This window comes from Urocitellus parryii, chromosome 7 (genome assembly GCF_045843805.1).
Source record: "Urocitellus parryii isolate mUroPar1 chromosome 7, mUroPar1.hap1, whole genome shotgun sequence".
Classification (NCBI taxonomy): domain Eukaryota; kingdom Metazoa; phylum Chordata; class Mammalia; order Rodentia; family Sciuridae; genus Urocitellus; species Urocitellus parryii.
Genome location: NC_135537.1, coordinates 158422841 through 158483788, shown reverse-complemented (window position 1 = coordinate 158483788; position 60948 = coordinate 158422841). Strand labels below are relative to the sequence as shown.

Here is a 60948-nt window from a genome sequence, read left to right as displayed (position 1 = left end):
GTGTGCGTGTGCGTGTGCGTGTGTGTGTGTCTGTCTGTCTGTCTGTCTGTCTATAGTGTAGTGGAGAGATTTAGGCAGGATGGACCTGAAAGCCACCAGGAACTCAAGAACTCAAGAACAGGATTTTAGAAGATCCCAAGTAGGCAGGTGGGTGGTTTAGAAAACTCTGTGGCCACAAGGAGGAGACGACTGACTGGAGGGACACTGTGAGGAGGGTGTCCACCCTAGATTCAGTGCCTGCTCTAGGTGGCAATGGGGAGGGCCCCCGTGGCTGAGGCTGGGACCCAGCTGCTCTGGGCCACCTCCCTTCGTCCCTCCCTCCTCCCTCCCTCTTTCCCTCTCTCCCTCCCTCCTCTTCTCCCTGCCCCTGTCTCTGTCACTCACAGGGGCCGGCCAGGCTGGAGCAGCCATGGTAGCAGCACTAATCTGGATTCCTCTCCTTGTGGGCAAGTTGGGGACTTTCTCAGGGGGAGGCCCAGGATGAAGGGTGGGTTTTCTGATGATGAGATGGAAGAATGGGGGTCCTTAGGGGAGGGATCTGTGGAGGGCAAGGTAGGGCCTGAAAGGCTCTGGGGTGCTGGCATCAAGGCAGGCCAGGATCCAGGGGCTGGGAGCTGGCTCTGGGGGGTAGGGCCTGGGAGGTCTGAGGCCTGAAGGTGTCCCAGGGCTGAGGTGGGCCTGAGTGCAGAGGCCGTAGGGTCATGCATGGGCCCTTTAATGGGCTGGCTGGGCTACGACTTCTTCCAGGCCCAGGCTAAATTTGGCCCTAAGAGGGAGGGTGGGGCCGCGGAGGCCTGTCCTCTTTGCTACATTTCCCATGGCCTCTAGTGTAGGCCCTGGTCTTCTGTGGATATTAGGGAAGGCAGGTGGGGGTTCGGGGTTCCAGATGGCTCCTTTGAAGGCTCCTTCAGCCCACTGTCCCCACCAGTCTCCTAGACATTCAGCCTGGGGTTCATTTCCAAGTGTCATTAACAGATCCACCCCACACACCCCTCCCAGTCAAACACTAGTCCCTGCCCACTGCGACCCCAACAGGGGCCTCGATTGTCAATCCAACACGTCTTCCTTTGCTCAGAGGCAGCAGAGGCAGGGGCTTGGTGGGGAATGGAGCTTATGCTCTGACAGGACTGAGGCCATCTGTGTGTTTGGGGTTTGTGGGGTGCCTCAGGTCTCCTGGCAGGACTGGGGGGCACCGAGGCCCAGCAGACCACACTTCACCCGCTGGTGGGTCGTGCCTTTGTGCACACACTGGATCACGCCACCTTCCTTCGTCTTCCAGAGCACATCGGTGAGAGGGGCCTGGTGGGCACCTGAGGGGCTGGGGGGTGCCTGGCCCTGGGCTCTGGTCAGGCATCCAATCCCCTCTTCCTTCCTCCACCAGCTGTCCCGCCCACCGTCCGCATCACCTACCACGCCCACCTGCAGGGACACCCAGATCTGCCCCGCTGGCTCCGCTACACCCAGCGCAGCCCCTACAACCCTGGCTTCCTCTATGGTACCGCCACCCCAGAAGATCGTGGGCGCCAGGTCATCGAGGTGCCAGCAGGGACCCCCAGAACCTCCCGGGGGGGCGGGTCACCTTGGCCTCCTAGGGGCAGCCTTACCCACGGGAGTTGAGTGTTCCTTCACGGTCATTGACATAGAATTTCTATTACCTCTAACTGAGTTTCCTTATCAGTCCTCTCTGCCAGGCCCAGCTGTGCCACGGTCCCCGATTAACCCCACATCTACCCCCCAGGTCACAGCCTACAACCGGGACAGCTTTGATACCACTCGTCAGAGCCTGGTGCTGCTGATTGGGGACCCGGAAGGTAGGGTCAGCTTCCCAGCTAATGCCAGTCTTGAGGAACCTCCTGGGAGGAGTGGTGGTTGTGGAAGGGAGAGGCTTGGACAGTAGGAGAGAGTGGGGGGCCAGGGAGGATGTGACATTGGTAGCTTTCAGGGAATGAGTGTTGGCTGGGGGTCCAGTCTCAGGCGGTGCTATTGTCCACTCTGCCCACAGACGGTGAGGCTGGGTGAGTCATTGAGGCCACGGGGCAGTGAGTCACGGGGCAGCGCGTTTGGCACTTGTGAGGTTCAGGGTGCTGGGGGCAGGAAGGCGTGTGTGGGGATGTGGGAAGGAGCTTAGGGGAGGCTTGGGAAAGATCGGGGGGTGCAGAACGGGGGCTAGGGCAGCCTAAAGTGTTCACCTGGCTTCCCAGGCCCCCGGCTGCCTTACCAAGCTGAGTTCCTGGTGCGCAACCATGACGTGGAGGAGGTGCTGCCCTCGACGCCTGCCCACCGCTTCCTCACGGCCTTGGCGGGGCTCTGGGAGCCCGGGGAGCTGCAGCTGCTCAACATCACTTCTGCCTTAGACCGTGGCGGCCGTGTCCCTCTTCCCATTGAGGGCCGGAAGGAAGGGTCAGTGTGCAGTCCAGCAGGGCTTCCTAAAGGACAGGCTGTCCACTTGGGATCAGGGTGATGGGCATGAAGCAGGGACTCCCCCTAATTTCCAGATAGGGCTTTGTCCCCACTACACATCCTCGCCATGTCCGTCCATCTCCTCCTGGAGTCACACGGCCATCCACTCCCCTCCAGTCAACCCTTGCTTCCTTCTTGTCCTTCGTGGGCCTAAACCCCAGCTACCCTGAATCCTGCACTTCCTGCAGGTCCACCCAAGAACATCCCTAGGGGAATAGAGTAGGGTGCTCTATGTCCTGTCATTTTTACCCCAGATCTCAGGGAGAGGAGGCTGGGACCTCTCCTGCTGGGCCCCAGCTGCACCATGCTTCTGCCCCACCCCCCATCCCATCCCCAGGTCCCAGCCTACAATCAGGTCAGCTTCAACACCCCCAGCAGAGTGGTGTCCAGGCGCCCCCCACCACCACTCTGCTGACTTTGGCTTTCACTTGTGCCCAGGGTGTATATCAAGGTGGGCTCTGCCTCACCCTTTTCTACCTGCCTGAAGATGGTTGCCTCCCCTGACAGCCACGCCCGCTGTGCCCAGGGCCAGCCTCCACTTCTCTCCTGCTACGACAACCTGGCACCTCACTTCCGTGTTGACTGGTGCAATGTGTCCCTGGTGAGGAGTGGGTCATTTATTTCTACTTTTATTCAGGTGGTTAAAACCAAGCTTCTGCTAAATCAAGAAGAGTTAGCTCCCTCTTACTGGATTCTGCTGCATGCCAACTCTGTGCCAGGTGTCTTACACTGTCTCTCCTCTTAGACAAATGCAAACTATCCTGGAGTTATCACGCTCAAGACACAGAAGCTCGGTTGCTCATTAGCCTAGATGATAGCTTCTTAGGGATTTGAGTACCTATATGGATGAAAGAATAACCCCTTTGATTTGAGGTAAAGAGGAGATCTAGTGTAGAAAAACCAGGGGGCCTAAAGTGTTCACCAATTAACAAGGTTGCACAGGCCTTCCCAAATGTCTGTTAAGAAAGGTGCTCCATTAATCCCAATGATCCTGCACCCGGGTAAGCAGTGAACTAGCTCCAGGCCTGGGGGTGGGGCATGGTCCCCTTAAGTTTCTCCCTCCATTCCTGCTGCTTCTCACTCCAGCCTTTCTGACTTCTCCAGTCCCGTGTGTATTGTGTATCCCTGGTTTCAGTCTCAACTTTAGTTTGTGCTCTGTCTTGTTCACACCACACACACACACACACACACACACACACACACACACACACACACACCCTGAAGTTCTACCTTCTGCCACAAGAGGGCGACAGAGTCTACGATCCACATCTGGAGTCTCCAGCTCCTAGTGTCCAGATCTGCCCAGCCCAAAAGCTAAATCCAGTAATGACTCCCCACAGGGCAGTCCCCAAAACCTTTGCACACTGAGAGCTTCTGTGTGACAGCTTTGTCTGCTTCCCTCTGAGGTGCCCCTTTGCATACACATCTGCAACAGAAGCAGAGAGTTTCCAAGTAATAAACCAGGGAGGCTCACTACAGTGCTTTGGCATGTTAAGGGTCCCTAGAGATGCCAATCCAGGCTAGAAACCGCTGGTGCTCTCTGTTCCTGGGAGTGGACCAATAGACAGGGACTCATTCATGGTCCCACAATCAGGGACTTGTCATTGATGACATCTGAGCACTCAGTATGTGCTGGGCATTGTACACTAAGCATGATTCAGCTTGTTACCCCGGGAGGCAGGTACCCTGTGATCACTCTGAGTTTACAGATGAGGAAACCCAGGCACAGAGGCAAACCTCCCCAGTGAACCACTAGACTGAGTCAGGATTCAAACCCAGGCAGTCAGACCCTAGAACTGGACGCTAACCATTGTATAATCCTACTTCTCCTAGCATTGGCCTCTCGTCTCCTGGTCAAGTGCTTGTCCTGCTAGTCACATGAGCTAGGAGCAGCAGGCTGGAAGAATCCTTGTGGTTGCATAGGGGCATAGAGTAGAGCCCTGGAACCTCTGATCTGACCCCTGGAGGTCGCTGTGTCCAGCCAGCAGCTCCTGGGTTAGCCGTGGGCTCTCTGTGCAGGTGGATAAGTCAGTGCCAGAGCCGGTAGATGAGGTGACCACCCCAGGCGACGGAATTCTGGAGCATGACCCATTCTTCTGTCCACCGACGGAGGCCACAGCCCAAGACTTCCTGGCAGATTTCCTGGTCACTCTCCTGCTGCCTTTGCTGGTGGCCCTTCTGCTTACCTTGCTGCTGGCCTATGTCATGTGTTGCCGGCGAGAAGGACGGTGAGTGTGGGGAAAAATGGAGGGCAGGGTGGCTCTCACATCCAAGGGGCCCCTGTGGCCCTTGAGCTGTGTGGGACCCTCTCAAAGAGTGAGGTTCTGAGCTAGAGGAAGAGTGAGGGGCCCCTTTCTGGGCAGCTGGGACTCTAGGCCTGCCTAGCCTGGGACCAGATTATGATGAACACCCACATTGCAGCCCTGGGGACACCAGGGGTGAGCTCAGAGCAGGACTAACCCTCTGCCTTACTCTTCCACAGATTGAAGAGAGACCTGGCCACCTCTGAGTAAGTAGGAGAAAGCTGGGGGCTGGGTGGGAACCCCCCTTGACTGTCCCATTGGGCTCCCCAACCTCCATAAGCAACAGAGACAAACTAGATTACTCTTGAGATGGAGGGAGCTGCCCTTGACCTTGGAGCCCTGGCCCCAGGCTGAGTGGGTGCTGGGCCTGATCTTGCATTATTTCTGGTCATAGAAGAGTCTGCTGTAACAAAGGGCAGGGGGACCTGTTACTGTCCTGGGGAAAGTGCTTGAGCAGCTCTCAGGTGGGCGCGCATGCATGTGTGCACACACGCGTGCAAACACACTCTCCAGGCTGCGCTCTGCTACACAATCACTCCATTAGTCTTTCTAGCCTCAGATTCTCCCCATGCAAGGGCCTAGGTGCAACGGTGACAGCTATGGACGCTTTCGGTTCTGCCTGTCCTTCCCCTATCCATCTCACTTATTTTGTCCCTGGTCCCCCTACACAGCCTTGCCCCTCCTTCCCAAACCCCAGCCCTCTTCCCCTCTTGCTCCCTGAGCCCCAGAGAGTCCAGGAGGCCAGAGAGGAGTAAGTTGGGATTCCTTTTTATTCTCACTGCCCTGAGCCTGTGGCACCGGGCACTCCTGCCTGCTTGGCTGGCCTGCTCTGTTAATGGCGGCGGCATTTGGCCACCCTGCGAACCCCTTTGAAAAGCCGCTTGTGGCCCTGTTTGGAGCCCAGTAGCGACCTGCGCTGCCCAGACCGGCGCTGCCCAGATCCGCGGTGCCCCGGCCGCCGCCGCTGCCGTCCCTTGGCCTTAAGCTTGGAGGCCCGCTTCTTGCCCAGGCGGAAGGAGCCCGAGGTTCCCCTGCCGGTCACCCGCTGGAGCATGCCGTTGTCCACCAGCTTCTTGAGCACACGCTTGAAACGCCAGATGTTGTGGGCCATGTTGTAGCCGTTGTTGGTGACAGCCTTCTTCAGAGCCGCCAGGGATACGCGGTGGCGTGTCCCCTTTTCTGCCATAGCCCTCATGATCACCTTGGACATGCTGAGCTTCCGGTGGGCTTTGGGGGAGGTGCAGTGTGCGTTCTCACTCTTGTTAGGGGCTCCTGATGCGCTGGCCTGCCGGCCTCCACCCATGGCAGCGTTTGAGGCCGAGGGTACGGATGGGGACTGCAGCAAGGTGTCTTTCTGCATCTCTCCCTGGGATGGCTGAAGGGAGCTAGGTGCAGGGACCTCCAGGGTGGCGGCTGGAAGTCTCCACTGTGCCGCTCTCGATGGTGGACGAGCTGCGTCCTGGCTCCTGTTCTCTTCAGAGGCTTTCTTGAAGGGCTTTGGCCTCGCCTTGCCCTGGGGGGCTAGAAGGAGGACCAAGGATGATCACCCACAGTGGGCCTCAGCAGTCTTGTGCTGTGGGGTCAGGGGGTGGTGGGTTTATCTCTGTGGTGACCTCAGGGAGGCATTGTGAGGCCACCAGAATCCTGCAGAGGTCACAGTGGTCCCATAGTTCCCTCCTGGGCAGAGCAGACAGGAGGGGAGTCTGAAGTGTGGGCATCTGACCTTCCAGGTGCCCGGTGAGGGAGAGCTGTGTCTTGTGGGGGCCACGTGGAAGGGTGCAGCCTGGGTGCACGCTTAGGTACCTGTGCCTGAGAGGACTGCAGGGTGTCCTCAGCCGTCAGCTTTAAACTACCGGCTTGATCTCACCATCTCTGCTCACTGGGTCTTTGTTCCTCTGAGTCGGGAGAATACAAACATTTAAACATCAGAATTATATCAACATAATTTTTATGGGGAAGGTGCTTTCCGGTGTAAGCAGAAATGAAATTCCTTGATCTATGTAAGTCGATTTTATTCCTCCAACAACTTTCTATGCCAAGCAGTCAAAGGGCTTTGCTTTATTTTCTGTGTTCATTGTTATTTTACAGACTCCCCCCCGACCCGGTAGTTGAGATCAATGATTTTCCATATACATTTCACAGAGAGGATTTCATTCCTCAGTTTTGGTGTCGGGGGTGGTGGTGGTGGTGGTGCCAAATTTGATCAATTGTCTCTGTTGTGATTTTGTCTTGTGACCAGTCTTTTCTTTGCTTTCTGCTTTGGGTCAGTTATGTAGCTTGGATATTGTCGGGGAAATCTGCTTCCCTGGTCAATCTGGAATCAATAACCAATTTTGCCAAGTGTGATATTAGCCTTTATCATCTTGGGTTTTGTGCTGATTTAGTTCCACAAAATTCCGTTTTTCTGCTTTGTTCGATGTCTGCCATTTTTCCAAATTATCCACAAATTGTGATTCTGCGGGCTATTTTCCACCTCTATCAGATTTAACTGGTAACAAACTCCTCCAGGCCCCAAAGACACTGTGCCGGACGCACAGCATACAGGGTCACATGTCAGCGGAGTGAGACCTCGGGCCATGTGTGTGAATGCCCTCTGTTCTAGCGCTGATGTGGAAGGCCTGGGATGGGGGGGAAAGGCACCGAGGGGCCTGGCATCTGCTTTGGCTCTAAGAAAATATCCCCAGAATGTTTTTCCACCCGTGTATTGCCAGAGTGAGGAGCCCCGATGTGGGGCTGAGGTGGGAGGGACCCACAGAGGCGTCCCTCCCTCCTAGGCGTCACTAGGTGGCTCTCTACCTCAGCACCCATACACACGTCTTGCTCTCTCCCCTCAGCCTCTCCTTGCTCAGGAATGGAAAATTGTGTTTTGGAGAACTCCATTTGCCAAATTCCAGACTTAAGAGCTCACCTTAACCTGCCCCTGGCCTGAGACAGCACTTCTTCCCCTGACTGGGTCCCACTCCCCCTGGGGACTGTGGCCCATTCTGGGTGAGGTGGCACACGTTTCTGTAACCTCTCAGGCTCTAACTGGGGTCCTCACTGAAACTAAGACAGGCCTGGGGATGATTTTCCCTCCCCCACCTGATCAGTAACTCGGTGGCAAGTGGCATCGATTCAGCCTGCCCAGGACCCCAGCCACCCTTAAGAAAATCAATTCTTATTGTTTAGAATGAGAAGTCCCTGCTCTGACCCAGCAGGAAACCAGGTAGTCCGGGGAAATGTCACCACGCTGGGCCAACAAATATGGATGGGTTTGTGTAAAAAGGGCTTGGACACACCCCTGGGGCAAGTGTCCCATAATCATAGATACTGCTGGCTACAAGCCTGACCAGGGGATGGCCTGGGTGATTTTCCTGGATTAATGCATACAACTATATCGCAGATGAGGAAATAGAGGCACAGAGGGGTTGTCATGGGCCCAAGGTCACTTAGCAGTAAGCAGTGGAACCCAGGTTCCAACCCAAAGCTGCTCCTCCTGTTTAACCGTGGTGCTACCCAGCTCGGCCCTGCAGCAGAAAGCAGGCAAGTGAGGGCATCAAATGAAAACAAGCCTGAGTCTTCTGAGGAGGACCTGAAGCTAGAGCTCAGGAAGGACTTCCCCCACAGGCGTGGTCATTCAGTGCTGCTGGGACTTCCAGAGGCTGAGGATGGAGCCTGAGGCTGGGCATAAAGGAGCCTTGGTCTGAAACAGACAGGGACAAGGGCCGGTGATGGGGTAGGCTGAGCTGGGGCTGGGAGGGGGGTCAGGATATAAAGGGGGCAGAGAGCAGCCTGAGGAACCAAATGATGAGATGCCCGTGTCTCAGCAGGACATGGGGAAGGTGTTCCGGGAAGGGAGACAGGTTGGCGAAAGCTAGGAAGTGAGAGAAGGCCAGGGAGACGGTAGGTTTACCAGACGGACAAAGAGACAGGAGGGAAGGGAGACAGTTAGATGATCTGTGTTTGGAATGAGTACTGAGAGAAGGAGCTGAGTGCTTGAAGGCACCAGGAGTCATCAGAATACAAGAGCAGAATACAGTCAGGGCCCTAACTGGGAAGAACACACCTGCAATACCAGCAACTCAGGAGGCTGAGGCAGGAGGATTACAAATTTGAGGCTAGACTCAGCCATGTAACAAGGCCCTAAGCAACTTAGCAAGACTGTCTCAAAATAAAAAATAAAAAAGGGCTCAGAATGTAGTTCAGTGTCAGAGTTCCCCCAGGTTCAATTTCTAGTATGGAAAATAAAATAACAACATTAAAAAAAACCACTAAAAACCCAAAACAATATAAAGCCTAGAAAACACCGGCCTCTGCAAATATATATCCACTGTGGATGTATTTAAGCCTGTGTTTCATTATCTACCACTGAGACACAATCTCATTTAATCTTCAGAACAATTTAGAGGGTGGGCATTATTATCCCAGTTTACTGTTGGAGAACCTGAGACACAGTGTGGTTAAGCAACTTGCCAGGCACACACAGCTTTGAGCTCAGACTGTTGGCACCCAGAGCCTGTGCACCCATCACTGGGCACAAACAGACACCATGGAGTTTCCTGTTTGTTCCCTGATCCCACATGCTGTGTAAGCCCCCTTACCACCCCCCACCAAGAAGTAGTGGGGCAGCCTGCGGGGTGGCTCAGAGGCAGTGCCAGGCCCTGGGGGACTAACCCTGACAGTGACTCCTTGCCCTTGTCTCCAGCATCCAGATGGTCCACCATTACACCATCCACGGGAACACAGAGGAGCTGCGGCAGATGGCAGCCAGCCGAGAGGTGCCCCGGCCTCTCTCCACCCTGCCCATGTTCAACGTGCGCACGGGCCAGCGGCTGCCTCCCCGTGTGGACAGCGCCCAGGTGCCCCTCATCCTGGACCAGCACTGAGTGCCCTGTCAGGTAGGTCCAGCCGGGCAGCGCCAGCCTCGTTTCTGGAAACAAGATGGCCCCTGTCTCAAAGCCGGGGTGATGAGGTCAGGGGAAGGCAGGGCCCAGAGATCGGCCAGTTTGTGGCAGGGGGCGCTCAGCAGGGTCAAGGTTATACCTCCCGCTGCACTCAGGGTCAGAGGTCAAGGTGGGGAAGCAGGCAACCCGAACTGGGGTTTGGCTCTGTCTGTCCTCCTGTCTGTCTCCCCTGCTTCCAATTCCAGCCCTGACCTCAGACTCCCTTTTCTCTCCACTCAGAGAGCTGCAGACCCCTCCCACTGGCTGATTCTTGCTCCCGGCCCAGTTGGACCCCAGGCTCTGAACAAGCAGAGGGATGAGGTGGGGAGGGCTAAGGGTGTTTGGAGTCAGGACCCCCAGAATAAAATGCCTGCTGCCCTGCTCATCTGATGCTGCCAGCATGCTCTTCCCCACAGCCTCCTCCCAGCAGCCTCCTCCTAACAGCCTCCCACGGTCCTCACTGTCTACATTTCCCTTTTGACCTTCTGGGAGTCCCTGGAGGCTGCCAGCCAACTCTGGGCTCCTAGCATTTTGCTGTTTGCTCAGATTTTCAGGAAGTGGGAAGGATCTGCTATATGCAGCTCTCATAGGAACCTGACAGTGAGAGAATCCTGGATCATTACACCCGTTTTATAGATAAGAAAAGTGAGAACTATGGAGAGTAAGTGATTGACCCAAGGTCCCCAAGCAAGTGGCTGGAGGACTGAGGGGCTCGCCAAGCAGAAGATCTCGACCCTGACCTGGAAACTTAGTTAACACCTGTCACAGTCCTTTGGAGGGGGGGTCTCTTTGTAGGTTGTGTGGAGAGAGAAGCCAATCTAGAACTGGAGAGAGGTTAGGAGGCAGGACAGAATGCCCCAGGCTGGAGGGCTCCCCTCCTGGTGGCTCCTCCAGAGAAAGGACAAGAGAATCCGCACAGCTTAGAATACTGAGCTGAGTGCCACAGAGTGCCTTGTCCCCAGGAGCCCGGGAGAGCTCAGCTGGCTGTGCAGGGGCCCGAGGGTATTTTTCCAGGTGGCTACAACCAAAGTGGGCCAGCTCACTGCCATCTGTGCCTTCTCCAGTCTCGTTTTACCACTCCCATGTGAGGGCAGGTCTGAGATCAAACCGGAGAGGTGACCCAGATAAAGCAGAGGAGCAGGGACACATGGCTCAGGCTTCTCGAGGTGGCAAGGGCAAGAGAATCCAGCCAGGGTCTGGCACCCAGCACCCTGGCCCGCCTCACCCTTTCTCTGCTGGGGAACGCCAGCATTCCCTCACCCCAACACCTCCCTAAAGGCTGCCGTTCTGGTCTCTGCCCTAACGGCGTGTTCTCAAAGAGGCCTCCCAGTCTGCCTTTGGCCTTGGGACCCCCTCACAGTCCTCCTTGCTCTCTGAGAGATGCCCCGTGGGCTCCCTGCTTCACTCTGTGGGTGCTCAATGAGTGCTTGCTGAGCGATGGCTCTAGGTGCCCCCTCTACCCACATGGGGGCACACACCGTGCCAGCTCTGTGCCTCTGCCAGCCTCAACGAATGCTTATGGACTCAGTGTTCAGTGCACTCATTAACTAGCTGATGGCTGTGGGGCACTGGGGGTGGGGGCAGGAGAGGCTTTAGCAATAGGCTTGCTTAGCCCTTGGCCCAGAGAGGAGGAGCAGCCTCCTTAAGAACTAGGCGCAAACCCAGACAGACCAGGGCGCCTCTGCTTCTCCTGGGCCCATCATCTGATGGAGAGCTGGGGAGTTGCAGGGAATCTGCTCAGACCAGGGGCTTGGAGCAGCCAGCCTGCTGCCTGGGCTGGCTCCCTCCCGCCCTGGCCCCCTGAGGAGGGGGCTGCAGTCTCCCCAGTCCCGTCTGGCCCCAGCGGCAGGCAGACCTTGGGCCTCCTCTGTGCTCTTCCTGTGCTGGCCAGGGATGGGGGAATTCGAGGCCAGCTCCCCGCCCCCTGTTCCCGGCCCGGTCTTGGGGTCTTGGCAGCACCTTCCTCCCCGCTCAGCTCCAAGGAGCACACGGGAGTCTGGCCGCCTGCCTGAGAGGAAGTGGCCCAGACAAGTAGCCGGAGGATGGCGTGACTGCAGAGGACGAAGAGCCGTGCCCAGGCACACACACGCGACAGCCAGCTGCCCAGCGGCGCACGGGGAAGACTCAGTCACACTCAGTGCTGCGCTGCCAGCCCCTCCCAGAAGGGCAAGTGTCTACTGCAGTCACACCCCACTCCCCACAAACCCTGGCAGAGGGGCAGCTGCCCCCAAGCCCCACCTCCACCCCCAGACAGCCCCACACTCTGCTCCCCATCTCCAGTCCCACTGTTGGCTGGGCCTGACGACACGTGGCCTGACTCTCCACATTTCCTCAGCCCTTTCAATGGGCCAGACCTAGGGACACAGGGCCCCACCTACAGTAGGCCTCAGCCCCTGGAGGCACACTTCCCCTGAGCAGGACTGGATGGGGCTTTGAGTTCCCTCATGAAATAATCACCATACCTGCCTTGGGCTGTTGGGGGACTTCCTGAGGACAAGGCACTCTCGTGGCTCCCAGGAATGGGGACCTGATTACACACAAGCCCTCTGCAGTCTCTCCAAGGCCAGCTGTCCTTGAGGTCTCCCTGCCTCCCTTAAGACCCAGGCTAAATGGACTCCATGTCCACCTAGGCCTTCTGAAGAGTTCAGCTTCTCCCTGTGAGTTAGGGCGGACGCCTAAATTCGCACCCTCCTTGGTACAGAACTGCTATGTGGTGTGGCGCTGTCCTGCCCACTTGAAATGTGCCCGGTCCAAACTAAAGAGGTGCTGTTAAGTAGAGGGATGAAGTTATATTTGGGGAGATACTGGGCTCAATAAAAAACATTATTAAAATTAATGTTTCTTGTTTCTTTTTTTTCTTTTTATTTAATGTGGCCACTAGGAAATTAAAAAAAGACATGTGTGGCTCACATTCTATTTTTAGGGGGAGGTACAGGTTCCATGACTCCATGTACTTTATCTCTGCTCCAGATCGACTCTGGCTCAGAACTCAGTCCCTTCCATGCTTTCTACTGAACCTGCTCACTCAGCCCTCCTGCTTGCATCTGGGGAACCCTGGTGGGGAGTGAAAGAGTTTGTTCCACAGAAATGAGTCCCCTAGAACTTGGATGTTAGCCTCCTTGCTCTAGAATGTGCTTGGGTCCTGACAAGGGCCTTGGTCGTCCTCCTTTTTTTTTTATAATTTTTTACGTTGTGGATGGACACAGTGCCTTTATTTAATTACTTAATTAATTTATTTTTATGCGGTGCTGAGGCTGGAGCCCAGTGCCTCACCCGTGCTAGACAAGGGCACTCACTACCACTGAGCCCCAACCCCCGCTCACCATTGTCCCCTTCCTTGCTTCTCTGCCCTTCTCTTTCAGCAGCTCTTCTTCTGGGTCCCTCATTGTCCCATGCGAGGAGAATACCAATTTTGCCTGCACCCGTGGGTATCAAACTCATCTCCTCCCCGGCTTGGTCTCGCACAGCCTCTGCTCAGTGTTGAAATTTCCAAGGGTCTAAGGATCTGTCACCCTCCCAGACAAAGGCCAGCCCTCTTCCCGGGTCTTGTCTCTTGGGCCATCCACATGCCACCCAGCCCAACTTGGTAACTTCCAGAGCACACACCCCCAGAGAGGGCCACAGAGACACAGCTTCTCACTAGCACCAGGGCTCCCACTGGCTCTGGGACTTCAGGTGACAGTCTGTCCCCACACTCACCCTCTCCTCGTCTCCCCACACCCTCCCTACTCATATCTGGTCCATCCTCCTTCACACAGGCAGACCCTCCTCTGCCTATGGACACATATGTCCCAAATGCTATGACCCATGCCTTCCACAGCTCACATGGCATCTCCTCCACTGCCCCACATGTGACAAAGCTGCCCTCATTGTGTACAGACTCCCCCCCCCCCGCCCCGCCCCGCACACCTCTCCATCGCACACCCCTCCACACATGTGCGCGACCTCATGCCATGGATAGGACACCCGTGGGTGGGCAGAGCAAGGCACATTCCCATTCATGGGCACCTACCAGGAGACCCAAGTACGGACCCCCAGAGGCACCTGCCTCACCTCCTCACATCATTGCTCAGGCCTCCCCAAGTGGGTGTTGGTTTTGTGAACAGCCCCCACCCCCATGCCAAGGCTTCCACACTCCAGCGAGTCAGCCCTCCCCCCGCCCCTCCTCCCCGCCACCAGCTCCAATGTCTAGGAAAGTCAGAGGACCTGGAAAACTGAGGGGTGAGATGCTGGGGGAAAAAAAGAGGGAAAACCCACCAGATTCCGGATATAGAAAATCCTGCCAGGAGATGGATGGGATCAGGCCTCCGAAGGGACCCAGGGTTCCAGGACAGTGGTGAAAATTAAAAATTCAAGTGAAGGCTCCTCTTTTTCTAGAGTTTTCTTTCCATCTGGATTTGACTTGAAAAGTTAGCCATAGGAACTTAAATCTTCTTGCTGACAGAGAGGACCAAGGCAAATCCTGAGGAGCAGAGCTGAGAGCAGCAGGCACCATGCCACCACGCAGGACACAGTGAGGGTCCCCGGACAGGGTCTGGCAGCTGTATTTAGGGCAGCTGTGATGTCAGCGGAAAGGAGGGCTTGAGTTGGCAGTGTGGTACAATGGCTCCATTGTCCCCCTCCCCTCCTGTCCTGAACACACACTGAAACCACACACCATCCCCACACCACGTGACACAGACCCGAGGTCACAAGGTGGGGCCTGCCACCTCGACAGCCCACAGATGGGTACACCCAGGTACACACACGCAATAACACATCCACAAGCAGATTTTCAGGCATGTAGGTGGGAGGCAGGGTCACTCTCTCAGAGCTATGCTGCCTGAGACAGTAGCCACCCACCCACAGAGTTCTTAAATTAATGACAGTTAATAAAAGTAAGAATTGCATCCCTCAGTCACTAGTCACATTTCAAATGCTTGGTAGCCCAGGGGTTCACGGCTACTCTATGGCACTGCCCAGGTAGAGGACCCGTCCGTCATTGCCTTCTGCTCCCCTGCCCCAGGTGGTTTTCACTGTTCTTTCTCACACTTAGCACACCTGCACACAGGTAAGGGGCGCCTCTCTCACATTCTTTTTTTTTTTTTTTTTGGTGGTGCTGGGGATTGAACCCAGGGCCTTGTGCATGTAAGGCTAGCACTCTACCCACTGAGCTACATCCCCAGCCTCTCTCACATTCTTACTATTCCTTCTCCCTAGTATCTACAGACTGTGCACAGGGACTGGCCTCTGGCCTGGGGAGAACAGGGTGGGATGTGGTGACATGGACGTGGAAGAAGCCTCTGTGAGCTCAGAGGGCCAGTCTCAGCCTGGGGTGGACAGGGGAATGAGCAGGGGCAATGGGATATTTGAACCTGGTGTGGAGCAAACAGAGAGAAGGAGCATCATGTCAGGCAAAGAAAAGCCATAAAGCGGGTAGTGGGTGCATATGTGGGAATCGTGACCACCCTTTCTGGCTTGAGTGACAGATGTGGGCTGGGGGACAGTGAGCCTGAACAGGTGGGTACTGGCCAGGTAGAGGCTTGGATGTTGAGCTCAGGAAGCTTTCAGATCCCCATGGGTCCAGATGGGGTTGGGGCCTGAACAGCAAGAGTCGTGGGCACCAAAGGTTCAGCTAGGAGGGGGTTGCCTGGGCAGCGTGTCAAGCAGACCCACATCACCAAGCAAATGCATCGATAAACTGATCAACAGGACCCATGTACCTCTGGACAAGGGCCGTATTTTTAATTTCGTTTTTATACTGTTCTACTATAGTAGAGGTGCTAATGATGAATTATTAAAGGCCATCATTAATGGCCATGAATACTCAATGACAGACACAGTATTGGCATTGCCTATGGATGGCCTCTGAGGACTTGTGCCTCTCTCCATAGACCTGAGGGAGGTGCACAGGTCAGCCTTCTTTTTCCTTTGAGTTTTGGGCTCTGGAATGTTGGACGGGGGTGGGGGCAGCTGTCATCTCCCTGTCTCCCCACCTCTGGACGCCCTGTTTGCTGCAGGTTTCCGACTCTCTGGATTCTCTGCTCCCCACTGATCACACACCACTGTCCCTATTCCCTGAGATGCGGGAGCTGGCCGGCCACCTTCCCTTCAGGTTGTAAGGCAAGGGCAGCCAGGGGCAGGCAGAGGTGAAGGAAAAGAGAAGGGAGGAGAAGGAGGAAGAGAAAGCAAGAATTTGGGGAAAGCAGAGAGAGAGAGAGAGAGAGAGAGAGAGAGAGAGAGAGAATATGAAGAAAAGGGTCAGAGGCAGGCCCGGGCACCTCCACAGGCTGCCGGCTCCCTGCCATCTTGCACTCTGGGCACACAGAAAACCAAGAGGGCCCTACACTGTCCTGGGGGTAACACCTGCAGGAGTCTTAACTGACACTCTCCAAGACCCCCAGGAGACTCTTGAGATAGTTCCCGAGAGCAAGCAAGTGCCTTCCTTTCCCGCTGTCCCTCCCAGGTGTCCTAGCAGGCTCGGCAGACCCCTTCCCGTGCTGAACTGCTGGCTCCTTGGCGTGAAGAGGGGGTAGAGGCCAGATGTCCCTTTTGTGTTTGTCCAGGGAAAGGGTGTGCAGAGGGGCTCCCAGGTCCCCCTCAGCAGTCCCATGTCTCTCCCGCTCCCAGAACCCACAGGCAGCACCTCTTCCAGCCCAGCCCTGCAGCCCGCCCACAGCGTAGAAATCTGATGGGTGTTCATGGGAGTGTGGGCATGAGGCCAGGCGACCCAGGATCTGAAGGGGCGTGTGCTTGTGTGTGTGTGTGCACGTGCACGTGTGAGTGTGTCGTTGACCTATGTAGGCTACCTGTTCAGCATTTGCAGGGGAGAAGAGGATTTGGAAACCCGCAAAGAGGATTGCAAGAGAGAGAGAAATACAAGAGGAAAGAAAAAGGCTTACGGCAGGAGAAAGGCAAGAGAGGAGGGTGAAGGGCAGGATGCAGCAGGAGTGGGCAGAGAGTAAGGGCAGGGGATGGAAGATGGGCCCACCCACTCCATCCCCTCCCCCAGGCCACCCCCTCCCCCAGCTCCCAGGGAGGAAATTAGGAGACCACTGATGAGGTGTTTGGGTCATTTCCACATGCTTTATTCCAGCAATCAAAATAATTAAAAACATCTCAAATTATTATACACATACAAAATAGGTACAGAGTCTCGTTTCCTCCCTTGCTTCCTCCCACCCTAGAGGGAAAAACTGTTTTGTGCTTTGGGAAGTTGTGCTCTGAAACCCGGATGCAGGACAGACCAGTGGAGAGGTGGGGAGGATGGGGCATGGCTGCAGAAGGGGGAGGGTTTCAGAGGAGGGACAGGTCAGAGAGCAGCAGACCCAGAAGCCAGTGGAGAGAAGGCGAGAGGGAGCAGGCTGGAGCCTGGCGCTCTCTCCCTCCGTGTTAAATAGCACCGTCAGAAAAAAAAAAAAAAAATTCACATGAGTCCCCATCCACAAAAAAAGAAAAGGAAAAGAAAAAGAATGAAAACAAAGAATTAAAAAAGACTGAGCCAAAGGAATATTTGCTGGTCTAGGAGGCATCTCAACTTCTATAGCACCAGAGATTCCTTCCCCACCCCACCCCATCACATAGATGTAGCACCTTTGATATAAAATGGGGAGCTGCTGCCGCCCTGCCCCCATCCCTGTCCCCACACAGTTGCCCCGGTGACACAAAGACAAGAACGAGGTAGTCTTTCAGCAACACAGTTACAAGGAACAGAACAATCTCTCCCACCCAGCCCTGCGCGCAAGCGTCGGGAGATTGGCACGATGTCTCTGTTCTGTTGTGGCCCTGCCTGACTCTCCTCCAAACCCAGTGAGGGGCTAGGGGCTCCCCGCTGCATGGCCCCCTTGAAAACAAATTGGGGCATGCTGCAGGGAACAGGGGATGCCAGAGGGTAAGGTTCCTTTGGCAGTCTGAGAACCCCAGGTCCCCCCAGGGTTTGGGGGTGCTGGGTGGGAGAAATGGGCTGGGGGCTCAGGGCCACTTAGATGTTTCCGCATTGCCTTTGGTTGCTGGGTAGACAATGCATTGTTTTCTGTGTCTTTGGGGGAGACCTGGATATGGGGAGCAGTGGAAGAGAGGCCCCAAGATGGGGTGGAGAAAGGAGTAGAAAGGGCAGCATTGGGGTATCATAAGCCCAATGGGCAGAAAAGGACTTACCCCCACATGGGTCTTCAAGCAAGTGGACCAAGCTTCCTTTTTTAAAAACTTATTTATTTATTCTTTTTTTTTTTTCCCTTTGGTAAGGTTGAATGCACTTTTGGTTTTTGGTCATGTTCAGTTGGTCAAAGATAAAAACTAAGTTTGAGAGATGAATGCAAAGGAAAAAAAAATTTTTCCAAAGTCCATGTGAAATTGTCTCCCATTTTTTGAATTTTGGAGGGATTTCAGTTTGGGTTGTTTGTCTGTTTCCAGAATGGGGAGAAAGTGGGCTGGGTGGGAGGGAGCCAGGTTGGGGTGGAGGGAGTTTACACGAAGCAGGCAGGGCCAATGTCCATGCCGAATTCCTGGTCTGGGGCGCCAATGTCCAAGGGGGCCACATCGATGATGGGCAGGCGGGAGGTCTTGGTGGTTTTGTATTCGATGATTGTCTTGCCCCAGGTTCCGGTGTGACTCTGGAGTGAGGGGAGATAAAGGGAGAGGGCCATTACACATGGGGTTGATGAACGGAGGGGAGCCACCCTGCCCCCAAAGTCAAGGCCCAGAGGGGCGGGGCCCTGCCAGGGCCTGGGGTCTTACCGTGCAGCCGTCATAGATGGTGCTGTAGGTGAAGCGGCTGTTGCCCTCGCCCCGGAGTTCGATCTCGTTGGAGCCCTGGAGGAGCAGGGACTTCTTGAGGTTGCCAGTCTGCTGGTCCATGTAGGCCACGCTGTTCTTGCAGTGGTAGGTGATGTTCTGGGAGGCCTCCGTGGACATCAGGCGCAGGAAGGTCAGTTGGATAGCCACATCAGCAGGGTCGGAGCCCTCGCTGCCATACTCGAACTGTGGGGGAGGAGAGAGTGAAGAGTGAGTGACCACATGGGGGCCTCTAGTCCCTGGCCTCCCTGCTCCTGAGTCTTTTCCCAGAGTATTCCCAACTAACTCCCTCCATCCCCCTACCCTTGAGGACTAGGGATTGAACCCAAGAGTGATACCCCCAGCTCTTTTTAAAAAATTTAATTCTGACTCAGGGTCTTGCTAATTCCCCAGGCTGCTCTCAAACTTAGAATCCTCCTGCCTCAGCCTCCTGAGTCTCTGGGATTATAGGTGTGCAACATGGCACCCAGTCCAACTAACTTTTCTGTCAAGAAGGGTGTCACTTGCCCCTGGGGAAGACCTTGTCCACTCCAGGATTTCTCCCTCCTGACTCGGCTAGCCCATCTCCTGAAAGTGTTTCTAGGGTCCAGCTCACGCACCTGGAATCCACCGGTCATGCTCTCGCCGAACCAGACGTGCCTCTTTTCCTTGTGGTTGTTGCTGACGTACCAGTTCTTCTGGGCCACGGTGGGCTGAGTGGGGTACACACAGGTCTCACCTGTCTCCATGTTGCAGAAGACCTTAATGGCATCCAGGTTGCAGCCTTGGTTGGGGTCAATCCAGTACTCTCCTGCAGTGGGGCAGGACAAGTAGTTAGGGGAGGTGGGTGGCCAGTAACATATGGGAGGTGGGACACAGATGGCAGGAGACGGAGATAATGGGCAGCCGGGGCTCTCACCGCTCTTCCAGTCAGAGTGGCACATCTTGAGGTCCCGGCAGGTGCGGGCAGGGTTCTTGCGGCTGCCTTCAGGGCTGCGGATGTTCTCGATCTGCTGGCTCAGGCTCTTGAGGGTTGTGTCCACTTCAAGATCACGGTCACGGACCACATTGGCATCATCAGCCCGGTAGTAGCGGCCATCACCAGCCTTCTCTTGAGGTGGCTGGGGCATGAAGCTGAAGTCGAAACCACCGCTGGGAGGACCAGGGGGACCAGGGGGTCCAGGAGGGCCGGGGGGACCCTGCACAGAAACAGAGGAGATCAGCAGTTACCAGTGTCCGGGGACTCTTGGGGCTGGAGAACCAGGAGGCAGAGAGGGTGGGGCTACTTACAACAGGACCAGCATCACCAGTGCGACCGCGAGGACCAGGGGGACCGATCGGGCCTGGAAGACCGTTGAGTCCATCTTTGCCAGGAGAACCAGCAGAGCCAGGGGGACCCTGGAGGGGGAGAAAACCATTGCAGAAAACCGGCTGGAGAGCCCAGGGCCACCCCACCAAGAAGCCCGCCACTGTCCCTGCTGGCTCTGATTCCCGTGGCTCACAGGGCCAGTCTCACCTCTGACCCTAAGAAGCAGCCTCACTGGTTTCCAGGGCTGGGCCGGGAGACAATATGTGGGGGACGGAGTGAGCAGGGGGGAGAAGACTTTCAGGATCCTTTTCCCTCCCCCATTCCTTGTCTCTGGGGAACTCAGGGATGCCTATGTCCCTGGCAAAGGGCCCCAAGGTGAGCCGGGACTGGCGTTCCAGGCAGAGGAAATGAAAATCATGACTTACACGAGGACCAGCAGGACCAGAAGCTCCAGAGGGACCTTGTTCACCAGGGGAGCCCTGAAAGGTAGAAGCAAGGGAGGTTCAGGCCACACGTGGATCACAGGCCACCTGGGTGCAGGGCTGGGGAGGTGAGGGGCAGTGTGGGCAGCCCCCTCCGTATTCTGGAAGTCTAGCCCCAGGCTGTCCGTGTGCTGAGACCTCTCCCACAACCCCTCTCTGTGCACCCCTCTCCCTCTGGGAAGCTACTTGGAAATGCCCCAAATCTTCAAACTTGAGTCCTCACTAGGGAGGTAACAGAGTGTCTATCCAGAGGCAGAGAGAGGGGCACAGGTTTCCTGCCCCCCATCACTCAGCACAGTCTGGGCAGATGACAGAGGAGGCACAAAGGCAGTGGGGGACTGGGGGTGGGGGCGGTCGTGCATACTCACAGGAGGGCCAGGAGGACCCTGGAGACCGGAGAAGCCACGGTGACCCTTTATGCCTCTGTCGCCCTGTTCACCTGTCTCACCCTTGTCACCACGGGGGCCTTGAGGTCCCTAGGAGAGAGGAGGGGCCAGGCCGTCAGGTGGAAGTTCTGTTGGTGCTCAGTGAGGGCACTGTCCACCTCCGGGCGAGGGTACAGGGGCATGGGGGTTGGCATGGTACTTACAGCGGGACCACGGGCACCAGCGGGGCCGATGGGACCAGCAGGACCAGCAGGACCCTGGGGAGAGCAGAGAGATCATTAGATGCTGGCCAGGAGATGCTGAGGCTGAGACCTCCCCTCAGCTGGGTCCCTCCACTGTGGCTCTCCTGACTCCCAGAGAACCTCCCCAAAGCCAGGCTTCATGTGAGATGGGGTAAACCCCATTCCTCGGGGGAGATGGGGGCTTGTCTGGAGAAGGGCCTCGAGGTCAGTTTTTCCAGGGAGGCTGGGGGCCTTGACATCTTACAAGACCTCTCTTCCCGCAGCCCAAGGAAGGGAGCTGTCTATCCCCAGGCCTGGAGGGCCCCCAGCCTGAGCTGAGCCCAGCCACTTACAGTCTCACCACGATCGCCACTCTTGCCAGCAGGGCCAACGGGGCCGGGAGCACCGGGAGCGCCAGGAGCACCAGGGGGTCCAGCAGGGCCAGTCTCACCACGGTCACCCTAGGAGGGGAGAGCGGGGGCATGTGGGCCAGTCCCAGCTGAAGGGGCCAGGCTGGGCCGGTCAGTGGCAGGGCTGCAGCTCTCTTACCTTGGGGCCAGGAGAGCCATCTCGACCAGGGGAACCTTCAGCACCAGGAGATCCCTGAAGAGAAAGGGGAGAGAGGTGAGTCCACCGGGAAGAAAGCTCAGGGCAGACCCGCAGGCCCTGCTGTGGACACTGGCTCAGAGGCTAGGGGCTGCTCACCTCACGTCCAGATTCACCAGGGGGTCCAGCTAATCCAGGGGGGCCCATGGGGCCAGGGGGGCCACGCTCACCACTTGCTCCAGAAGGACCTTGTTTGCCGGGCTCACCCTAAGAGAAAGGAAAGAGTCAGGCCAGAGACAGGGTGTGGGGGCTGAGACCACCTCTATCAGATCTGTCCTCCTTGGTCCCCACCCCTATCCGGTACCCTTCAAGTCCTAGGATGGTTCTTGGGGATTCCAAGATGAGGGGGCACTTACAGAGGGGCCAGGAAGACCAGGGAAGCCTCTTTCTCCTCGTTGACCGGGCAGACCAACCACACCACGCTGTCCAGCAATACCCTGAGGTCCAGGGGTACCAGGAGCACCCTGTGGGAGGCAGAGGTGGGTGAGGTGCCTCACGGAGACACAGGGTCCACTCCCCAGCTCTGGACACCCCCCAGAGCCTCAGAATTCTTAGCTGGCACTCACAGCAGGTCCGTCAGCACCGGGGGATCCTTTTTCACCAGCAGGGCCAGGGGGACCAGGGGGACCAACTTCACCAGGACGTCCAGCGGGACCAGTCTCACCACGGGGACCTTTGCCGCCTTCTTTGCCAGCAGGGCCAGGAGGACCAGGGGGTCCAGCATTTCCCTGGATGAGGACAGGAGGGGCTGTCAGACTCCTGTGACTTCTGAAGCATCAGAGAGGCCTCCAAGGGGCCCGCCATCCTCCTGACAGAGTGCCCCTGCCGCCCCGGCTCCACACGGATACTCACAGAGGGGCCAGGGGGACCGACTCGGCCAGCAGCACCAGGGAAACCAGTAGCACCCTGGTAAGAAAGAACACAGCACAGTCAGGAGAACTGTCACCTCACCTGGCCCAGCCCCCTGGGAACACTGGCTCTGGGGAGGCTCCGCGGAGAGGCCGGTGATACTCACAGGGGGACCCGCGCTGCCGCGAGCACCTTTGGGTCCAGGAGCACCAACGTTACCCTGCAGGAAAGAGCAGAGGTGTGAGGCCCACGCCAGCCCCGGGTCCAAGGCTGCTGGCAGCTTCACTAGCAGGGGGTAAGGTACTCACAATGGGGCCGGGGGGCCCAGCGGGTCCAGCAGGGCCAGGAGGACCGGCATCGCCTTTAGCACCAGCATCACCAGGTTCGCCTTTAGCACCAGGTTGACCATCAGCACCCTGGGGAAGAGAGAGAGCAGTGAGCGGAGAAGATACAGCCACAGCGGGGCGGGGGGGGGGGGGTGTCTCTGGGCTGTGGGGGACAGCGACCAGAGCAGGGAGATGCTTGGGCAGGAGACCATCCCTCCCCACCTTTCTCCCCGGACTCTCTGTCCTCATTCTGTCACCCAGGGTCCCATGATCCATGTCCCAGTTGGTGATGGGGAATGAAGGGGATCTTGATACTCACAGGGGGGCCAGCGAAGCCAGCAGGACCAGGGGGACCAGGTTCACCACGATCTCCCTGGAAGGAAAGGAGGCGAATTGGAAAGATGTCACAACGTGGGGAAAGGTGGAAAGTAGAAAAGGGAGGGGACCGTGAAGAGGGACAAAGAGAAGGCAGAGGGCAGAGGGCTGAGCGTGGGTTGTAACAGGTGCTTCTATACTTACAGGGGCGCCACGGGCTCCGGTGGGGCCGGCAGGGCCGCTGGGACCAGTTTCACCCTGAGAAGGAAAGACAAGAGGCTCATGGTCAGGGGCCATACCGAGTGCTCCCGGCAGAGGAGCCCAGGAGAGCCTCCCCCCACTGGTCCCTCCAGCTTCCTAGGCCACTCACTGGGTACAGTAGGACCTGTCTACCCCTCAGAGCCCTGCCCAGGCTTGCTGGGGAAGGTGTGTTAGGAAAGAAGAGGAAGGGTGGCCACTCACCTTGTCACCAGGAGCACCAGCGGGACCAGGAGGACCAATGGGGCCAGTCAGGCCACGGACGCCATCTTTGCCAGGAGAACCATCAGCACCTTTGGGACCAGCATCACCCTAAAGACAGGGGAAAGCCTGAGACTTCCAGTGTGGGGCCAGGAGCTGACCTGTAGCATTCTGCTTTTGTCCAGGAGCCCCGAGAGGCCCTGGCCAGCTCTGCACCACTCTGCCCATGCTGAGGATACAAGATTCATTCTGGGGGGGGGGGGGGGAAGGCCTGTCTGGGGATGTGGGCAGAATGTAGGTGAAGAGGCCCCTGACTCGAGCAGGGGATGAATAAGGAGGCCTCCATCAAGGACATGTCTCACCTATCATCACTATAGTGACTCATGGGGAAAAGGGACAGGATCGAAGTCAGAGGATTTGCCAGTAAAGGAGAGAGAGGGGAAGAAGGGAGAATTAAGGGCAAGAGGGAAAGACCCCCAGGAGAAGGAGAGATGCTGAGGGATCCAAAGCAGGGGGAAAGACGGGAGCCAGGAGGCTCACGGGAAGCGGAAGCTGAACTTACTCTGTCTCCCTTGGGGCCTGGAAGACCAGCTGCACCACGTTCGCCAGGCATTCCCTGAAGACCAGGGGCACCCTGGCTTCCGGGAGCTCCAGGAGCACCAGCATCACCCTAAGTGACAACCAAGAAGACTGGAGTGAGACCCAGGGCCCCAAAGTGGGTCACAAGCCCTGAGCCCCTCTTGACATCTCCCAGACTTGGTCCTAAGGCCAAAGACAGGTGTCAGCTAAGAGGAAAGACTCAGAGCTGAGGCTGGAGGCTGAGTGCAGCACCCCCACCCCCATATCCCAGTGTCACCCTTCCCTCACCTTGGCACCGTCGTTGCCAGGAGCACCGTTGGACCCACGAGGACCAGCAGGACCAGGGGGACCTTGCACACCACGCTCACCAGGGAAACCTCTCTCGCCCTAGAGGGGAAGGAAGGCCATGAGATGGCTGCTCCAGAGACAGGCCCAGCCCAGGCCCAGCGCAGGGAGGCGGGAGCAGGGAGAGAGAGTCTACTTACTCTTGCTCCAGAGGGACCAGGGGCACCAAGATCTCCAGGAACACCCTGAGGGAGAGAGGGAGAGTGACAGTGAGCACAACCCACTAGGGTCCTCCCCACAAGAAAGAACTCCTGTCCCTCTTCCTGGAGGCTGGCCCTTGGGGCCCTGGAGTAGAGATGAACTTCTCAGCATGGAACTGGGAGCTTCCCCAAACAGCCCCTCGACTCCCCAAGATTTGTCAAAGAGCTCCCTTCTTCCCAGAATGGCAATCAGAAGGCTTGAGGGAAAGCCAGAGTGTTCCAGCAACTCATTAAAAATGTCACCCAGCCTAGGAGCCAGGCGGCTCCTTATAGATTATATCATATAGCACCCGCATCCCTCTGGGTAGCTCCCTTCAAGATAGGAAGTCCTTCTAGGTATTTACCCTTAATTCCTCTAGCTGCTGGTCATCTACTTGAGCTAGGGGCTGTGGCCTATTCCTCTGTATTTCCTGCATTCCTCAGACCTCTGGCCAGTTGCTACTACTTACCTGTTCACCAGGTTTTCCTGCTTCACCGGGAGGACCAGCGGGGCCAGGGAGACCCTGTAAGTGGGAAATAGAGAGGGAAGAAGAAGGTTTAGAATCTGAAAAAGAACAAGGAGGCCCCCCTCACCAAATCCCTTTTACCACTATGTGGCCTCACCTGGAATCCAGGGGAGCCAGCAGGACCTTGTTCACCTCTCTCACCAGCGGGACCCTGTCATGGAGGGAACACTGTGGTCATGGGAAGGCCGAGAAGAGGAGGGGTCTTCTTTCCCTATCTCTAGGCCTCCCAGTCAGGGACACTTACAGCAGGGCCGGGGGGTCCCTGAGCTCCAGCTTCTCCATCTTTGCCAGCAGGACCCTGTGGGGAGAAGGTGAAGAACTCAGGTGGCAGCAGCCAGAAAGGGTGTAGTGGGCAGTGGGCAGTGGGCAGGGCCTGGGGCTCCCAGACACAGCAGTCTCCCTAGGGGCTCATAGGGCCAGAAGACTGGCTGCGGGTACAGACTTCTGTGTCCCTCCTGCGGGGAGGGGCAGGGATGGGAAGGAGCTAGAGACTGAAAGGAGAGACTTACAACAGCGCCAGGAGGTCCGGGAACACCACGCTCTCCAGCTTTGCCAGGCTCTCCCTGTGCAGAAGGGGGTCAGAGTTGAGGCCCAAGGAGGGGAAACTTTTTGTATCAGGGATTGAACGAACCCAGGGGTGCTTAACCACTGAGCCACATCTCCAGCCCTTTTTATCTTTTATTTAGAGACAGGGTCTTGCTAAGTTGCTTAGGGCCTTATTAAATTGCTGAGGCTGGCTTTGAACTTGTGATCCTCCTGCCTCAGCCTCTAGAGTCACTAGGATTATAGACATGCATCTATAATCCTTTTCTAAGGGGTTTTCTTTTTGAAAAGGCCAACGGGCAGGCTCTGTTCACAAGTGGCGGTCCCCTGGGGAGTGCTTTGCTGGTTTTTAGTGCTTGGTCCCTTAGCTCCCTGCCACCCCCCAAGATGCCCTCTCAGTTCCCTCCTTTTCCCCCTTGCTTTCCTTCTCCCTGTTATATGCTTGCCGTGATCTGAACTGCAAAGGGGTTTTATCTCCTCTGGGATCTCCTTATGAAGCCCCCCAAAGATCAAATTTGGGGGCCACTATCGTAAAAGGACCATGCTTTCTGTGGAGCGAAGGCACCAATGATATTTATTTCCAGGGGCAGAGCAACGCTCGAGGTGCCAGGAGGGGCAATGAGTCACTCTAGGTCACACAGCAAGTCATCAGAGCTGGGCCTAGAGTCCAAGGCTCTTGCCTCTGGGGTGTGTCTGTCCCTGGTACTGAATACTTACAGCAGCACCTTTAGGTCCAGGGAATCCCATCACACCAGCCTGACCACGGGCACCAGGGGGACCTGGGGGTCCAGGACGACCATCTTGACCAGCGGGACCCTGAGGATGGGAAACACGGTGGTAGTGAGGACAGAACGGAGGCAGACGGGAGGCTGGAGATGGGTAGAGGCCTCAGGGGTGGCATACTTACAGGGGGGCCAGTTTTGCCATCAGGACCAGGGCTGCCAGGGCTTCCAGTCAGACCCTAGTGGGAAAGCAGAGGTGTGAATGGTGGGAGGAAGGACTCCAAGGGCCGGCCAGGGGGTCTGTTCCAGAGTGCTCCTCCCAGACCCTACAGAAGGCTGGGTCCCGGCTGAGCTGGGCTGGAGGGCTGGGGTCTCACCTTGGCACCGGGCAGGCCAGCTTCACCAGGGCGACCAGCTTCACCAGGAGAACCTTTGGGACCAGCAGGGCCAGGAGAACCACGTTCACCAGCAGGACCCTGGTGGGGAGGAGGTCACAGGAAGCATGAGGTCTTGAGCTGGGCCTGGTTCCTATGGGCCAGTGGGTGCTTCCTCCCAGCAGGGGCGGGCAGCTGGTTCAGGTGGGCTTTGAGGGGCATTGCTTGGGAGGGGGCAGCAGCCACAGGGGGGAGCTCATGACCATGGGGTGGCGCTGGGAGGGAGGTGATGGCCAGGGGGGTGGTGGGCCAGCCTCCCAGCAGTGAAGAGAGGTTACCTTGGGACCAGCGACACCATCTGCACCAGGGAAACCACGGCTACCAGGTCCACCCTGCAGAAGGAGAAGAGGCCGGTGAGCCCAGAGTCACAGTCCAGGGCAGCAGTTGGGCGCTGGGGGCAGAGAAGGGGAAAGCCCTTACACGCTCGCCAGGGGGTCCAGGCAGGCCAGCAGGTCCAGGTTCACCTCGGGCTCCTCGCTTTCCTTCTTCCCCAGCAGGGCCAGGGGGTCCTTGAACACCAGTGGGGCCCTGGAGCAGGCAGAGAAGGTGACGTTGATGAGGAGGCATCCTGGTGCCAGCCCTGGAGCCTGTCAGAGGCTGGGCCTCCAGCACCAGGGCCTCCCCAACAGACAAGGGGCACCCGCCCTGCCCGGATCTCCCTCAAGGGGTCACAGGGCGGGAGTGTTGGTGTGGGACTTACGGGTTCTCCTTTGGCACCAGTGTCTCCTTTGTTGCCGGGAGCACCAGGTTCACCCTGTGTGGGAGAAGGAGAGGATGAGCTGAGGGCCAGGTGGCGTGCGTCTTCATGCTCCCCACAGGGGGCGCTCTGGAGTCAGTGCTCTGGAGAGGTGTGGACTTACGCTGTTACCCTTGGGACCAGGAGGACCGCTGGGGCCCTGGGGTCCAGAGGGGCCTCGGGCACCAGGGAAGCCAGGAGCACCAGCAATACCGGGAGCACCCTGTGAGAGGCAAGATACACAGTTGAGTAAAGGACTGGAGGACAGAGGCGGGGGCAGGTGGGCGCCAGGGGAGCACTGAGACCTGGCAGGATACTTACGTTGGCACCTTTAGCACCAGGTTGTCCATCAGCACCAGGGTTTCCCTGTGGCACAGAGAAAGGAGGGTGAGCAAGAGGAAATGTCTCTAAGGTTGGAAAATGGCTCAGGGGACACTAAGAGGTGACACTTACAGCAGGACCAGCAGCACCAGCAGGGCCAGGGGGGCCGGGCTCACCACGAACACCCTGGGGACCTTCAGAGCCTCGGGCTCCTTGGGGACCAGCTTCACCCTGGATCAGAGGGAAGGTCACATCAGAGACCATACAGGGGAACCCAACCTTACCTCTGGATGGTGAGGGGCAGGGAGCAGGGCAGGGGGAGGAGAGACAGGGACAGGAGACCAAGAATGAGGACTCTAGGATCTGGGAAGTGGACATCAGGACAAAGGTGTTGATATTAAGTTTCCCTCTTGCCTCTCTGGATTCCTCTGGTTTGGGGAGCAGGGAGACAGCCATCCCTTGGCCAATGAGAATAGTGTTCAGAGGAGGGCAGGGGTCTCACCTTAGCACCAACAGCACCAGGGAAACCAGGAGGACCAGCGGGGCCAGTGGGACCCTGTGAATGAAATGGAGACATTAGCAAGCAGAAAAAGTCAATTGCAAGGCACGTGCTGGGACAGAAGAGGTGTCAGACCCTCATGGCCCATTGCTGGTTCCAGAACCAAGAGCCAACACCCTCCCTGTTCCCAGGCCTTAAGTCCAAGGGCCATACTCACAGGAGGACCAGCAGCACCAGTAGCACCATCATTTCCACGTGCACCCTGCAAGAGAGAGGGGAAGCCCCAATTATGTTCTCTGAGTGCTGGCTAGTCCCTGCAGATTTGGGGGAGCACTGTCCAGAGCCTAGGGATCCCCCAAGGATCCAGGAATACTTACAGCAGGGCCAGGGGCTCCAGGGCGACCTCTCTCACCAGGCAGACCACGGGGGCCCTAACAACCAAACCAAGAGAAGCCGAGTGAGATGGAAGTCAACTCCTGGCCCCCCAAGCCGCCATCTTGCCCCAGTACCCAGCTCCTCTTTTCTCGAGAACTGTACACATTCACTCACCATCTGGCCAGGGGCTCCATTTTCACCAGGGCTACCAGGCTCACCCTACAGGACAGAGAATAGAGTGAGGAATTCATGCATGGTGGGACTGGGTAGGGGAGGCAGGGGACCTGGACATTCCCACAGCCTCTTACCTTGGGACCAGCAGGACCAGCATCTCCCTTGGCACCATCCAAACCACTGAAACCCTAATATAGGAAAGAGGCCCAAAGTGAGATCCTGTGGAGGAGGTAGACCACCTAGACACCCACCCAGATCTGAGAAGGAGCTTCAGGAGGCCACCAGAGCCATTCCTCTGTCTCTGAGCTAGACTAAACCCCAAATGGCCCAATATCCCTCCAGTTTCTTTACTGGGATTTCATTCCCATGGAAGGAAATTCTTTCACATATCTCCCCCCACACCCCTTGGGATTTCTGTAGCTGCCACCCACCAAGATGCATACCAGGATCTGTTGGGGAAGGGGCAGGAATGATAGAAGGTCCAGGACTTTGGGAGCTTAGATGACCCAAAGGGGACTTACTCTGTGTCCCTTCATTCCAGGGAGGCCAGCTGTTCCAGGCAATCCACGAGCACCCTGGAGAGAAAAGCAAAGGAGACAAGGAAAAGCCATTAGAATAACTTTCATAACACTGAAAGTTTTCTAAAGGCATAGATGCAGTGATGTGGAGGGGTCTGGCCTCAACCCCTTACTCACTCACCTGAGGCCCAGGAGGTCCACGCTCACCGGGACGACCAGGTTTGCCAGCTTCACCCTGGAGGGAGAGAAAAGACCGTCATGCCCAGGTCCCGGGGCTGAGAAAGTGTGGAAGGTCTCAGTATTCTTGAGATTGCTGAAGGTCAGGTTAGGGGTCCCAAATCTTTCTTTGAATCTAGAGCTCAGTTTAGATCTACCATGAACACCCTTCTTTGGTGACATTTGAGTCCCTCCAGAACTTTTTTTTTTTTTCCCTGAAACCAGCATTTTAATCTCATCTTCTTTGCCCCCAGATCACTTAAACCTGAGAAAGTCAGAGGGATAGGGGGATCCCTTTAAAATGATTGGGGCAGAGGAGGAAGAGTCATCCATTCTAGAAAAAGCATCATTAAAATGTAAATCATTGTTCAAGAGCAATCCTGGGCATGACAGTGGAGGGTGGCAGGGGACTTGTCTTTCTTCCTCTGGGCATTAGCCCCAAAGGTGATGGGGGGCACCCTGGTAGAGATTACAGGACCCAACCCATGGAGGCCATGGGGTCAGATGGCATCTTCTCACTAGGGCTACTTACATCATCTCCGTTCTTGCCAGGGGGGCCAGGGGGACCTCGGGGACCCATGGGACCCTAGAAGAGATAGGAGAGGTGGTTAGAATCTCCAGGACAAGGAAAAAAAGGGGAAGAAGGGGAAGGTTCAGATTAGAAGGAGGTGATGAGGTGGTCCCCAGGTGAGGGTCGTTTCAAGGGAGAAGTCCGTGTTCGCAGAGGAGGGTGTATAGGTGGGGAGAGTGCTTACTGAAGCTCCAGGCTCGCCGGGCTCACCAGGGGGGCCTTGGAAACCTTGGGGACCCTGGAGAATAAGGAGAGAGGAGTGAGGTCAGAAGGGCAGGTGTCTGCCAAGCTGTCCCCATGTCACCAATAAATCTCTGAGCCCCTTCTCTGCCCTCATCCAAATCTCCCCACCAACAGTCCAAAGCCCAAGATGGAATATGAAGATCTCTTGGATACTCACAGGTGCACCAGGGGGGCCAGGGAGACCACGAGGACCGGAGGGACCCTAGAAGAAAGGAGGCTGTGGTGAGACTTCTGTAGGAAAACAAAATGTGGAGGAAGTCTTGCTATCCCTCTTTTGCCCCTTTGGGAGTATAGTTGTCATGTAGCCTTTCTAGACGCTGAGGCCCCAAAGGTGGTAGCCTTTACTTCCCAAGCCTTCTTGCCACCCCCATATGCCTATATCTCTGGCCTATCTCCTCTGGATCCCAATCATCTTCTGTCATCTCTGCTCCCCCTGGTGGCTCACCATGGGGCCAGGCACGGACACTCCAGCTGATTTTTCATCATAGCCATAAGACATTTGGGGAGCAAAGTTCTGGAAAAAAATAAAAGAGAGAGAGAGAGAATGCATGAGAAATCAGCACAGGACAGGAAATTGAAAAGCAGAAAACACATCCAATAATGGGACAAACTGACAACATGTGCTTCCCCTTGTGATCTTCTGTCAGACAACAACATTGCTTATGAGATTTTCCTACCCAAAATGCATCGCCGGAATCTAATATAATCATACAAATTAGGAGAACAGATTAACAAAATGACTGGCCTTAAGAAAACTTTCAGTGCTTATGAAAGACTCAGGAAATAGTCTCAGGAATAGTCTACATTCATGGGAATTAAAGAGATATGATAATTAAATGCAACTCATGATCCTGGATCAGAAAAAAAATGCTATAAAAGACATTATTGGGATATTGGTAAAAATTGGACTGTATATGAGATAATCATTTTGGATGGATGTTAAATTTAATCATCGTGCTATGGTCACATAAGAAAATGTTCTTGTTGAGAAAATAGCTCTGGAATATTTAGAAGCAAAGGGACATCATGTCAGCAACCTCTATCCTCAAATGGTTCAGAAAAAAATACTGACATTGTATATATGGAAATTGATAAAGCAGATGTGACTAAGTGTGATAGTTACATGAAAATTCTCTGCACTAATCTTGCAATTCTTCTGTTAAGTTTGAGACTATCTCAAAATACAAAGTTATGTCATCTGCCAACAACAACAGCAAAAAAATAATAGGCTAGGGGGGCACATGTGGCCTTTGGGGAGAGACTTGATTCTCCACTTACTCCTCCAAGGCCAGCGGGTCCAGGGGGTCCAGGGGGTCCGGGAGGCCCGGGAAGTCCAGGATTTCCAGGGATGCCATCTCGTCCAGGGGGGCCTGCGGGTCCCTGTAAGGGGACAAGGGCGGGGCCGGGGTGAGCGCAGGCAGAAGCCACGCCCACTCTAGCCTCCCGAAGCCCAGGGAATCCACCGGCTTACCCTTGGGCCGCGGGGGCCAGTGTCTCCCTTGGGTCCCTATGGGGTTGGGAGAGAAGAAACAAGAGGCCGGTTAGAAAGGAGAGGACAGCGAGGATGGACAGATGGACTTGACGGCAACAGTAAAGAGCCCAGGATTACCTCAACTCCTGTGAGGTCTTGGTCCGTGGGTGATGCTGGGGGAGAAGAGGCACAGTTAGAGGTGGTTTGCTAACGATGCTCCCGGTGGCAAAGGCCTCCGAGAAGCAGAGCGAGGGAGCGGCCCAGACCTCCCCTAGGCCAAAGCCTGAACCCTACCGGCGTCGTCGGGGCAGACAGGACAGCACTCGCCAGGGGGGATTTGGGCTCCCGGACACTTGGCGTCATTAGGACAGACCACTTCATCGCACATCACTTCGCCGTTGTGGCACAGGCAGATCTGGCAAGGCGTGGGTTTCCAGACATCGTTATGAGCGCGCCTGAGGCCGTTCTGTACGCAGTCGACTCCTGGGACTGGACAAGGGGGAGAAGACGCGGGCTGTCAGCGGCACCCGAGACCCTTGCCTCTCATCTCGGGGCACCAGGGACCCCAGATCTACACGCCCTTTCCCTCTACGAAGCATATTTCGATTTTCCCTTCCCGCCTCCTTCCCCCTTCCCCACTGTCTCCCAAGTTCTTAAAAACTCCGCATCCGAGTCAGTGACAGCGCGAGGCCCCTGGCCAGGGCGGCGGTAACTCTTTCCAGTTCTCAGGAATTTAAACAAAGCTCGAGGCCGGGGTTGCTTCCAACTCCAACCTCAGCCCACGGGCGCTGAAGCCAAGTGAAATAAAAAGCCATGGCGGGGGGCGGGGGCGGGTAGTTGGGGCCGCATCCAGAGGGCAGGCTGTGGGGAGTGGTTTGGCGTGGAGACCAGAGGAGCTGGTGGGAGGAGAGAAGGGAGGTCCAGCCCTCTTTCCGCCCCCATTCCTTGGGCAGGTGGGATGGCGTAGGCGGAGCCAGAGTAGGGTGGGGCGACTTTTAGCGGCGTCCGGACCGGAGACTTGAAACGTTCCCCTAAAAGTAGGATACATCCTAACCCCCGGCTCTCAAATATCTTAAAATCTTGTTTTCGGGGCTAACATCAACCCCCCCAAAACCAACCAGTGCTTCCGGGTCACTCTTTAGCCAAAGAACCCAAAGACCTCAAATAATGAAATTAGCCAGGCCCATCGCGCTAGCATCTACTTAGACGGTCACTAGGTGGCGGGCAACCCTAAGCAAAGGGAACGGGGAGGGGCCAATTTCCCTGGACTGGCTACTTGTTTTAGGAGCAGGGGTTACCCATCACTAGATTGATTTTCCAGTTCTAGAACTGGGGTCTACGCCTGGCAATAACCCAGTTTCTTCCAACTCCCTCTCCGGTGCGGGAAAGTGCGGAACCAAGAAACGCAGCGTTTAGCATTAATCAGCAGGGGGCGCAAGGACGCCGCCCTGCCAAGTCCGCGCCAAACTTTCTGTCCTCCAACCCGCCCACTCCGCACATCCCATCCCCCAGCAGCTCAGCACCCCCGCGGTCCCAGGAAAACTGTCTAGCCTGTGCAGAAGGCAAACAATCTTTCCTTATGAATCATCCCACCGCCTTCCCGATCGCTTTTACATCTTGGGCTCCAAACCTTAGTTCGGCATCCCTATCTCATCTTCCCTATCTTCGACGTGATCTGCCTGTACCCGCGCCCAGATCCCCACTTTCCCCGTTGTGCTCCATAGTGCACCCTCGGGATTTCCTCTTGTACCATCTCAAAACGCGCTCTATTCTCACGTTCCACTCTTGGGAAGTGTTCATCCCAACCTCCACCCCAGGGTAAAGTCCCTCTTCTCCCAGGGTGCTGAAGAAGAGCGCCCCCCCGCCATGTCCCTTCTATCTCTGAGTTTCCAAAGCATCCCGAGTCTCTGTTTAAGCCCTGGATCAGGCTTAGGGCGCGGTACCAAGTAGCCTTGGACTCCCAAAAGTTTGGAACTTACTGTCTCCCTCTTGGTCATTGACCTCGCCTTCCGTTTGGCCGTGCGTCAGGAGGGCGGTGGCCGCTAAGAGGAGCAGGAGCCGGAGGTCCACAAAGCTGAACATGTCTAGACCCTAGACATGTAGACTCTTTGCGGCTGGGGTGGGGGGTTAGCGACGGCTCATGCGTGGCCTCACACTCCGCGTGCCTCCTGCTCCGACCCCGAGGAGAAACTCCCGTCTGCTCCGACAACTGGCCCGGGCCCCTTTTATACGGTCCTGATGGAGTGCTGGGAGGAACCCTGCCCCTTAGAGAGGGGGAGCGGGCCGCCCGTCCCCCAGCCAATCAGAGCCGCCTGGCCCGGCCCCCAATTTGGAACGAAGAGGGGGAGGAGGAGGGAAAGGAAAGGAAGGGAGTCCACCCGACGTCTCCCCCCTTTGCAGCTCTGCCTCCCCAGCCCCCCAGCCCAGCCTGGGCCAGAGGTGCTGCTGCTGGAGTGTTGCTGGGTCCTCAGTAGAGTGTGGGCTAAAGAGTGGATAGGGATGCCCCTTGCCTTTCTTCCCAGGACCTCCAATCTGGAGGACGTAGAACTGGAAAGCTGAGTGGGGAGCCTTCCAAAGGTGGAGGGGTTGGGGGTGGTTAGGAGAGGGTCTTCCTGACCATACCTCATTAACTCTCCTCCTAGCCTTGGTAAGAGCTAAGGAATGGGTCTAGAGTGGCTAGCCAGGAGCCTCTACAGAACAGAAGAAACAGGGAATACAAAATATGGGCCCGTTGTGGGGGTACCTCCTGGTGTGTCTGAGGGTATGGAGGTTAGGAATATTTGAGGACCAAATTAAATATTCCTTTATAGACATTAGGAATCAGATACTTGGAGGGGATGCTGGCAAGGTATTTTAAAAAATGTTTTTTACCATTTATGTATTATTTATTTATTTATAGGGTGTCAGATCTTCCTCCATGTCTGAAGTTCCAAGACAGCCTCAGATGACCATCCTTCTTTCCCCAGGCATGATGGAGTGGGTTGGGATGGAGAGGCTGAGGTGCAGGGTGAGAAACTTGGCTGTGTCTCTCCAGAAGAAAGTTTGGTGTTGGGTGATGGGGCAGGGCAGCCGGGTAGGGGTGGGGGAGTACTTGGGACTCAGAGGTGTGGAGAAGGCTTTGCAGTCCCTTACAACTCGCTCCCCAGGCTGGAACTGGGGGAAGAGTATGTAGGGAAACGGGGCCTATGATCATTGATAACTTAGAAAAGGGTCTTGTGTCTGCCATGACTGTGGCCAGAGGCTAGTAAGCGACCCTTCCCCACTGTGCAGTCAATTCAGAGAGTTTGAGTGGAGGGCACTTGGCCAGGGAATGTGTCCTGGTAGCTGCGTAAAGCCTCTTCTCTGGAAGTACCTGACATACTCGGGGATTGGGGACACATAGAAGAATTTGGGTGCCTGGGGAACCCTGCCTTTAGGGCTTGAGATGGAGGTACAGGGAAAGTTGAGTGATCTTATTTTAGAGGTTACTTCTCACTGCCTCACCGCTTTCCTGAAAGCTCTGACCATTGCTCTCTGCCCCTAGGAAGCAGGGACCCTGGGAACAAGGGCAAATATTTGGAAATTAGCATCCTTCCTTCCCCTACGTCTCCAACTCCCAACAGTACTCCGCCTCAACCCAATCTATCAGGGCCCTCATCTGCCAAAATCTATGGGTCTGAAAGGAGGCAACGGGGTCTCCTCATTGTGCCCCAAAAGCTCCCCTCCCTCCTATACCACTCCCCCACCCTCGTTGGTCTAGAGCTGCAAACGTGGAAGCAGGGAGTCCCTCCTCCCCCAAACCATCCAAGATTCCATTGCCTCCCCCCGCCCCTCTCCACGCCCTCCCCCAGCTGGTTTTGTGCAACGAAGGCAAAGGAAAAAAAATAAAATAAAGACCAAGGGAACAGAAGGGGAGGGAGCCACGTTGGCCTGCCGTGGGCAGCTAGGAGCAGTGCGGGTGGGGCAGCGGAGGGAGACAGCAGGGGCTATAATTAAAGGGAAAATATAGAGTTTCCAGAGAGGCAGGGCTGGAGACAGCAATGGAGGGACGGGACTTCATCAATTATCCCAACCATGTGGCAGTAACTTGTGGCCCAGGATCTGCCCCCGCCTAGTGCCAGCAACTGCAGGGCAGACTGGGGGCTGAGGTGCTGAGATGGCAATTCCTGGACCCACCAAAGTTCTGAGCTCCACTTGGTCAGTTCCAAGCCCCCTCCTCAACAGAGGTCAAGGGCCCCATTCCCAGAAGGAACACTTGAAGTAGTTGTCCAGGGCAGGGTATGGCAGGACTCAAAGTAAGGGTTGGTGTGACCTGCCCACCTCCCTGCTTGGCAAGTTTACTTCCGGGAAAGGGTTTCTGCCCACAGCCCCCTCCCCACTTACTTCCTGTCTAGCCTCCTGTCCCAGGTACACCTTGGAGGAGAGGTGAAGCCTCACAGGTGTGGATGGGAGTTGCTGTACCATGCACTTGGGGTTCTGCCAGCTATTCAGGGACCCCTGGCATTGGGGCTTTGTGTGTGTGGTGGATGACAGCAGCTACCCCCAGTGTCCAGGGTTTCCAAGCATCCTTTACACGTGGCACAGAGCTGAGGCCCAGGTCCTCCTCTGCCACTTCTTGACTTGAAACACTTGGCGGGCACCCAGCCCAAAGATGTGTCTTTAATTTCTGCAGCATGACAGTGAGAGGAAGAATGTGCTTGGGGTCTCCTCCCAGCCTGGCTGGGCCTCCCTGGCCAGGGCTGAGGGCTGGAGACTGGGGGGAGGGGGAGCTTGGGCTATGAGGGGAGGAGACGCCACCTCATCTTTAGGAAACTCTGAAGCTCTGGCTTCGTGTGGAATGTAGGATTTTTGTCCGGCACTTGGAGTTGGGGGGGGAGCAAAAGCCAGAATCTCCACCCCGCCGCCCCCAAGAATGGTAAAGTCATCAGCAGTTGGGAAAAAAAAAAATCCTCAAGAAGAAAAACAGAAAGAGGAAAGTGCTGAGCTCTTGAGTTCTCTCCCTCTCCAAATTTTCCCAAGTGCCCCCCCCCCAAAGGGAGGGGAAGGCCTCCGGAGCTCCTCAGACCCCTGTCTGGACTCCAGTGATGTGGGACAGTGGGAGGAGCATGTCTGAAAAGGCAACGTCAAGGCACCTAGTGGGGACACACCCGGGCCTCAGCACACCTCTCCAGCTGCTCTGGCCCCATTTGAGGTTTTGTTGTCTTTCTTCCCCATTCTGTCCCTCCACTGTCCCCAGACTAGTGATGGAGAGAGGGTACCTAGGAGAGGAAAGAGGAGGCTGCAGCGAAGACCCCGGGCACGAAGCTCTCCAGAATCCCCACGTGAAGTTCTGCACAGTTGAGGGGCCCTGAGCAGAGTCTGGGGACAGACCCTAGGTGTGTGGGTGCCCCTCTTCTTCCCTCTCTTCAACATAACCTCATCTGAGCCCTTCATTACGTTCCTTTGCTCCCAGTACAGCTCTGCTCTTCCTATACCTCCAGCCCCAGGGCCTCAGGCTCCAGAGATTTCCCTCCCCTTTCTCCCTCTTTTCTAGGTTTAGGGGAAGATAATGAATTAAGTTTTGCTCATGTTGATTGTTCAACGCCTGTGAGACCTCCCGCGTGAAATGCGGGGGAAATACTGGCACCTGGGCCTGGGGTTCAGAGGAGAGAGAGAGAGAGGTGGGACTCCCAGGACCGCGGTCATGGAAGAGATGGTGTGGATGGAGGTTATCTCCAGAGAGAGAGAGCATGGACGGGGAGAGCCAGGGCTGGACTGAGCTTGGAGGACCCTCAGGTTAAAGGGTTGGGTAGAAAAGAAGGCCACACAGAAGACAGGACAAGAGTGGCCAGAGAAGAAGGACGGGGACGCAAACCCTGCAGGGAGAGCTCGCTTGATGGGGACTGCAATGTTCCCTGGACTCAGCCACATGGAGGTGACCTGTGCCCCTAGTGCGAGCTACTTTGGTGAAGAGATGGGCTAGGAAGCCGACTTCAGTAGGCTGAGGGTGTGTGGGACACCAGGAAATGGTCAGAGGACACGCAGCTCAGAGGAGGAGCGGGGTGAAGGGAGCAGACAGAAGGGAATCTCCCCCTCCCTCCCTCTTGTTCTTCCTTATACTCTCCCCTACCCCAGACTTCCATTTTGGTCCCCTGTCACCCACTCTCTCTCTCCCCTGTGAATTTGTCTTTCTCCGTGCTTCCCCTCTCTGGACCTCTTTTTCTGGGTCTCTTTGTCTTTTTGCTTCACCTCCTCCTTTTCTTTTCTTCCAGGTGACCTGAGCCCTCAGCTGTCCACAGGGAGGCCTGGCAGCCACCTCTCCTCCTGAGCAAGCCTTCAGTCCAGGCTCCTGAAGAGAAGGCTTGATTTCCCACCCCACTCTCTGGAAGCACCCATTCAAGAGGGACAACTTGGGACAGAGGAAGCAGGGAAGGATTTGGGACAGCTGAGAGAGTAGGGCTGCAGTGTGACCCCTGGGTGACACCAGGACAGTGCTTCCCAAGCCCACTCCAGCCGCCCCCCCCCCAAGTCCCAGCTGAGAGGGTGCTGGGTGGAGGATGTTGTCCAGCTTGGGGACCCCAGTCCCTGTTGCTCCTCTCTAGTCACCAAAACTGAGGGCCAGCCCCTATCCTTCCTGCTGGAGTGAGAATCCACAGGGACAAGAGTCCTGTCGGCCTCTCAGTCTGAAGGCAGAATGGGGTCTCCTTAAGGCTAGGATGAGCCACGCGACTGCATGTGCGTTTTTCTCCTTTCTGGTTTGGGTCAGTTCTGGGTTTGTTTTATTCCATTTCTGCTTAACTACTCCCTGTCTTTCTTTTTTTCTATGCTTTTGCCTTTTCTCGTCTCTCGCCACCCTCAACCTTAACCGTTGTCTTCTTCGTGTAGTTTTTTTTCCCTTTTTCTGTTTTTCTCTCTCTCTGCTTCTGCCCATGGTCCCACCCCTCCACCCACACACTCCTTTTTCTCCCTCCTTCTTTTCCTCTCATGTTCTCTTCCGGCGTCTGTCTGTGTTTCCGTGGCGGGCTCTGATTCTCTGGTGCTTCTATCCAGTCCTGGGGGGCGGTGCAAGGCCTGCAGCCTCCCCACGTAGGATGCAGGATGCCGGGCGGGCGGGCAGCTGCCTCCACCAGCAGCAAACTCAGAGGCAGGGCTGAGGGAAGGGTGGGGCAAGCCAGGAGGCCTGCATCACCACCAGATGTCCAGCTGAAGTGTAGGGGAATAAATGCAAAGTTTCCTTTGAAATCTAAATTGGAAAATTTTTTTAAAAGGGGAATAATGGGGTTGCCTCTGGGGCAGAGGTTCCAGTCCAGATATTGACCTCTTTCCTTCACCTGTGCCCTTCTCCCAAGCCCCCCAGAAGTCTCCTGTAGTTTACTTCTGCACCAGCTCAAAGGCTTCTTCCAGACAAACTTGGAATTGGGGAGTTTCAGGTGGGAGGGGTTAGGCTGGGGGTGGTGAGAAGTGGGGATCTTAGTCTGCTGACCTGCACCAGCCCTGAGCAGAGGCCCCTTTGGACAGACTCTGGTTTGGAAACAGAAAGAATCTAATGTGGATAAGATGGTCCTGCCTTCTCCCCCAAAGCCTCCCCAACCCTTATCCATTTTACATGAGCATTTACTCATGAAGTCAACTCAACACTGCTTACAGTCCTGAGCACTGAGTGAGCCACAAGGACCATGGGTGCCCTCGTGGACCTCTGCCTGGTAAAGAGGCAGCCAGGAATGAAATCCCATAAATAAACATGAAGTTGCAATCATAAAATTGCAAAGCAGGGACTGTCCTAGTCCTGGGGACTTTGGATAGGTTGATGGCTAAGAGGAGATAACTTAGATAATGGAGTAGAGGACAGGGTGGGGAAGTGAGCTGACAAGAGTGGTTCTATATATGCAGAGGCTCTAGCGGGGATGGGGGGGCATGGAAGGTTCTGGATGCCCAAGGAATTCAGAGAAGACCAATGTGGCTAAAGCACAGAAAGCAGACTGGGCAGGCCATAGAAGCCTGATCAGGAGTTTTTGTCTGTCCTAGGAGCTATGCACTGTCCCCTCCCTGTAGAGGGTCGGAGGCAAGGGAGGTCACAGTCAGGTCTGCAAATGTGAGAGTTCACCGTGGTCCCTGGGTGGAATAGGTGCTGCAAGGAGGAGGCTGAGAGGGAGGTGGAGGACCAGCGGAGGCTGAAGGGCAATGCAATGCACAAGAAAAATGCTCCTTAGCCAAGGCAGCCCTGGGGTGTGAGCAAATTGCTTCATCTCTCTGAACCTTGTTTCCCTAATCTGTGAAATGGGGTAGTGGTCATTCACCTTGCTGGCCTATGTCTTGCTTGGTAAAAGGAAGCCTCCAGAGAGATCCAGGGCAGGAGAAGGCTGGCAGGAGATAAGGCAGGCTTCAGAGAGGAGGTGCTTTTGAACTGAGCCTGGAGAGAAGGCAAAAGGGGTTAAAGGCAGGGTTCAAATGGGGGTGGGGGGGTGGAGGGCACTGCCAGGCCTGGAAGCCTGACACAGGTTCAGACAGACAGGCAGGGAACCGGGCAGAGGAAACATGGAAGGCTGGAAAAGTAGGCTGGGGCCATTTTCTAGAGGCCTGGGATTCCCAGTCTGGTGTCCATAAGGAGATGGAGACTGCTCTTGAGCAGCTATGCCTGGTTCTGATTCTTCTTCCAAGGACTTGTGCTGAGGATCTCTAATTTAGTGAAAAACAGAAAGATCCAAGTAAAAAGCTGGGGCTCTTGTGGGCAGAGGAAATTTTAAGAAAAGTGGTTGGGATTTGTGGACCTGGGGATCAATAAGAAAACGGAATGGGGGAAGGCTAAGGGGTGGAGACCAGATGACGCCTCCAAAGTAAAGTGCTCAGTTTCTGTTAGGTTCTGGAATGTTAGGGTCTCAAGGTGGAAATATCATAGATCAAGAGATGTCCTGTTGGAAGGAAGTGTTGAGCTCATTCTACTCTTCCCTCCTTCTACGGATGAGAACATCGAGGTCCAGAGAAGGCAAGAGATTGTCTAAGGTCATACCGCTGGGACTAAGGGCTCAGAGGAAAGATTCCTGCTTCAGTCTCTCGAATCTCCGACGCTGAGTGGCAGGGGGTGAAGAGCTGGCAGGCCAGGAAAGCCATCGGCCATGGTGGCCAGCATGAAACAGGGTCCCCATATCATGCTAATCCAAGCCTGCAGGGACAGTCCAAGAGAGCGATGCCCCAACTCTCTAAGCTAAGCCATGTGGCCAGAGGGGGAAGGGAGCCTGGTGGGCAGGGAGGAACTGCCACATGGAAAAGGCTTGATGCGAACCATCTGGCCTGGGCGGGAGTGTGGGTTTCAGGGAGGGAGGGGCAGGAGGCCACGGTGGGAGGGCGGCTGGCGGGTTGGGGCTGGGCGTGGCCACCCACAGGCCCCTACCTTCCAGCCTGCTGCAGCCCAGATGCCTTCCCTGCCGGCTGGGCTCATCCAACCCGCTGACCTCATTCCCAGCTCCCCTCCCTCGCAGGCCCCGTCGCCTGCCTGCCACGTAGACTGCAGGCTGAGCGGCATCCTTGGCTGGAGAGGAAGGGCAAGACATAGGCACCCTGAGCCCCAAGCCCTGCCCTGGCCAGAAGGGGCTGGGGAGTGGGCAGCCGCCACCACTCTGGGCCTCAGTCTCCCCTCCACAGTTAGAAGCCCAGTAAATGGAGAGGACTAGGGTTCTGGGAGGAGGGAGACTTGAAACAGCTTGGGGTGGGCAAGAGTCAGGCTCCCTAGAGGTCATCGCAGCCATCCACCTGCCTCCTCAGGGTAGGAGGGTATTAGTCTCAGACCCAGGGACGGGCAGAGGGAGGCTATTCCTCCTTTTCTCAGCCATTCACAAGAAAGGGAGTTCTGGGAAGGCTGGGCTGGGGTTCCTCTGGGAGATCTAGCTTTCCTTTCTCTGGCCACGTCACAATTGCAATTTGCAACTAAGATACAGTGACCAGGCACATTGTGTCCCCTCCCTCAGACACCTCAGAAACCTTCCCTTCAGTCTCTAAACTAGAGGTTGGCTCTGCCTCTGACCTCTGCCTCCCTCTTCTCTCCCTACCCCCCAGGTCCGGGTCTGCAGCTGCCCCCACTGGACAGGGGGCTGTCCCTGCAGGCTCTCAAGGCGTTCCGGGCCTGTGAGTCATCGGGAATGTCTGCTCTGGCTGCAGCTTCCCACCCCTGGCCATGGACCCTCTTTTCCCTCCTCCCCCAAACTAAGGGCAGAAGGCTCTGGAGGGGGGAGGAGGCCAAATGTAAGACTGTGCTGAGGCCTCCCCTCACCCCACACCATCAGGAGGGATTGAGGGGACTTACCTCCCCGCCCCCAGACTCCACCTCCCCATCCCAGAAGGAATTCCTGCCCCGTCTCCCATTTCCCAGGAGGGGCATGTAGAGGAAGGCCGGGGCTTTGATGGGTTCAGGCTTCCCCCTCTTGTTTTAGGGCTCAACTTTGTGGAACTGGGAGCCCACCCAAGCCTCTTCGGAAGGGCCCTCCCCGCATTCAAGGCTGGGTCTGGCAGGAACACCGGAGAGGCCACAGCAGCTCCAAGGATGACACGTCCTGGCTGGGGTGGGGAGTCCACGTCTGCAGAAGAGGGGGAGGCCCTGGGCTGAGCCTCCTCCCACGGACCCCCTGTGCCCGGCAAGCTGCCCCTCACCTCTTCCTTGCCTGGGTCTTCTCAGCAGCCCTCCAGCCTGAAGCTGGAGGGTGGAGGGGACATCATGGGGAAGGACAGGCCTGGGGGAAAGTTCCTGATCTCCATGGGTCACCTCACCCCTCACTTCCCTCTGTCCCTCTCCCTCCTTCCCACCCCAAACCCAGCCCTGGATTAGTTCTCTAGAGACTAAAGGTCTGGGGCCTGACTTGCCCAGTGACCTTGGGCGTTTCGATCCCAGCACTGTGTCTCAGTTTCCTCATCTGTAAAATAAAGAGGGTGAACAGAAAGAGTTACCGTGCGGCGGGTTGGCCAATGATTTCATGTCTTTGCAGTAAGATAAACAGATTCTCTGGGCCCTCACAAGCTCACTCATACCCAGGGGCACTCCCTCCCTACCATGCACACACACACACACACACACACACACTCATGGATGCACTCTTTTACACACATATTTGCACATGCACACGGCTCTCTGCCTATTTTGGGTGCAGCAGGCCCTCACAATTCTCCTCTCGCTCTTTCGGAGAGCCCATGCCAGTTCTTCTCCTCTCACTCCAATCACACCCATCCACACTTTGCTATCCCTTTACATTCTTCTCCTTCGGAGGTCACTGGCAGGGCAAGTACAAGGAAGGACAGAAAGCTCTGAGGTTTGAACTTCAGAGACCACTGCCCTCCCCACTCAGGGCACTTGGCTCTTCTGAGGCCTTGGGTAGGAGGGGGCATGGGGGAATGGAAGAACAGAGCAGAGAAAGGCTCGCTCTTTCCGACTCCTCTGGGCACCCGGAGAAGCGATGCCCTTCACTTCTCTTCCCTGGACACCACTAGCATTCACTTTCAAAAAACCTGATCCTGCAGACATCCTGGGACTTCCTCTCAAGTGTGATCATTTTAGCAGCCTGCCCTGGCTGTTGCCCCAGGCTGCACCCTTCTAGGAACTTCCGCCTAAGGGAGACTGGTCAGAGCTCAGAAAGACCGTTCCAGGGGATGAGATAGCTGCTGGCCAGGAAAGGCGTGGGAATCGGGCAGCTGCACAGGAGAGAAAATGAACATCTGTACCAGGCTCTGCTGGGAGCTCTTCACACGTCTGTACGCCTCACAGAGCCACCCTCCAGGTGGGTGCTGTCGTCCACTGCAATTTCACAGAAGGGAAGACAGACACAGAGAGGTTAAGTCAGCTAACCCAAGTCACAAAGCTAACAAGTGGCTGAGCTGGGATTCAAACCCTGACTCTGAGCCTTCATGCTCAACTGCTGCTCCAGACAGGTCCCCGGGACCCAGGATGGATGCCAAGGGATGCCACTCCTCTTCTTCTTAATAAGTGGCTGTTTGTACACATGTCCATCTGTGCGCACACATGGGAAGAAGCGCAGTACAACGTGGCTGGAGACCAACCCGGCCAGTCTCAGCAATCTGCCTCCCGCCCATCCCCTGAGGCCTGTTGTGAGAGGACCTCACTGTGCACGCATCTCTCTCAGTTGAACTTTTTGCAGTTCTGGGAGCGCATCTTAGCACTTGTGCTTCGCAGATGGAGGTCTTGAGACCCAGGAGAGTGGAGACTTTGCCCAGGACCCCCTCTCCAGAGCTGAGACAGGACCTAGGTGCCCGTCAGCCAGATCAACCTTCTTTCCCTTTCCCCACGTGGCCCCTCTTGATAGACACATGCAGACCACGTTCATTCTGGAGAGACCCACAGCTCTCCATGGTGCGTCCAGCAGTGCTTTGTTCCTCCTCATTGCCAACTGCCTGAGGAAGATATTCTGCCTGTTCTCTCCACCAGGGCACGGTGAAACTGTGACTAGAGCCCACGCCTTCCTCACGGTGCCCTTCCCACTCTGCCATACCACCTGCTGCCCTCACCACCATCCAGGCCAGAAGCACCCTCTGCACACACCACAGCCCCATGAGCACATGTGCGTGGAACAGTCAGTCACAGGAAAACCACACCCCTGGAGGAGCACCCCCGAAATACAAGCTGAGGGATACAGGGTGTTTTCTGTATGCCCAGCACTGTTGTAAGTGACGCTTACAATGGCTACAACAGTCGAATGATGTAGGTTCCCCTATGTTACAGATGTAGAGACGGAGGCTCAGAGAGGTTAAGTAACATGTCCAAGTTCACACAGCTAGGAAGCTGTAGAACTGAGATTGGAATGCAGGCTCTAGCCACTGAGATGTTGCCTGTTTTCTAATGTTGTGTGGGTATTACTGTTCAGTCAGCACTGACTGCCCTGCCGGGCCCACACTGCAGGCCCTTGGCACAGAGATGAACAGGCACAGGGCCTCCCTGCCCTCCCTTCCCTCCTCTGCCTGCCCCTGCCTGGCCACAGCACATTGTATAAAGCTTTGCTCACTCTTGCTCCTCTTCTTCCCATGGAGCCTCCTCCCCATCACGCTGGGACTTGTGAATCTTGGCTCTGGCTCCCTCTGACACCCAGTGAGGGAAAATCCTGGAGGGGGAGTTTGGGGACAGGGTGATGCAAAGCAGGGGGAGGGGACCTTCTGGGGCCAAGGGGTGGGGCGTGCTGAGGTGAGGACTCCCTGCTTCTGCCTTCGTTTTTGTCTTATGCTGTCACCCATTCTGGATCTCTCCATCTCAGACCATCTCTCTCTGTGTGTCTGTCTCTCTCCAGCCTTTCCATGTCCCCTCACTGCTTGTCAGCTGCTCTTAGCCCCTGTGGGGATCATGGATCAGGGCCTTGGTCACCCTTACCCCGAGTAGACATCCGTGTCTGAGCAGGACCCACTCCCCTGGGGCCCATCAGCTCTGCCCTGGGACCCTTCCCGCAGGTCTTCTGTCTACAAAGGAAGGGGGCCCTCCTCCTCAAGCCTTCCTGGTCCCTGAGCATTAATGTCTGAAGGTCAGGGAGATGTCATCAGTCTGTCGTCTGGGACCTGAAGTCTGCTCTACTTTAATGTCCACCCCCGACTGCTTGGGAGCCCAACTTTCTCAAGTCTCTCTTTGCAAAATGGGTCCTTATTTTCCTGGGGTAGCTGGAAATAAGGACGGGTAGGAATATAACTGTCCAGCATTCCCCAAAGAAATGTGTGGGCAGGGAGACTGGGCTACCAGTGTTCACTCTCTCCAGTGTCCCAACATCCCAGTCCTCCCCAAGATCAAATCATGGCCTTCTCCAGGAAGCCTTCTTGGACTAGCACAGTCTGCCTGGATATATTCAGGGCTCATCTGTTTTATGGTTCTCTGATGCTATTTTTTAAGATAACCTTTTTATTTTGAAATGACTTTTTTTGGGGGGGTGCTGGGGAATGAACCCAGGGCCCCCAGCCCTGGAATGATTTTTAATTTACAGAAAAGTTGCAAAGAGAGTAGAGAAAGTTCCTGCACAACCCATTGTCCCACTACCCTGCCTTTAACATCCTACACAATCCAGTGCATTGACCAAAACTGAGACACCAACACTCTGACATTTACTCTGAGTTAAATTCCAGGCACTATACAAACTTCACAAGTTTTTCTACTAATATTCCTTTTCTGTTCCAGGATCCCACCCAGGATCTGACATTACATTTGGTATTTAAGTCTCCTTGATCTCCTTTGGTTTGTGACCATATCTCTGTCTTTACCTGTTTTTCACGACTGTGATGGTTTTGAGAACTGGTCTGATATTCTATTGAAGGTCCTACTGCTATTTTGTAGCAGTAAACATTTTCCTCAAATGAAACCTTCCTCAGAGCCTTAAGACATGAATAGATATAAATAGAGTTTCCCTGGTCATAGCAGTGATGGAAGAGGGTATCATTCAGGCCAGATCACCTGAATATGACCACCAGGGGGGCCTCCTGAGAATGCTAAGAAACCTCATATTTGGTATGGAACCAAACTTGAAAACCATTAATTTAGGTCAAGCTCTGCTCAGTGCATGATTTTGTGCTATAAAAGCCTGACAGTTCATTATATACTAAGTTTCATATATATATATATATACAGTGACAGGGCCATGATTACATGGTGTGCCATGCAGGCCCCCAGACCTAGGCAGGAGTAGGCATTCATTGTCCCAGGTGATATTAAGGCTGGGGGCTGCTGGCTCTCTTCCTTCCCAAATATCAGCCAAAGGAAATCACTTTGCCCACAGTCATGCTCCCTCCTGCAGTCAACCCTTGATTGGATGATGTGAAGGAACAAGAGTTCTGACCCATTGTCTCAAGGGGAAATGACTCCAGGAGAGTTTTCTCAGCTCCAGAGGTCTTGACAGATAGCTGAGGCCTTTCCTGGGAGCACCCTGCAGTTAAATGCCTCCCTCTGCCCAGCTCTATTTCATTCATTCTTCAACAAATTCCTGCACATAAATCTCTATCTCAGAGTCTGTTTCCTGGGACCTGACCCCTGACACTGGGTGCCAGAAGTGGTCAAAAGAAGCAGATACTCTAATAGGATTTTTGACCTGGATGACTCCCCTCACCACCACCAGTTACTTTCACACTCAGTCAACTACAAATGTTGGAATTGTCCTAGCAGATGGTCGAAAGCAGGATCATAAGCTCAAAGAAGCAGCTGTGGAGCTAGAGCAGCTATATTATCTCAAGCCAAATGTCCACCAGACTGCTCCTGCTGGATGACTATTGCAACCTCAGCCAGGGACTAGCCACATGGCAGCTGCTGAGCCAGGTGCAGTTTCTTTGCTGATAGATGAACATGCTCAGGTGTTGTAAGTGGCCATTCATCTGGAAAATGCATTCTGTTCCATCCCTACCAGGGGAGAAGCAGAAACAAATTTACATGCATTTGGGATGGACACCAGTGTACAGGTAAAGTCTTGTATTAACACTTTCACCCCTTTCATAATGTAGTCTGAAGGGACCTGGCTTACCTGAACATTCTGCAGAATAGTGCATTGGTGTGCTCTTTTGATGACATTGCATTATTCGGACCAGAAGAGCAAGAATTGGCAAGTGCCTTAGCAAGACATGCATTCCAGAAGGTGGAATGAAAAAAAAAATGTACCGAGATTTGGAGGCTTATAACTTCTGTGGAATCTCTAGGAATTAAATAATCTGGGGTATGCCTGGACATCCCTTCCACAGAAAAGAGAGCTTACTGCATCTAACACTTCTTGTCACAAATAAGAAATCACATCTGGCCAGCCTCCTCTAACTCTGGAGATAGAATGTTCTACACTCAGAAATATATTTATAGGTGATATGATGCCAAATTTGAGCAAGACCCAGAGCAGGAAAGAGCTCTATGACAGTTCCAGGTGTGGCACAAGTGGCTCTGCCACTTGGACCGTAAGACTTGCAGACCCTATGATAGTAGAGGTATGATGGCATCAAAAAACACTTTGACACTGCAGCGGAGAATCACACGGTAGACCACTAGGGTTTTGAAGAAAGGTCAGATGCAATGCAGAATAATATACTATTCCCCAAATGGCTTTTTTGCATGCTACAGCACCCTGGTAGTCAGAACTCGTCATCAGGGGACATCAGGTAACTAATCATGTGACCAGAGCTCCCCATCATGAGCTAGCTACCCATCACCCTCATGTTTCCATGAGTCTCCTCCAAACTGCTGCCCAGGTTTCTGGTCATCATTATTGTCCTGGATCTTTCTTTGTTGTTCCCTTATATGTCTATCAATGTTTCTCCCACATAATATGTCACTTGACCAAGAACATGAGCTTCCAGCTGTTGGTGGCCAAAGCTGAGGGTAACAGAACACCCCCCCCCAACAATTTCATGACTCAAATAGCAAACTTAATGGCTATAGTGTTTTCCTAAAGTGTGGTCCATGGGCAGTAGGAGGGGGGGGTCCCTCAAATAGTCTTCAGGTGTTGGATGTTTCCAAGGAGGGGAAAGAGGTGGAATTACTTTACTCATAAATTTGAAATTCAAAATTTATTAAGATTTTTCACAGCTGTTCCTTTATGTTCTTAATAACTGTCATATCATTTAACATTGTGCATGCACTAATTTGAATTTGGTTGATTTATCTTGGCAGTTTGTCACAGGCTATATATTTTCATGTCACTTATGAGCTTTTGGTTATTACTTTGGTGATGTATAATATCCTCAACCCAAATAATAAGTCAATGATTCAAAAGTGGTTCGTTAAGGCTTAAGAGGAGCAATGAAAATAGCAACCCCAAATCCTACGACTGAGAAGAGTATTATAAAAGTAAATAGTGAATGAGGCTCTATTCCCCCAAAAATATAAATCTCTAAAAACTGGAGCATGTCAGATGATTTCACACAAGTGGCTAAAAAAGAAAAGTGTAAATAGTGAATATGATGTTGGATATCTGAAACCACATTTCATTGGACTGAGGATCCATTCCATTTTAATCCCCAGTGTGTTGTATGTTATGAAATTTTGTCACACAATGGCATAAATCCATTAAGATTTTCACATAATTTTCAAACAAAGCACCGTGACCTTTCTGGTAAACCATCAGAACCTTTTATTTTTTTTCCAGAACAAGAGTAAAATAAGCTTTCCAGGACAAAATTAATGGATTTTCCCCCCACTAACAGGCAGGAAGAAAAACAAACAAGAGAGACAGCATTTAAAATTGCTTTCCTCTTAGTTAGGCATAGATACAAAGTAATACTATCTGGAAAAACTTGTAACACAGCTGTGTCACTCATGACACACATTCTCTCTAAGAGAATGAGGAACCAACTTTTGGCAAATCTCCTTTATCAAATGACAGTGTTAAACATTACACAATATCAATTGCATACGTCATAAGAAAATAAATTTTCCTATCTTATACTCCTCATTAAAAAATTGTAAATTTGGGGGCTGGAGTTGTGCACTTGCCTGGCATGTAGAGGCCCTGGGTTTGATCCTCAGCACCACATATGAATGAATGAATGAATGAATAAATAAATAAATAAATAAATAAAAGGTCCATTGACAACTAAAAAATATTTTTTAAAAAATTATAAACTTGTTCTTCTGATGTTAGATTTGGACTATCGCAGATATTGAACATATTATCATTAGAGAGAGCTGTTTAAGATCTTAGAAGGTCTACAGTAGCTTAATTCATGAACTGAAGAAATGTTTTTATCTCACCTCTTTTCAAAACTTCCTGTGGGCCTATGTGTGTGAAGTTGATTAAAAATCAATGTGCAGGCTGGGCGCTATGGCGCAAGCCTAAAATTCCAGTGGCTTGGGAGGTTGAGGCAGGAGGATCAAAGCCAGACTCAGCAACTTAGTGAGGCCCTAAGAAACTCAGGGAGACCCTGTTTCTAAATAAAATACTTTTAAAAAGGGCTGGAGATGTCGCTCAGTGGTTAAGCATCCCTGGGTTCAAAAAAAAAAAAAATCAATGTGTAAAATCCAAGCACACATGGCATATATATGATTTCACATGAGAGAAAAATATCTAACAACTTAATTCTAGTTCTAAAGACCCATGCTACAAGAAAAAAAAAGGTTATTTGTTCGGTGATTACTTTGTGAATCACAATATGAATTCATGGTTTGGTGACCATGACCAAGAGACAGCTGTGTTTGGAGCCAGGAAGGTTTCTCCTCCAGGATTGAAGAGGTTATGCCTGAATGCCAATTCATATCTGTTTCCTGATCTCTCTCTCTCTCTCTCTCTCTCTCTCTCTCTCTCTCTCTCTCTCTCTTTTTAGCATTTTGGCAATATTAACACAATATTCTTAAGCTACTTTATCTCCTCTTGCATAGTAATAGTTTCCCCAATTTCAGTGGGACAGATGACCATGTAGAATAGAAACTACATTTCCCATCTACTTTCAGCTAGATGTGGTCATGTGATTATGTTCTGACCAATGGGTCAACTCATACCACAGTATGAGTATCAGGAAGAGGGCATGCCATTCCTCCCCAATTTCTTTCCACTACTGCTTAAACCCTCAGGTTGTATGAGCCACCTTGGAACATACAGATGAAAACAAGACCTACAGGTAGGAGAATAACAAGATGGAAGAAGTCTCCGGACAAATTAATGGGAAATCACTTTTCCAGCTTTGGACCACCTATCTCTGGACTGTTAGATGAGAGAGAAATAAATTAATGTCTTTTCAAAGTTTTTAAAGTCATTGTTACTTTAGATCTCTGTAATGAAGAGCCAAACCTAAATCCTACCCAATACAGAATTAAAAGAAATAGTGAAAATAGTAATTGTGCTATAATCCTATGCACTGAGCATCCCTCTTTTCAGTACGCTGTGCAAAGACATGAGTGACAAGTTCCAGATTCTACATATTCTCCCATCTGAGATATTCTAGCTATGGAGGAAAAAGTTTCCACAATAGGTTTTGAAAATGTCATTGATAAGGCTTCTCAAGACCACTTCTACAATCTGGAGTGGCCTGAGTGGATAACAATATATTCAACATCTGAATTTCTAGATTCGCCAAACTACCATAACATTTTTTGTTTTGTCTTTTGGTTGTGTGTGTGTGTGTGTGTGTGTGTGTGTGTGTGTTGGGAATGAACCCAGGGCTTCCTACATGCTAGGTAAACACTCTACCACTGACCTGTATGCCCAGTCTATGTTTACTGTTGAGTATCAAGTTAGCAGATTTTCTTTTTTATTCGTTTTTGTGCTGAGGATCAAACCCAGGGCCTTGTGCATGCTGAGAGTGCCTCAGGCCCAGCAGAATTTCTTGAAATCAAACTGCAGTGTGGCTGCTCCATTATGAAAGTTTGATTCTTAAGTCTTAACACTTGGAGATCTTGTTTCCGAGCAGAAGAAAGGAATCAATGACATATTATTAAGACTATTTAAAAACCACATCCAAACATTACATCAGAACTTAAAGAATTCTTTCCAGACTCACATTCCACCAAAGAACAAATGGTAGATCTGTTTGCCACTCTCTTTCAGGTGGAATATTCACTCTTTCACCTTTTGGAAGTCTTGTACCTGTTGAGTTGGTGTGCAAGAGAGAAGACAGTGGACTTCAAGAAGAAATAGCTCTGTGATTTCTGGATTCTTGTTTTTCTCTGGATTCAGTACCATCTGACAGAGTGACCAAATATTCACTGCCTTTCTAATGACCTATAATTGAGGTTTAGGATTTTCTAATTTAGTACAAATAAGAGTAAGAAGAGAAACTGACAGGATATGAAAACGGCTCACAGCTCTTTTCGAAATATATCTTCTCCCTCACTCACATGAAACAATCATTCTTCAAATTACTTTCTTTAAAGTTGCACTTTTTATTATTTTAGAAATACATTCTTTTAAAAATTGGTTTAAACTTGATGGTTGGTGTGTGAGCTCAATGCCCATTATAGGGTGGCTGGTGTCAGAGGGTGGAGAGCACTTCCCTGCAGTCTGGCCTGCATTCCACAGATAAGGAAATCCCTGCAGGGAATCCAGGGAGGCCCCTGCAATCCCTCAGCCCTGCTTGACCGTGGGGGCCCCACTGTGGGGCAGCTAGGCTGATCCTCATCACAGCCTGTACAAGATCCCAACTGTTCCACTCAAAATTCCACTGAGGGAGGTGCTAGTGTTCCCATTTGACAGATGAGGACCCAGAAGCCCAGGAGCTACTTCCCAAAGCTCCCCAACTTGTAGAGGAAGGGTTATGAATGCAACCCAAGACTTTTTGTGTACCTTCAAAGGCTGTTTCCTTTGCACTGACAATGTTGCAAAACAACATCAACTGCAGAATAATAAGGCTGTGGTTTATGAGTACTTAATAAGAGATTCCAATCTTCCAACAAAGCCCCATGAGGAAGACGGACAGACGGGGCCATCCTTCACTGTACTTTGCAGATAAGCAAACAGAGGTTCAGCGAGCTTAAGCAACTTGCCCTTTGTCACGTTGCTAGTGAGTGGAAACCCAGAATTTTCACTGAGGTCTGACAGCTAAACGTGGGCTTCTAGCTCCTACCACAAACTTCCAACAGATAGGTTTGGGAGTTCTGCCCCTACAACCTCTCATCCCTGGGCCCCATTCCAGCCCATTCGGGGTCACCACTGCCTCCGCCCTGTCCCTGCCCCTCTTTTTCTTGAAAAGGCAGCTGCCAGGTGTTTTCCAGGAGCTTCCAGCTCCCACTCTGTATCTGTGCAGTGGCCCTGGGTGGGACTAGGTCCCACAGCCGCCCCGGGCCCTGCTTTTGCACTCCGGCCTGCGAGAGTGAGGGGTGTGACCTCCCCGTGGTGCATTAGGAACCTGGACCCCTCCGCCTGCCCACCCTCCTTTCCCCAGCTCCAGGTCCAGGTCCCTCCAGCCCCACCCCGCCCCACCCTAGTTCTCCTCCTCCCGCAGCAGAGTCCTGCTCCTCTGACTCCTCTGGTTCTTTAGAGACTGGCCTTAGGTCCCACCTCTGCTCCCCCCCACCACCACCAGGGGTATCCCACAGGACATGCACTGCCCTCCCGGAGCCCACGCTGTGCCTGGCTGCCCACTCCATCCCACCCTTCAGCAGATCGGCTCCTAAAGCCCTGGGAGTGTCTGTCCCTGGTGCCAGGAGGTAAGGCATGCCCGGGGACACCGGTGGGAGCAGTGTGACGGAGCTCGCCAGGGCTTGGACTGAGGGCTCAGGCTTCCAGTTCAAATTCCAGCTCCTCCTTTTCCCTGGGGTGTGATGTTGGGCAAGTTGCTTCTCTTCTCTGGGCCTCCGTTGCCTCCTCTCTAAAGTGGGGTAATAGATCCTTTTTATGAGGTTGTAGTGAGAGTTTAAAGCATCTCAGGCCCTGCCCATGCATGATGTGGGGTTGTCTGTGTCCTTCCTTGGAATTGGAGTCTTCTCTTGCGAGGCTCCCCTGCCCTGCCCCAATCACCTGGCCCCTGACTCCTGTCCTCACCCACTCCCCTCTTGGAGGTGCTTAATGCCTCTGAAAGTCTGGGCTGGCCACACTCACTCAAGGGCAGTCTCAAAATCCAAGGAGAGAATCCTGTCTTCCACCCTGTTCCACATCAGCGAAGATGTGCTCTCTCCCAGGCCTGTCTCAGAAATGTCAAATCTCAGAGAGCCCTGGAGTGAGCTTTGGACTTGGAGAGAGGAGTCCTGTCCCCCAGTCCTGCTTCTGCCACCAAATAGCTGTGTGACTTTAGAAAGCTTGCTCTACCTCCCTGAGCCTTACTTCCTATAAAATGGGAATAATCCCAGTCCTGCCTCCCTCCTGATGTTCTGATGTACAGACTGGAGACAGGGTGCTTCCTAAACCGAGACTGGGTGGAGAAGGGCAAAAACTGGTACCATTAGGTTGGCAAGGAGGACCTGGGCCAGGCCTGCAGCCGTCTCTGGTCAAGGAGGTGCCAAGGGTGTAGCCACTGGGCTCTGGGCTGGGCAGAATGTTAGGAGGTGGGGTTGATTGGGAATCATCCTGGGCCTCAGCTTTGTCCAAAATCACTCAAGGACTTTTGCCTGGTCATGGTCTCCCTGCTCCTGCTCTCACCAATTCTCAGAAGCACCCTCAGGTGCCCCTGCTTGCCCTGAATCCCGATGCCCAGACGCCCTGCCAAGTCTGGCTGTGGCTATAACTCTCCCCGCCCTGTCCCCATCCTCTGAACTCCAGGCCAGCAGAATTAGGAATTTCCTAATATTAGTCATAATTCTTTCAGTTGCAAGTGCCAACAGCCTAATTCAAAGTGGCTTAAATAGAAAATTAAAGGTATTTGGCTTATTTAACCAAAAAGGCCAATATAGCTGGATCTGTGGGCTAATATGACATGAAAATCTGGCTTCTCAGACTCTCATTTTTGCTTTTCTCAGAAATGACTTGCTTTTTTTTTTTTCCTGAACAGTTTGACTCCATGTGGTGGTCTCAGGCAGTCACTCTGGCCTATTTTCTAAAAGCTAAACAACGCTTAGGAAAAAAACAGAACCTCTTTCACAATAGTTTCAGAAACGAAGGGGGAAAAAAAAAATCCTAAGACTGACCCATAGTGAGCTGACTGAAGTCATATGTCCTTCCCTCAACCAATGACCACAGCTAGGCGGGTGAAGCAGGCTGGTTGACTTGGGTACATGCCCACACCAGCAACACGAGGACCCAGAGTCGGGGAGGGAAAGTTCTCCAAAACAAAATCTGGATGCTGTTTCTGGAAGGGGGAATGAATGCTAGGGCAGGCAGAAATGATGGATGTCCAGAACATTCCACCCCTTGGCTGCTAGCATGTATGCACACACATACTTTTCTCCTACACATAATTTTTATGAGCTTTATTGTCACCATGTTTTCTTTTTATTTGGAAATAATTTCACATTTATAGGAAAGTTCCAAGAATAGTGAAGAGAACTTCTTCTTTTTCTTTTTTTTCGGAAACATTTGAGAGTAAACTGGCACCATGATGTCTCATCACCCTTGTATACTTTAATCTGTAAATCCTGCAACTGCATTCTCCTAAATAACCCCAAACAATCATTAAAAACACAGATACGGTACTATTACTTATGCATATTTTGCCATTTGTCACAATAATGTCCTTTGTAGTAAAAAGATCCAATCCAGGATTATGCACCGCTCTTATCCTCAGTCTTTCCTTTTTGTTTGTGATCTTGTAGAATTTTGAAGATTACAGGTCATGATTTGGCAGATTGTTCCTCAATTTGGGTTTGTCTAATATTTCCTCATGTTTAGATTCCAGTTATGAATTTTAGAAAGGAATATTACTGAAACAATGCCGAGTTATTCTCATGGCATCATTTTTTTTTACAAGTTTTATTTGTTTTGTAAAATAGTGAGCTCACTATTTATTTATCGCCTCTGGGAATTGAACCCAGAGGTACTCTTCTACTGAGCCATACCCCCAGCTCTCTTTATCTTTTATTTAGAGACAGGGTCTCTCTGAGTTGCTTAAGGCCTTGCTAAATTGCTGAGGCTGACTTTGAACTTGCAATTCTCCTGCCTCGGCCTCCTGAGTTGCTGGGATTACAGGTGTGTGCCACCACACCCAACTTCTTGGTGTATCTTGTTGGGTGGTGTATGATTTCAGTTTGTCCCATTACTGATGATATACACTTCGCTTGACTAAGGTGTGGCCTACCAGGCTGATCTACTGTAAAGCTACTCCTTTCCCCATGGTAATTAAATTGCAGCTTTGAGACTATGCAAAATTCTTCATCAAAATTGTGCCTATGAATTTTAGCCTCTACGGTTGTCTCTTAGCCAAAGTGTTTTTCATTCTGAGGGTGGCTATTTTAGTTTGGGCCGCAGTAACAATGTGCCACAGACTGGGTGGCTTATCAACAACAGAAATTGGCTTCTCACGGTTCCGGAAGCTGGAAGTCCAAGATCAGGGTGCCAGCCCGTCAAGTTCTGATAAGAGTCCCCTTCCTGGTTACAGAGGGCCACCTCTCATTGTATCCTCACAGGGCAGAAAGAAAGCTGGTGAGCTCTCTCTGATCCCTTTAGAAGGGCATCAGTTCCATCCATGAGGATTCCACTCATGACCGAATCACCTCCGGAAGTCCCCACCTCTTAATATCACCACATGGGGGCTCCGGTTCCAACATGTGAATTTGTGAGGGGTTGGCACCAATGTTCAGTCCCTGACAGTTGTCAAGTGGTGACGATCATATGCCATCATTTCTTCAGTCATTTTACAAAATGGAAAAGGCTTATTTTTTTACGCATTTATTTCTTCATTTATTTATATTCATATTAAGTCATTTTTAAAAAAATTTAGATGTTCAAATGTCCACACGCAGCTGGTGGGAACCTCTTCGGGCTGGTTTCTGTGTCGCTTTTTCCATATTTTTTTATTGGTGCATTATAATTGTACACAGTGCTGGGATGTGTTGTTACATATTCATACATGCACACCATATACCAGTATGATTTGGCCAATGTCAGATCATTTCCCATTATTTCCCCTTTCTCTCTCCTCCTCCCTCCCCTGGTCCCTTTCCTCTGTTCTACTGATTTTCCTTCAATTTTCACCCAAATGTCAATTTGGCCCTTGACATTCTGAGTTTTGCTTATTTTGCTCACCATAATGATCTCAAGTTCCATCCATTTTTCCTGCAAATGACATAATTTCATTTTCCTTTACAGTGGAATAAAACTCCATTGTGTTCCTATGCTACATTCTGTGTCTTTTTGATTTGTTCCTCTACCCCTGCCCCCAAATTCATATACTGAAGCCCTAAACCCTGAAGTGACTGTATTTGGAGACAGGACCTTTTAACAGGTAACTAGGGTTGAATGAGGTCACAAGGGTAGGGCCCCCTCCCATAGGACCCATGTGCTCACAAGAGGAAGAGATACCAGAAGAAAGTGCACACAGAGGAAAGGCCAAGTGCAGACACAGCGGGAAGGCTAGTTTGGAAGGTAGGCCACAGAAAGCACCACCCTGTTAACACCTTAATTGTGGACTTCCATCTTCCAGAGCTGTGAGAAGATACATGTCTGTCATTTGAGCTATTCAGTCTGAAGAGTTATGTTTCGACGGCCCCAGTTGACTAAAATAGTTCCCATCGATCTTTGAATGGTTCTTTACTTTCTGGCCCAAGGTGCTCTGAGCTCATGTTATACCTTCCTTGCCCTACCTTCCAAACTAGCCATTTCAGTGGAAAATAATGCTTAGAAGCCAAGATGTGGGCATAGGTGCTCCCTGCTATTGGAGTGTCACTGATCCTAAGCAATCTCAGTGGGCAGAGCCAGGGGATGCACACACCTACACATGGTCACACATATATCTCTGTATTTATCTGTGTGTATAGGAAACTGTGGATTCATACAGATTCCTCAATTCTGATTCAACACCACAGGTTTGTTCTGGTTTTCTCCTTCTTCCTACTTTTAACTTTATTCTCAACTATGAGAAACCTGGCTTCCATTATCCTGAATATATTTGCTTATTTGATCAACCTCCCTGTTTATAACCAATTTCTGTGTCTGCTGCCACCCTTCCCCATGTGGATGTCCTCATGACTTTTCTAGGTCTCTGACAACCCACACCTAGCCACACTTACACATAAAATCCTTTCTAACCCCCTTTTGGGCTCCAACATCCCATGCCAGCTCGTCTCCCTGGAGGGATGCCCTCCTCTGATAGGGTCTAAATCAACTGTCTGGGACCACTGCAAAGCATATACACCCTCACCCAGAAAGGATGACCAACCCATTCCAGCTGCCCCTCACTCAGCGTGGGTGCCCTGCTTGTCCTGCTCTGGATACTGCAGCTCCCACCACCACTACCATGGCTGCCTACCTTGCTCTAGCTCACCTAATGACTGGAGGGCTGAATTGCTCAGGGAAGGGCAAATAGGAAAGGAAAGGAAGGGAAGAGAAGGAAAGAGACAAAGAGGTATTTAATAAATTCAATTACTGTAGTGCATGCCTCAATGAATTTTCAAAGTGAGTGCACCCATGTGGCAACCAACCAGGTAAGGTAGAACATTATCAGCACCTTAGACATCTCCCTTACCTGCCTCCAACTACTGCCCTCCTCAAGACAACCAACTTCCATTATTGTGGAATGATTGGGTTCATTTTAAACTTCATATAAATAGGACATGATATTCTTTTGTTTGCTTTGTTTACTCAATATTGGATCTTTGAGATTTGTGCATGTTGTTGCATGCAGAAGTGGACTTCAGCATCATTGTATCATATTTCATTGAGTGAAGAGCCTGCAATTTATTGACCCATTCTATTGCCAATAGCCCATTGGGATTCTTTCATTTTTTATCATTAGGAGTCACATGGCTACAAACAAGTTTGCACTTGCTCCTGTGGTGCATACATATGTGCACCTTGGTTGGATGTCTACTCAAAAGTAGAACTTCTAGGATATAGTGAATGCAGATGTCCAGCTTTAGTGGTAATTGTTGGAGTGTTTTCTAAAATGGTTGGACAAATTTACACTCCTCCCAGCTGTATAAGAGTTCCAACCATCTTCATCTTGTCAATACTTGATACTGTCAGCCTTTTGTATTTTAGCCATTCTAGAAACAAGTTTCATTTTTTTGCAATAATTTGCATTTCTCTGCTAACTGTATTGAATAGCTTTTTAAACATTCACTAACTACTTGAATATCTTATTTTATGAAAAGAATACTAAATCCTTGCCTATTTTTTAAAAAATTGGATTATGTATCTTTTTGTCTTATTTTGTAGGGTTTATTTTTTGTGTGTAAGTGGTGCTGTGCATGGAGCCAAGAGCTTTGTGCATGCTAAGAAAGTGCTGTACCCCGAGCTACATGCTTATCCCCTTGTATATTTTAATATATTCTGTATACAAGTCCCTTGTCAGATGCATATATGAAAATATCTCCCTCTCCAGCTTGTCTTTTTTGCTCAGTAATATCTTTTGATGAATAGAAGTCTTTAATTTTACTGAAATCCAATTTATTTATCTTTTTCTGTGGTTAGTTTTGTTTATGTATTTATCTTGTTTAAGAATTCTTTGAATAATTTCAAATCATGAATATGTTCTCCTTTGCTATTGTCCATTATTTGTTTAAAGAAATCTTTTTCTTTTTTCTTCTGTTCTTAACATATACTTTTTAAAACATAGTTTTAAGGGATGGGGCTGTAGCTCAGTGGTAGAATGCTTGCCCTGGGTTCGATCCTCAGCACCACATAAAAATAAATAAACAAATATTGTGTCCAAAAAAAAAAAGAAAGAAAGAAAATATAGTTTTAAGGTGGGCACGGCATGCACCTATAATCCCAGCTATTTGGGAGACTGAGGCAAGGGGATCACTTAAGCCCATGAGTTCAAGGTCAGCTGGGGCAACAAAGTGAGTGAGACCTGGTCTCATAAAACAAACAAAAAAATGCAGTTTAATTTTTATTAAAACCAAAGTGTATATTTTTATTAAAATTAAAGTATATATGTACATGGTTTAAGAAGTCAAGAATCTACAAGGCAAATAAAGAAAAACCTCAGTCCTACATTTTGTATTTATTTCCTGCTCCTCAGCACCAGTGACTTTCAACTCAATGAGCTAATTTTTTGGGTTTTTTTTTTTTTTTTTTTTTTTTTAGATATTATCCATGTTTCTAAATGACATGTTTTGTTGCAATTTTTTAAAAAAAATTTTTGGTAGTTTTTGGGAAAAGCTCTTGACTTCCCAGTATGGAAGATGAGGATTTAATTCTTTTCAACTCCTCCCCTCTCTACTCAGTCACTTCCAGTCCCACCAAACTCTCAGGTGCTTACATGATAATTTTGGTTTGTTCACCTTACTATGACTATGTAATTGTTATTCTTGTCTGAGTTGTGCAGTGTGTTATGATCACTTTTGCTTTTTTGTTATCCTGGAGTGAATAGCTACCTGGTTTTGTTGTTGCTGATGTTCATTTAGTTTTCTATATAATTACCACTCTTAAAGCCCAGTTGCTCAAACACCCCATCAGAACGTTCAGATGGATCAGGTGCGTGGTTGGTTTCTTCTTCTTGGAGCGATCTCTTCTGACGGCATTTGACCCCACGGGCATTTCCTACACCATCTTCCTGAATTCCCATTGCTTCCTCTTTCCCAGAGGTGATTCCTTCATTTCCTAAAGCCTATGTCTTCCTCTTTCTTGTTTACTCTCTTGTTTTGTAGGAGCTCATCCTCCAATAGAGTCTTGAGAAGGTGTGCAAAGGTGGTATAATTTCTGAAACTTTAAATGTTCAATAACATCTTTTGACACATCCTCATACTTTATGGATGATTTTACTGAGAAAACAAACCTAGGTGACAAATACTTTTCTTTGAGGATTTTAAGGATTTTAAAAGCGTATTTCCATTTCCCCCTTACATTTGGATTCATGATCCATCTAGGAATAAAAATTATTTTTCTTTATATTATGTGTTAGTAGTTAGAGATAATTTTTCCCACATGAATATTAAATTCATCCAGTATCAGCTCAGTGCTGCAACACTTGCCCACCATGCTGGAGGTCCTGGGTTTGATCCCTTGCACTGTCAAAAATTGAAGAAAATTATTCAGTATCATATATTGAAAAGCTCTTTCTCCAACATCTTTGCATTGGACTGTATAGACATAGCTCTGTTTCTAGACTCTGTGTCCCATCCATCTCTGTGTCTAAAGGTTTGTCAGTACTAACTTTTAATTGCTGCAGTTTTAAGTCTTACTAACAGATAGTTTAAGTCTTCTAGTTATCCTTGCCTTTTGCATTTCCCTGTAAACTTTAGAGCCAACTTGTAGATTTCCACCAAAAGAAAATTTCAGGATTTTTTAAAAAACTGATTTGAGATTTAATTGACCCACTTAGATAAGTATGTAATTCAGTGGATTTTAGTACACTCAGAGTTGTGCAACCATCATCACAACAATGTTAGAACATTTTCAACACCCTCCAAGAAAAAACCCTGCCTGTTAGCAGTTCACTCCTTTTCTTCCCCACTTTACCTCCAACCCTACACAACCACTAATTCTATTTCATCTTTATAGATAAACCTATTGGGGCATCATGTATAAATTGGACCATGTTATGTGGTCTTACGTGACTGGCTTCTTTCATGCAGCACATTGTTTGCAAGGTTTATCCATATTGTAGCATGTATCAGTACTTCATTTTTATGGCTGAATAATATTTTGTTGTATGGACATGCCACTTTTATCTATTCATTGGTTATTTGTA

At 52.5% G+C, this 60948-nt stretch overlaps 3 protein-coding genes and 1 non-coding gene across 5 annotated transcripts; 1 reads left to right on the top strand and 3 right to left on the bottom strand.

Moving 5' to 3' along the window:
• The first annotated feature begins 352 nt into the window (after positions 1–352).
• Sgca (sarcoglycan alpha) lies at positions 353–12511 on the top strand. Of its 2 annotated transcripts, none has more exons than XM_026386775.2 (10): positions 353–446; positions 1169–1288; positions 1382–1536; positions 1739–1811; positions 2202–2400; positions 2899–3061; positions 4480–4688; positions 4943–4969; positions 9448–9640; positions 11661–12511. In XM_026386775.2, the coding sequence occupies exons 1-9, from the start codon at positions 410–412 to the stop codon at positions 9626–9628; spliced, it is 1164 nt and encodes a 387-aa protein (XP_026242560.2). In that variant the 5' UTR covers positions 353–409; the 3' UTR covers positions 9629–9640; positions 11661–12511. The 2 variants fall into 2 exon arrangements, with proteins under 2 accessions (XP_026242560.2, XP_026242559.2); XM_026386774.2 differs by lacking the exon at positions 11661–12511 and adding an exon at positions 9926–10070.
• LOC113181300 (histone H1.9-like) lies at positions 5179–6135 on the bottom strand. The gene has a single exon (XM_026386776.2). It carries the CDS (start codon positions 6121–6123, stop codon positions 5596–5598), a length of 528 nt encoding a protein of 175 aa, XP_026242561.2. The 5' UTR covers positions 6124–6135; the 3' UTR covers positions 5179–5595.
• A 2264-nt stretch (positions 12512–14775) lies between the features above and the next one.
• Positions 14776–14848, bottom strand: Trnav-uac (transfer RNA valine (anticodon UAC)). Its single transcript has one exon. It is a non-coding gene; the product is annotated as a tRNA-Val (tRNA).
• A 1888-nt stretch (positions 14849–16736) lies between these two features.
• Col1a1 (collagen type I alpha 1 chain) lies at positions 16737–34027 on the bottom strand. Its single transcript, XM_026386886.2, has 51 exons — positions 33822–34027; positions 32137–32331; positions 31981–32015; positions 31843–31878; positions 31650–31751; positions 30817–30885; positions 30529–30573; positions 30313–30366; positions 30090–30143; positions 29523–29576; positions 29345–29398; positions 28958–29011; positions 28824–28868; positions 28652–28705; positions 28492–28536; positions 28278–28331; positions 27908–28006; positions 27776–27820; positions 27579–27677; positions 27419–27472; positions 27139–27246; positions 26997–27050; positions 26662–26760; positions 26470–26523; positions 26280–26378; positions 25529–25582; positions 25264–25317; positions 25117–25170; positions 24963–25016; positions 24454–24498; positions 24257–24355; positions 23952–24059; positions 23393–23500; positions 23135–23188; positions 22935–22988; positions 22598–22705; positions 22456–22509; positions 22293–22346; positions 22007–22168; positions 21797–21904; positions 21540–21647; positions 21384–21437; positions 21188–21295; positions 20817–20870; positions 20596–20703; positions 20171–20224; positions 19727–19834; positions 19356–19635; positions 19057–19247; positions 18401–18643; positions 16737–18276 (listed from the first exon to the last, which is right to left on the bottom strand). The coding sequence occupies exons 1-51, from the start codon at positions 33922–33924 to the stop codon at positions 18130–18132; spliced, it is 4389 nt and encodes a 1462-aa protein (XP_026242671.1). The 5' UTR covers positions 33925–34027; the 3' UTR covers positions 16737–18129.
• Positions 34028–60948: the final 26921 nt, after the last annotated feature.

Coding starts and splice junctions, on each gene's coding strand:
- Sgca (XM_026386775.2), top strand. CDS start 410: ATGGTAGCAGCACTAATCTGGATTCCTCTCCTTGTGG. Junction 2,401..2,898: donor ATTGAGGGCCGGAAGGAAGG/GTCAGTGTGCAG, acceptor ACTTGTGCCCAG/GGTGTATATCAAGGTGGGCT. Junction 4,970..9,447: donor AGAGACCTGGCCACCTCTGA/GTAAGTAGGAGA, acceptor CCTTGTCTCCAG/CATCCAGATGGTCCACCATT.
- LOC113181300 (XM_026386776.2), bottom strand. CDS start 6,123: ATGCAGAAAGACACCTTGCTGCAGTCCCCATCCGTACCCTCGGCCTCA.
- Col1a1 (XM_026386886.2), bottom strand. CDS start 33,924: ATGTTCAGCTTTGTGGACCTCCGGCTCCTGCTCCTCTTAGCGGCCACC. Junction 26,524..26,661: donor CTGGCCTGCCCGGTGCCAAG/GTGAGACCCCAG, acceptor CTTTCCCACTAG/GGTCTGACTGGAAGCCCTGG. Junction 19,835..20,170: donor CTGGTCCTGCTGGTCCTCGT/GTAAGTCATGAT, acceptor CTCCCCCTCCAG/GGTCCCCCTGGCTCTGCTGG.